Below are 71,529 nucleotides of genomic sequence, written 5' to 3'. Positions count from 1 at the left end.
TTTTAGCTATGCAGCTCACAGGAGAATATAAAAATCATTGTTATGAAATGTTGTAAGTGATAGAAAAGTTTCAATTTCTGAAACTGCCAGTAAGTTACACCTCTTTGTTCTCAAAACTCAACACAGTTAAACAGGAGACAGTACACTGCAAACTCAAAAAGGCAGGACACTCTACTAGAATGAGGATCACTCAACTGCTCTGTGTGGCACAGCAGAGCCCAAAAGAGGCTGTAAATAACCATAGCATACTTCATTAGTAAATTACCCACCGTCATAATTGTGCTGTTGCTACCACAAACATAAGAAGAAAATGACAGCATGAAAGATAAGGGTTAGGTCTCTACACTTGAAAAACAAAGCTGTTACAAAGAAGTTAAACTCCACCTGGTGTCTTCATGGAAGAAATGCGAAGTTCCAGTAGAAGCTATTTGTCATTCAGAAGAATCAATAAGACTCAGGAAAGCGCTTTATGGAAATTACAGCATAATTACTATAATGCAATTCTATAAAATTGCAAGTTTGTCTAAAAAGATGCATCAATTTTTGTGGCTTGGTAGCACTGCTGTTATTTTCTTGCCTTAAGAGCAGAGCCACAAGCCACCTCTATAACATCTTTAAGTGCCACAGCACTGGAGACATGACTTACACAATGCACACGCATACAATAAGCCTACAGGGGACATGTTTCCAAAACAGAACAACATACACTGATTAAACTAATAGATACTAAATACATTAGACTACAGCTGATTTCATCACAGTGATGTGACTGAAACCAGCCACTGAGATAAAAGCACACAAATAAAACATGGAATAGGTATGTGATTGTTGGTATTTGTTCTCACTTTCTGTAAAGAAAACAGTTTTATGTATTCCAGCAAGCAACTAGCAATCAGCACTAAGCGAGCCACTGCATCCCCTCAAAGGCAGCTTTCTCTCTCACCTGGAGTACTGTGTCCAGATGGAGAGTCCTCAGTAATGGAGAGACGTGGAACTGATGGAGCATACCCAGCTGAGGGCCACAAAAGCAAACCGAGGGATAGAACACCTTTCCTGCAAGGACAGGCTAACAGAGATGGGGCTATTCAGCCTAAAGAAGAGAAGGCTCCACAGAGACCTGACAGGGGCCTTCCAGTATCTAAAGAGAGGCCAGAAGAAAGAAGGAAACAGACTCTTTTGCAGCACCTACTATAACAGGACAAGGTGAAATGACTTCAATCTATGAGAAGGAAGACTTAGGAAAAAGAAGCTTTCTTTATAGTAAGGGATAGTAAAGCACTGAAACATGTTGCCTAGAGAAGTGGTGGGTGCACACCTGGAAGCACTCAAGGTCATGCTCTCTCACTGTGGGTGTCCCTGATCACATTACTGGGGAGTTGGGCTAGATGACCTTCAGGAGCCCCATCCAACTAAAACAATATTGTGACTCTTTGGCCTAGCATTGAAAGTTTCCAGACCACACAATATTTTCTACTTACAATCTGTGTAAGTACCAGCACAAAACAGACTACCAGCAAAGGAAAGAAGACCCACAATGATATAAAAATCAACATTCACACCAGTCCCATTAACTGCTTTCAATACAGGGCTCACCATACTAGGCCTCCACTGGGCAAACCAGAGCCGGGGAAGCAATAAGACAACTACATCTCCGGCCACAAAAAGGCACAACCTCATGGTACCTAAACAAGGAGAGCCATAGAATCCAGGGCCAGCCACAGCCTAGCCAACATACCTGCAGTATTAAGACAGGACCAAATGCAGTATGAAAACAGGAACTCACCAGCTCAGACACAGCACATAAAGAAGATCTGCCAAGCAAGAGTGTTGTTCCCAGCTGCTTAAATAGAGCCTCCAGATCAACAAGTGGAGGTCCATGAGTGAAGGCTCATGTGGGGCTGATGAGAGCAATCAAACCCTGCTGGCCTGCTTATGGCTCTGACAAAGCCAAGAGAGCATCTGGCTCTGAAGGGAGCTGATGTAGTGTGTGTGCACTGATTGCAGCTTAGACACAATTAGCATTTTTGAGGGGTCCCTACATAAAAGTCCTTTTGGATGTTGTGTGTGAGCTGAACTTCACAAGTGATGAAAAATAAGAAATGCATGCAATACTTGAAAGCTGACTGTATTTATACTTTTGTTTCTTCTGATGGCTGTGGTCTTCATATACTCGTCTCCCTGGTCTAGATTACAATCTGTCATGGCTGCAGAAAATACTGAGTGCAATGGTGGGGAAATGGCATCTGAAGATAAGTGCCTTAGTCCTGAGATGTGACAGACAGGCTGCCAGTTGCTTCTGTGCTATCAGATTCTCCAGATCTTTCAGAAGTCATCCAACTCGAAAGGGCACATGTTGGTTCCTGTGCAGCACCCAGTGTACAACTGTTCAATGATAAAATGTTTCAAGGAGCTTGAAAAGAGTTCAGAGACTTATCTATAACCTGTTTTACCTGTTTAGTCTTAAGTTACTTGGAATTAAATGATAATTGTCATTTGGAAAAGGAATTGTAGCTCTGTGTGATGTAGTGGGTTCTTAAAGTCTTTACCAGAAAAATCAACAAACTGCTCTTCATTGCTGAAGTGCTGCTGCTCTTTGAATCTTGACTTGAAACGTACCCTGTGTGCCCTGGTTCTCCTAAAGGAGTTTGCTGCAGCTTGTATCCAAACTTTGTCTGCTGTTCTGAAGAGCACTGAGAATTCCAGCTGACCCTCATTTTCTGCCTCAGAGATAGCTGCTGGTTGGTAGTGCTATATAGGATTTGCTGTAGGGACATAATATGTCTGATAGAAAGGCACAGCCCTTAAAACATGGATAGAAAAAAATAATTTCACAAGCAGTAACATCTAATAGGTAAAATATAATCAGAGATAAAATATTTAATATTTTATAAAATATCTACAAGCATAAATAAATTATAATAAAAGAGATAAACCTACAGAATTATGTAGCATGTATATTTACCTAGATATATCTGATTGTATATAAACATATATACATATGCATAGTTACAATGTGGACCAACAATACTATTATTCCATATAATATGGATAGATACAATACTGATAATCCTTAGAGGGATCAGTTTCATACCTAAACTTAGAGAGACATCACTGTAGGAGGAGAGAGATCTATGTATGTACAGAAATTCTAATAAACTGTTTGGAAGCTTCTGCAGAAATAAATGATTGGCAGCTTAAAGTAAGAATGTTACAGAAAATATCTGGTATACCAGTATACAAGTATTTACACCCTTTTTTTATCTGCATGAATGCTCTATTGGCTGTAAGTAGGAAAGGCATTAGAAATTACTCATTTTTTATCTTCACTGAAACCATTTACAGCACTGAGCACATCCTGTATTATTCAGACAATGTACTCAATGTACTATTATAAGGCCTGCATGCTGAGCAAGAAAGTCTACAGGGTGATGGGATTTACACATACCAGCAGCTGGTGAATCTTTAGTCCTTGAAACTACAGGCAAGGTGCTGTGTTACCAAGTGTCTGAGGAGGAATGACACAGCACAGTGCTACCGCGTTTGCACCTTGACCAATTGCAATTGTGTGTCTTGTGTGGTTAAAAACAACGTGGAAAGTGCTGTGAAAGTTTGTAGGAAATTTACACTCCTACTGGTTTGTTTATTTTACTGAGAAAGACAATTCAAGCTGGAGTTGAACCTGCTCTGTGCTTGCAAGGCATTATATCTAGTAAGATAGATGGGGGCTAATGTTAACTGGACAAATCTGAGGCAGTCATGAAAGTATCTTGAGAAATCTGAGTGTATAAATGCTCATGGCTACATCTTCATCTCCAGAAAAATTGGCAACATCTAGAACTGTCTCCTGCATAATTTTCCTTGCAAAGGAGGTAAAAAGATTGCAAGAAACTGCTGCACCAACTAAGTATTACTAAGACAGCTCAGAGGAACTGGCAAGCAAGACAAACTTCAGTTTCTTGAATGTAGCAAGAAATGTCAGATGCTGCTAAGTCACCAGCTTGATTTCAGGCCGTGATTACTAGGAAGTGAACTGTTTTTTTATGACTTGCCTTCATTTGAAGTGCAGGAACCTGAGCTACAGGGAAGCAAAGGCTGCTCACTGATTGCCCCTTCACAATGCTGCCTGGCAGACCTGCCCTGCTGCTGTGTCAGCGGGGAGGGATCCATCCAGAACTGCGCTTCCTTGGCTCTGTCTCCAAAGTAAGCTGAGTGAGCTGGGCACTGGGACGGGAGCTTGAAATGCTGCATTTCAGATTTAGTAGGCAGGTGAGGATTTCTCCAAATAAAAGCACAAAGAAGAATGCAGAACAGACTTGCACAGACAAATAAGTTTCCCTTTTTATAGTGGTAGCTCAAAAAAAAAAAAAAAAAAACAAAAAACCTTAGTCAAGACAGATATCCTCTTTTAAGACATTCAGGCTTGCACCTAGAATTAATGGTCTGAGTTAGAGAATATCAAGTGATTGAAAACTCACAGGCCAGATACTACGCACTTGGAATGCTTAAATATTCCACATAGTGTATTCAGAATTCTCTGTGAGTGAAAATTTTTAGCCCCAGTTACTGGAAAAAGAATCTCAGACAGAAATTCACTGTGAAGTGTCAGTGTTCTCTTCTGAGAGCTGTAAACTGAACCAAATAGAGACGGAAACTGGGAATCTCCTTCTCTTAATTAGAGCATAGCTGTATATATCTGTCCACTTACATGTGTGCCTCTTCGATACTGACTTAAAAAAGCACATCAGAATAACTTTATGGTTTGAAAGCCAGGATCTCAAATCTTAGGAAGTTTTCAAATTCAAGCTGTGTATGCGAGTCTGATTTAGCATTTTTGTATGTTTGTTATTACACCAGTGTGAAAATGCAGTTACCTGACCTGGTGAGCATTTCTCAGAACCCTTGCCTCTTTTAGGCAGAACCTAAAAGGAACTTGTTTTTCTCCTGAATGATGCTGAGATACATTATGCTTATGGAAAAATACTGCTGAAAGGTTTTGTTATTGTAGGAAAGGGGAAACTATTTTTGCTTCTCACTGATTCTGAGTGAGATGGGAGCACACAGCAATTTGCTACTGCAAACTGCAACAACCCTAATATGAGGTAAAAGAACAGTTACCCTCTAGATTCTTGCCCTGCTCTGAGAGAGAAATTCAGATGAAATCCTTAACAAGAACCAATTAATTAAGCTTCGGTAACCAGCCTAAGAATTACAAGACCTGCCATCCTGTATATAAGGAGACAGAGATGAATTCTTTGACCAAGTGTAAATCTCATATTAAATGAGATTATAAGCATACCGACTAGCTGACCCAATTTTGCTTCTGCATATAATGCCAAATACTGTTCCTTGCTTACGAAATGGAACCTTCTATTGGTGTCAGCAATAGCAGCACTTACTTTATTGCTAATCAGGGTAGATAAAATGTTCCACAGTTTCATTGGCCAGGTCAGCACATCTGCACGGAAAGCACAGCTTCTAAGCCACCATCTGTGGAAACAGGGAGGGGCCAGTGAGAGTTCTGCAGTGTCCTGAAGCTGACACCTGGCTGCATCTCTTTGGTTCTGTTGTTACGGCCCCAGGCAGTCTGAAAACATGCTCAGTAGGTAAAGAAAAGCAAAGCTGCCTCCATGCATTCACCTTTTTTCATGTGTTTCATCATCTAAGTAGTGCTTTTTACAATGTTAATAACATTTCAGAAGCTCAAATTCCCATTTTTGTGATATTCAACATTTTTTCAGATCAGAATTTTAGATATTCTTTTTTTCCTTCTTTTCCAAGCCTCTCTTGTTGTTATTCAGTTAATTTTCTTACTCCTACTTATTCCACAAGTATCTTCTATCCTCTTTATCTGTTTGCCTCTCATCCCCTGCTCCCTTCACTACACTGAAAGAGACTCAATAGCCCAGTGGTCATTGCTAATTTCCACCCTTCGGCTTATCTGCCCTGAGATAGCAATTATTGGAGATATAAGAACCTGGGTATAGAATTGCAAAATGTAATTGGCAAATAAGGATGCGATATTCCCAGTGACAGGAAAAGACGGCAAACAATAATTCTTCTATAAAGCAGCGTAGCACAGCGGGACGTTATTACCAGGCATGGCCCAGCTGGGGAAATGCCCTCTGGTGGTCACACTGCCACCAGCACAATCACTTCTCATTAATGTTGGGCTGCTCTCAACTAATTATCCGCTGTTAGCTGTGTGCTGTTAACTAAAGAGTTTCAGTGTTGTAAGCTTGGTTTTAAAGGATGCATCGGAGACATGAAGGGGAAGTTTGCAGTCCAGCACTATGATATGAGAAGAGAAATGTGAGTTAGGAAATGTCAGTAATTAATTGATTTCATTTGGAGAAGAAAAAAAAAGAAGTTGTTTGGTTTTGACTGCGCGAATGTTTTCAAAGCATTTAACTTCTTCTCTAATTAAAAAACAACAACAAACCAAACAAAGCAACAAACCAAAACCAACTGGATTCATACTGAAAATAGAAAGGTACCCTTGTTTTGCAGTTAGAGTGCTCTGACTTTATCAAGCATATGCATTATGTTTTGGGGAGAATTGAGTGTATGGTGCACTGATTTTAGAGACTGAATGTAAATTTATCTGCATAAAATGAACCACTGAATCTAAAATTATCTGTATAAAATGAATCAGCCTCCTACATTTACATTCAGTTTGATCTGGCGTAGCATCCCTGAGTCATTGCAATTTCTGTCAGCACCGAAGCCCCCTGACTGCTGTTGCTGCATGCATGCTGGCTGATGCAAAAAGCAGCATTACATCTCCTGTAGCAGGTTAGCATATATTTTAATCCCATAAATACGTCATAACACCATTTTCAATTCCTGTATTTACAGATATCAATAAAAACACTTTTTGCATGTATGTAACGTGTACAGAATGCTTAATGGAAGAAAGATTCATTCAGTGTAAAAGCCACCACAGCACAATGCCAATTTTTTTAGCCTAGCTGGGTTTAAACTTCCAGGTACATGTTTCAGTTCATTGTGTTACCCCACGTCCAGTCTCCGTATAAGCTGATTTCTAATCATTTGAAATTACTGCAGACTGGAAATTTCCTATCCACAGCAGAGGTGGTGACCTGGCTGCCTGGATGGGTGGACGAAGGCTACTTCAAGAGAAGCCTCACTGAGGCCTCTTCTGTTTTCACAGAAATGTGTTTCCATCAGGCAGGTTCGTTCCTCCCAGCTCAGTGCAGTCCATACGCTCACCACATGTGCATCCATTGCCATCAGTACCAGTCTGCTGGTACTAGCAGGTAGCTAGTGGCAATAGCTGGTGACGCTGGAGCTCAAGGAATCCTGTCTCCAGTTGCTGACCTCCAGTCAACTTCTGTGCCAGCAGCATGAAAGGCAGGAGAGAACTGTCTAATACATCTATTGTTCCGTTTCAGTGCTCCCAAAAATGTCCCCCCATCGCTCCTTACACCAGTTGTGGAGGCTTGCTGGCTTTTCCTTTGTCTTTGCAGGACAAGAGAGAATAGCAATAATTTCGGAGAAGTTAAATATAAAATTAGAAAAATCATCATAATTCCAATTGCCTGTTGATTCAAATACTGCATTTTCATTCACTTATCAGCAGTACTGTAGAACAGCCTGGTCTCAGTGGCTGGCTGACAACACTTAATGAGTGTTAGTACTACGGTTTTATTACTATTGATACTTTCTCAGGTAAAATACAACAGTTTAGCATTTCAAATCATCCAAAACTATTTGCATACATGAACTTATGTACCTATCTTCCAGTCATCTTTTTTTAACTTAAAACTGCTCAGAAAAATCAGGGCTGTACTTCATAAAGCTTTGATTATGCACTTCTAAAGACGGGAAGTGCTCATTGAAGTTAATGAATATTTTGGTTCTTTATCAACTTGTGGATCAGAGCCTAGATATAAACACAGCTGGTGTGTGTTCAGCCACATCTTCTGCCGCCCCGCAAGTTACAGGACGCTGTTTGATGAGGAGGTCTTGTGAGGATGTTTATCAAGTCAGAGTGAGTTTGATAGAAGTAGCTGACATAAACATTCTACAGTGTGCCTAAAGCTTTGACAAAACAAGTCAGCCAAACAAACAAAAACACAATTACACATGCAATTTAAATGAGAAATTGTGGATAACATTACATAAAATACCGTCATACTTCAAAATGATGTCTGTAGGTTTCTGGGAAATAGTTACTTTGTTGACAAAGGAGTGACTAAATTTTTTATTCACTCTCACATCACAGTACATCTGTTTTGTTTCATTTTATAAGTTTTTTACTAGAGGTTAACATGTGATGTTTATTCAAGCTTTCTGTGCGTGACCTTCATTGGAACGGATCCTGCCTAAGATGCTGCCGTGCTTTATCATGTGCTCCAACAGTTAGGACGTCCTATCCATGAGGAGTTTGGTGCTGTTTCAAGAGAAAGGGAATGACTGATCATGTTTATGGAATTTATTCCCAAAATCTGGGGTCTGATCTCAGTGTTAGGCAATGTAAGAAGAAGTAGGAAGAGGTTGGATTGTGGTTCAAGTGCATGCAACCCTGGTTTCCCTGTTGTCACTGCTGGAGGTTAAAAACAGTGTCCTTCTTTCTTTTCAGAGTGGCCCCAGACACCTAGAACAAGGATGTAGTGTTTGGTCTTCTCCCAGCACAGAACTGCTACTGGACCAAAGCACAGGGATCTGTGAGGCACTCCTTACCTTGCAGCCACAAGCCCCTTATTGCTGCAAGTGCAGTCTTGTTAGGATTTTGTTGTTGATTGGCAACACTTCACCTTGTATCGAACACCCAGGCTAGGATACAATTAAAGAATGCACTAAAGAAATGAACAAACAGCAGAAAGCTGTCAAGCCAGCCTAATGGGAGACAAGACTTAGTGTTCTCATCCCTCAAAACTAATTAGGGGTGACCATCTAGCTATATATTTAGAACATCCATTTCTCTTGAGTTTAATCAAGCAATCATCCTTTTTTCTCTTGAACAGCACCGCATACCAAGAGCATGTTCCAATTATAATGGCTATCTTCACTGCCAGGAGCAGAGCTGTTTTTTAGTTCAATACCAATCAGTAGTGTAACTTCAGATTTTAGCTACATTTGCAGCCCTGGGACTGAGGCTCAGAGCTCCTTTAAGGGCAGGATTCTTCTATGTTGAAACAAAGGTTGGAAATATTTCCTATTGACTTTTAAAAGAATGACGTTGATGTAGAAATGGAGATCCTCTAAAGCAAGCAGTTTATTATGAATGTAGATTTAAGTTGAACTTCATCTTATAGGGAGGCTTTATTATACGTCCCATGTTTGTATGTTCACTATGCCAATATTGGACTGTGGCTGAGACAAAACTTTTGTGATTGCCTCATATCACAAATTAGACAAGCTAAATATTTATGTAGCTGATAGGAATCATCTATGGAAATGTCAGTGTACCTTAGTAAATGTTCTCTTTGCTTTAATTCCCCCTAGTATAGCATTAGAAATCATTACTTTCTATGTAAACAAAGTTAGCTTTTATCGTACATTTGAAAAGACAATAACATACCCCAGACAGCTTAAAAATCCCCTGTCCTATTAGGTGTGTCAGTCTGCATACATATACATACACCTACAGGCATATTCCACAACTATATTCAAGACCTATATACAGGTGTCTTTTATGAACAGCAGTTATCAGTTGTTTAACAAATTATTGTTACAGAAAATGAAATGCAGGAGAGGACTCTGGTGGAAGGTCAATACAGCTGCATTCTCACATTCTGCATGAGCAGTGCCTGACATGGCTTGCTGGGGTCCTAACTCCCTGTTGTTCTTTCTTCAGTAAATATATGTGAGTCCAGCAGGCTGTCTGGCTTCAGATGTGGCACTCAGAAGGATACTAAAACAACATTCATCCCCCATCTGCCATTTCTTTTAGGAACACACACAGGAACGTGTTGCTACTGGAGTCTCAGCAACAGACAGAGGTTTCCCATCCCTGGGGCTTATGGGATCTCACATAAACCTGCAGCCCTGCTACTTCCTCGCAGAAAACCTGGCTGTGATCAGTAGTGTTAGGGTGAAAGAACTAATACAGCAAAGCAGGTAAACATTAAACAAAAGCCAGCTGGATGTTCTGACTCAGGAGGAAAAACAGGAATAACCAGGATGTGCAGAGAAGAACTAAGGCATCTTCTGATGGTAGCACTGCATTTTGTCTCAAACTCTGAGCTTAATGTTAATGTAATTCCTGTTGCTAGGTGAACTGACAAACCTCCTTGTACCCATGGGCCCTTGTAATACAAATAAGGAGAAATTCAGTTGCAATCTGTGGCATTACCAAATGCAAAATTCTGCCTCAGAACACATGAGCTCCCTTATCTTTGTGATGGCCAAGAGATAGTATAGAATCAACTTTAATATTACTGACAGCAGTCAGTGATGGGAACGAAGGCTCTGATCATCTGAATGAGAGCTTTGACCTTCAAGGAGCAGAGGAAGGTTGTGCCAAGTGTTTCTGGAAGCCAGTTTTGCCTGCTGAGACTGAGGGAGCATTTGTATTTTGATCGTATCGCTGCTCCTGCATTACCCTCTACTCTAGAAATGCAGCTCCAGTTACAGTGCCAGGTTCCTATGGATCTGGAACAGAAGTGATGTTTATAAACAAAATACCTCCCATCTCCTACTTGAATCTTCCTTTAGGAAACACTGTAGCATGGTAAAAATACACTGCTATGTCGCGCATGTGCCACCGAGCGGCGCTGCTGCCCCGCGGCCGCACGTTCACAGGATGCCTGAAAGCAGCGGCTGCCCGACCCGGCCTCATCAGGGGTCGGTGGGAGAGAGCAGCACAGCCCCAGTGCTTGGTGCTTGTGCTGAGGCAGCCTCCTTGCCAGCTGCGGGTGGCTGGGAGATTCACCCGCTGGGACTGAGAGTGGGCTGCTTTTCACATGCAGACAGCGGCTGCTCGACGCGTGTCACCCGATCTGAGTTAAAGCAGAGGCAACATCCCAGCTCCAGGCCTCCACTCACTCGTTTCTCAGAAAGACCCCAAACTTTACCTTTAACAAAACCGATTTATCTCTTTTGTTCCACCCGTGAAAGAGGCTGACAAACATCAGATCGTGATCCCCCCTGCTGTAAACGTGAAGTAAAAAAAAGCAGCAGCAACGTCCATGGATTTATGTCAGATTGGTTCCGTTTGTGCTGAACCATCACAAAACCATTTCAGCCTTGAAACTGGCAGCTTAGCTGCATTGCTCTGAAGGTCCCGGTGACTGCGCCAGAGATAAGATTACAGAAGGCTTTTCCTTTTAGTGACATTTCTGCCAGCTTGTACTTCTGCCATGAATATTCTTTTTAAATAGTCCTCTCAGGGCAATGAAGAACAACAAAAAAAAAAAAATAAGGAGAACAAAGGAACTGTCATTGGTAATCCAAGTAGGATTTTTCTTCTGAGAAAGGATTAATGAAGAAGATAAAAAGCAGAATGAGAAGGCAATTAATGTTGTCATTATCAGCAATTTCTTCAAATTAAGTTGGCAAGCCTTGCATTCAGTGTACAATATTCATTGTGGGCTGGCACTTGAAAAGATTTGTAAGTATTAAAATGAGTGTTTAGAGCAGGGCTGTAGGAGTGCAGCCTGGATTTGGACCTTGGGTGCATTCCATCGGGACTCGATGGCAGCTCAAGCCCTGCAGTGTGTCTCTGGGTCCTGGGCAGGTCCTGCACCTCTTCGCCCCTTCTTCTGATCTCTCAGGGAAAAGTTTAAGCACGTGAGTTTTTGGCAGACAGTCAAACTGGAGCTTATATGTTGTTTTGAGTTGTAGATCTATATAGAAACTATGCAGCAGACCTCAGCAAAATTAACTGAGTAGCCTGGGTTAGAGGGAGAAGGAGACTAATAACAGAATGGTGAAAGAAACTGAGCTGGGAATTTCTTTTTTTTTTTTTTTTTTTCTGTGATATCGAAGAGCTTCAGAGAGGTCATCAAATGCCACATAACTACTGATGAGTTTTAATAGAATATGTGGTGGGGTTTGCTGAAGAGCCTCAGATAATTTATGTCATAATGGGATTTGCATGGTGGAGAGTTCACTCCAGAGGGAGGAATGAAATGTCACTGAACATGTGGAATTTCAGAACAAAAAGAGCTGGTAGCCAATAAGCAAGGGTGAGATGTTAACATGGCAGCCTCCTCCAGTTCATATCAACAGGCAAATACCATCAAGAAGTTGGTGTTGCTTGTGCCTATCACGTTCTAAGCTAATACTGTAAAACTGTGGTCTCATGGCTTTTCTAGCCTCTCTGTCTCTGCTTTGCCAGGAAATGCATTGGAATGACTTGATTTAATCTAGATGCAGAAGAAAACTGCAAAAAATATCCTAGGACGAGGAATGTGCTCAAAAAATGTCACAAGAAAATGTCATCTCTTTGTCCCTTTTATGTTCTAGCTGCACTCAACCAAGTCCACCAAGTTCACAACAAAAGCCAGGAGACCTTGTTGTTAGTGCTCACCACTGCCCACTTAATCTCAGTATTACTCTTTGCCTTTTTCTCTAGCCTCTCCTGTCCTGTGTGTCTGCAGCTCCTGCCTCTTTTCCTCCCAGCTTTCCCTGCTCTCTCCAGCCTTTGTCCCCCTCCTTCCCATGCCCCATTACTCCCTTTGTTGTCCCCTCGTGCTCCTCCTGCTGCCCCCTGCCCCTGGTTTCTCCTCGTTGTACCCAGTGCTTCCCCCACGCTATCTACCCCACCACGCACAGCTGCTGCCCTTCCCTGCACCCCACCGCTCCCACTGCTGCTTCGCAGGGCTGACCAGCTCCGCTTCCAAACAATGAGGCTTTGACCTCTTTCCCCTGGGAGAAGATTTCACAGCCAAACACGTCTCACTGGCAGGAGCTTTTCCTGATATTCAGCCCGTTTCCTTCTCCCATTGCTCCTACTTAAATCTCTTTATATTGAACTAACAGCTTGTGCCCCAGGCGAGGTGTTTATACCCCTCCTTTTATGACTATTGCAAAAAAGGTTTGAATGCAGATAGCCAGGCCAAGGCGAACAGGGGCACTGTGCATCCTGGTAATCAAGATCCTATCGTACCCAGAAGGAACAGAACAAACACACTTACTGTAACGAAAATTAGGCCACATGCCTTACAAAAATTCACCAAGAGCCAAACCTTGATCAGTTTTTATCCATTTGAAAGAAAGATACTAAGGCAGACAGCTGTGTCAACAGCCTGCGAGCCAGGGGCTGAGTGAACCCGAGCTCTTGGAGTGTGGGGACAGGGATTGGAGCAGTGAACACGGCCCAAATTGAACAAGCTTTGGTGCAGAGGGTGAACACTGAGCCCAGCAGATAGAGGAGAAAGGCAATAAGATCATGAGGTGCCCTGATGCAGGAAGTGGTGAGTTGGGGTAGTTCAAGAGGAAATAAATAGGGCTGGAAGGGTGGAAGAGAGCAGGGCAGGAGGGTTTTGGAGAAGCAGGGCTTATCTGCCTGGCCTGCTCACTGCTGTAAAGCCGGTGCTTTCTGGACATTTTCTATGAAGCCAGTAGAAAACCGATGCTAAAAAAGAAGTGGATACAGCCTTGGTGGTGGAGTGAACTGGCCCTGCAGAGCAGGGATGAAGGGGGAGGGATAGGATTTCACCCCCTTGTCAGAGGTAAGGCATTATTATCATGGCTCAGCTGTACAAGGAACTATACCCTGAGCAAGCATCTTCCTTTTCTACTGTGTTTTAAAACGTGCCAACCTATGTGTACCCATTAGCACATTGTAAGGGCTGCTCATTTTCCCAGTCTAGACAGGGATTTCAGGCAGACATTCAGATCTGCCTGGAGGCGTTGTACAAGGGTAGTCCTCAAAAGCACCTTTCAGAGGCTCAAAAGACAACTTCAGATAATAATATGGAATCTTGTTCTTAACGACTAAAATAGCTTATTCTGGCCAGTCCAAAAGCAATACTAGTAATACCAGCTGAATTAATAACAGTGAAAACCACTCATTAGAAATTATAATAGTGCTGAACACCATAAGTATTCACCTATAGTACATATCATTCCAGTTCCTTTTATGCAACAAAGCTACTGCTGCTTACAGCAGCCAATGGCCTCCCCCAAAGTTTTCTTGCTTTTGCATGTACAGAACATAACACTGCAACCTTCTTGCTCAATTTTTTTTGCCTTTTTTCTAATTTTTCCCTTAGAGGGCTTCTTTAGACATAGCAAAGACTGCTTGGTAATTTTTATGTCTAGCCTTCTATTTCCCTTGCTACTCCCCCATGCAGTAATTTGTGTGGGGAAAGGTAAATCAGAGCCACATGTTCCCTTTATAAGCCATAGATAAAGGGCAGCAGCAATTCAGCATGCTGTGAATTCACCAGGATTATTCACTATGTCATTAACTGTGGGGAAGATCTCAGCATCAACAAGCTTCCTCTGTTCTGCATGTTCCTTAATTTCTTCTACCAGTGCAGGAGGCAGCTGAGTGAACAGTACAGCACACCCAGCATCCCCAGGCAGAACCCCACTGACAAGCTCCGTACTTAGATGTGACACGGAAAATACTCAATATATGATAAACCATAGGCACTTACTGAAGGTATGAAAGGCACTGAAGCATTTAAAAATGATTAATTTTACCATAACGAAAAGAGTTTTGACTTTTTTGTTCATTGGTGAAAAAAATGTGTGAGGCAGACAACATGGAGAGCTTTTCCCAGGCAACTCTATTTGCTTGGAAATCTGAAACATGGTATTTTTATTTTGAAACTCCATCACTGTAGGCTCTGTGTGTTTGTGTTTTAATCTGTCTTATCTCCTGTATTGGAGGGGGAAATGTGCATCGGCTGCATTGCAGGGGACATCACATCATGGGAGATACAGACCAATCAGTTTCTACAGCTCCCGTACAGGGATTAGCTTTATTACTGGATCAAAGGAAAAGTGCCTTTATTAATGTCATGCCTAGGGACTGCCATTCCTCTGAGTCACAGCACTGTGAATCATGATCTATTCCAAAAAAGTCAACACTATCACTGTCAGGAGAGGAGAACAAAACTCTTGGCCTTATTCTGGTTCTTATTTCTGCTCCCTGTGAGGTGCTTGGCATTTCCATTCAGACCAACCATGAATCCACCTACTGTTAGGTGAATAGTGAGACAAAGCTGACTGTCAGAACAGGTACTGAATTCTCACTCCCACCAGATAATGTTAGGAACTACTTGTTTCATCACACATTTCTGTAGTTTTGCGTATCTCTTTGAAGTTACGCACGCACAGAAACATTTATGTGTGCTGCACTCATATCTACACTAGGAAATCGGTGAATTCCATATACCATTCTGGGCAATACCTTTATACTAGAGTTGCTGGGTAGTGCTTGTGTGTAACATAGTTGCTTAAAATCACTGCTTCCCAGAATTAGTGTTTCAACATACTTACCATTAACTTTTAAGGAACACTTACCCAGTGTGCACTCATCACTTCTGGACTGCTCAGTCGTATTGCCTATAGCCACTGTCAGAAATTGATCTTTTCTTCTGCCAGACTGAGTGTCAGATGGTTTAATCTCTGCTGACACCAGGGCTGGAACAATTTTTCCCAGATCGATGCTGTTGTTCATCTCGGGCTGAAAGTCTAAGCAAGTGTTTCTCTCACCTCATGCTGGACTCTGAAACTTGCAGTGCTTGTCTGGAGCTAGTAGGGCTGACTCTCAATGAACGACACCCAGATGTCTTTGCTTTAAAGATGGAAGGCTTTTTCTCAGTCATACAATGGGACCTCCTGATACTTCACTGGGACATTGCCAGCACCCAGTCTGACTTCTGCTCAGAGACAGGCCCAGTTTGTCAGGAGATACTGTACCTCAGGTACAGAACAAAGATCATCGATGTGACCACGCTCTTTTAGCAGAAAATTGACCATGACTGCTGTAAGCCCCAGACAGCATTTCACCAGTTTGTTGGCATAAGCAAGGATGGGGATGCACCAGTTCACAACATGGTTCACCTGGCTGTGGACCGAAGGGTGGCAGTGCCAGCCGCCTGGTGCCAACATGGTAGGCCGCAATCCTGCACTGCCCAGCAAGAGCAGGGTGTGACTGTCCTTCTTCCCTGAGGGCCAGGCAACCTCAAGTCACATCATGTTCATGTAAAACGGTGTGCACAGGCATCTCTGAGGAGCAGCTCTTGGTGACTAAATATGTCTGCACCCCGAGGACACAATGAGGAGTTCCTGGGCTTCAGTCACGGCCTTTCATCTGTTTAAATCCCTTTTATTCATCTTTACTCTTCTCTTTTCCACCCTGCTCTCCTAACCCAGGCTTTGGTCAGGTGACACAGCTCTGGGAAGCTTTCCCACTCCACAGATAGTGACTCTGTTACCTCTGTTACTGTACATTTGTTTAATTAATTGCTCATTTTGTTCCTGTGCTGTTGTGCTGGCCCAGTACACTTACAGTATGCATGAGTGCCTAAAAGGTGACGAGGCTCCTAGGGTGACTCTGTCCCTTTCATTTATTTATAGAGCTCAAGCACATGATCCCTTATTAATTCCAGGCACCGCTAGCTCAGCCTAACTTGAGATAACATGGCACAGGCTCCAGGCCGTCTCAGCTGGCACTGACAGCATGTGGGGAAGTGAGGTCCCTGCTGCAGGGAGCGGGGCTGATCGGCCACAATCAGGAAAGCAATTAAACTTCATGTGGCTTTTGAACTGTGGACTCAAAGGTGCACAGAATAGCCTTTGGCCACTCTAAAATCTTTTTATAAATGCTGTGAGTACTTAACAGAGGTAATTGTAAGGATATAAATCCAGGTTTCTATTATTTCTCAGGAGGCCAACATCTATCACAGAAGATCCTAAAATGAATGTGAAGGATAGAAATTATGAGAATTTATGTAGTAAATGACTTCTTTTTAACAAGTCATGTATGTAGCAGAAGTTTCAGCAACAGAAGCTGAGACGAGCAGACTCATCAATGGGCTTAAATTCTTGTTCTTATCCCTGGGCTTCTCTTTGAACTGTGTCAGTAGAGTTGCTCCTTGCACCGTGCTTTGAGATGAACCAGGGCCACCAGGCAGCCCAGGCCACCAGCCCTCTGAGCCATAAAGCCGCCTTGCCAAGCTGCATCAAGTCTGGCACAAAGAATTTATTGTCCTGGATCCAGGCCCAAGGACTGTAGCTCTGGCTTTGCTTCTATCTGAGCAGTCTGGGACCAACATTTTACCTGCAGTTCACTTTTCACCATCTGTTAAACATCTTAAGACATTTGCACTGAACGTGGAACTTGCCGAGTTCTGTATCTGTATAATTAATGAGCGTTTATGATGTGGCTGTTGGAAGGCTTCCACAAGAGTGGAGCTTCTTCCACCCACAGGAGCTGTGCTGTCCCATTCATCCTCTGCACACTCCCTGTGGGTGCGCGCAGCTGAATCACGCAGCACTGATCTGGATTTCCTTCTTCTAAAGCACTTTTTTTTTCCAATACAAAATGGAGATGCCAAAGAAGGTTGTTGACTTCATGTAATTTCTCTGAGGTGCTCAGATACCAAGCTGCTGAGCATACTCTTGATAGATGAGATTAGATAAGAAGGAGTGAGATCAAATAGCAGTTTTCTGTTACTACCTTCCAGACAGTTGAGATGGAGCTCAGATACTAATGAGATGGGCATCCTAGAAACACTTAAGAAAGATATGACATTGAGAAGCAACTAAATAAACCATTCTCTCCCCCTACACTTGCAGCAATACAGACATGTTCCCCCATCCCATTAAACTCTTCTCTGTCCCCAAGAGGCAGCAGTCTGGGTCTCTGCAGGTATATGATTTCAGGCCACTTCTATATGCCCAGCATGGCTGCTGGGTTTAAGTTCAAGAGGACTGGGTAGCAGTATGCAAACCTTCACATGTGAATCTTTGAAAATTAACATGCAAAAATCCCACTCTTTTTTAAAATTCACAGGAATGATTGTGCCGTTTTGCATATTGTTGGATTAGAGATCTAGGAGGCTTACAAAGTATGTTCTTGCTAACGGGTTGAACCTGCTTCCTTGGAAAGGATTTGACATATATTTTGTCTCAGTGAATGGATTCAGTGGAACACAAGTAGTCAGAAAGACGTTAGCATTAATTAGCTGAGAAGAGTGCCACTCTGCTGGAATTTAAGCCCCTGTCTCAGTGGTAACATTTGCCATCTAGTTTTTTCTTTTTGGTAGTTAGAAAAGCCTTTCCAGCTTCCAGACAGACTTTGTCAGAAGTTATCATGGTAGTGCTGCCCACACTGAGCCAGCCCAGCTGCAATGCCATTAATTACTTGAAGAAGCTGTCATCCACTGCAGCCGTTTGTCTCTCTGCCATGAGGCTGGTGGGGCTGTGTTGCTGTCTGTACTTAGAGCTGCAGTGCCAACAAGTATTTCTAATACCCACGTCAGCCAGTTCTGCTCTCGGATTGTCCATGCTGAAATGGCTAAGAGGAGATTTCTAGAGTCTCTCATCTGTCACAGCATGGTTTGAGAAATCCTTTCCTCCAGGGGGAAGCTTCTGGATGTTCTTGGCATCACTGAACAATCTCTGTCAGCTGGTATTTAGGCCTTGGAGCAGTGCCCAGTTTTCAGATCCCACATGCTGCATGCAATGAGGAGTGCCCTTCCTGACCTAGTATCTAGGCCGCGACTATGGAGATTTGGGCCAGCACCTTCTCCATTACCTCTCTGGCGAGAGTCAGTTCTTCCAATGAGACACGGTCTGCAGAAGTCCCGGCACAGTGGTGTGCATTCCAGATTCCACTTCAATAATTCACAGGGGCCACAGCGTGCTACTTGCCATGCAGACAGCCGCTCTCTCTCACTTTTCCTTTAAATAAGGCATGCTCTCCTCTAAACACAGAGAAAGGTCTCAGAGCTGACATGTATTTACTCTAAGTGGGCTTCTCAATCTTACTCTTTTGAAAAGAAAATCTGTCAGTATCAGAGGCAAGCCTAGTGACAGTTCTGGTTAAGCTCATCAGGAAAGACTTGCATCATTTGAACTAGTTTGTCCACTAAATAAGACAAAATCTCCTGGTGTCTGTCCCTTAGGCTTTGGGGATGTTGGAGTCTACACGAGCTGCAAGGCACCAATGCTGTGTAAGCTTTTCATTAATAAAAATACAAACCTCTGTATCTGTGAAGTTGCATTTTATGTTGAAAGATTCACTTTCCTTCACCCACTGGATACAAAAAGCTCAACTCAAATCCTGTTCCTAGGGATGCTGTGGTTGCTTGTGAGCCACAAGCAGTGCATTGCTTTGCACACCTCAGACCCCTTCTTGTCTTCTGTGTGGCACAGCTGGCAGGCAGTGCCCCAGGTTTCCAGACGTGCAAGCAGTCAGACAGAGTCCTTCTGAACTACTGAGAATTATGTGATAGAATAATTAAAGATGACATTTAGAAAGGTATTTTCCATTGTAGTCCCAGAAAGTCTCAGATTTCACCTATAAAGGGTGAAACTGGCAGACCAAGGGCCAAGCTTTGCCCACAGAAAATTCCTCTGCTCTGCTGGAAATGGAGAACAGCTGTCAAGAGCGCACAGGGCACAACAGCTGAATGACCCCTATAGTGCCTGTACACAGTCGATTATAAGGAGTCAGGATCTGGCACTGCCACATCCCTGTGAGCTGCAAGGCAGGTTGTGAGCAGAAGGCTGCAGTGTCACAATCACCTGGAAAGGCTTCATCCCCCACGCCCATGGTATCCATAGTCAGTATCCAGGAGGCATGCAGCTTATTTTGTGCCAGACTGCTAGAACAGGTGGGGTCAACAGCACAGTACATCACTCAGCCTTTAGCCATGTTCAAATCCTACAGAGCTTTACAGGATAAAAAGGCAGCAGCTGTACCAGTGCCAGGCTATTTCCAGGTGTTCTAGTTTAACTGCAGCACCTGTTATCCTGATAACTGGATATTTTCACCACAGAGGTATGAGGGAATATCAGTATTAGCGGCACCAAATATCTAACAGTCATGAATCAAGCCACAACAAGGCGAAAGCTTGTTTAAAGATCTGTGTTTTTTAAAAATAGTAAAAGTGTAGGATTTGTTGTATGGGTTGACAGTGTTGCTCAGCTGTATGTAAGATTGTCTGGCACTAGCACACAAAATGATCTGGAATTAGAGTAGAATGGTAGATGACACTGTAAAGTTAACAAGGCAGAAAAGGATGTGTGGTACCAGCTGCCTGGATGGTACTGCCCTGCCACCAGCTATCCATGTGGTCCTGTGCAAATCTCTTGGCTTCCCTGGACACCAGTTTCTTGCCATTGTGAAAGGTGGAGGTGTGTCTCCTCCCTGTGCAGAGGTGTAGTGAAGATAGAGGTTATGTTAGGGAGGCGAGTGGGAGCAGCAAGGCTTCTGAGATTTGTCCTACATCATCAAAGTAACAGAGAGTTATGCAGTCTCAGAATTTATCAAATTGAATGAATCACCAGGAGGACTCCATCACACGAAATATCTTTGGTACAGCCTAAGTTCAGGTATGACATTGCAGTGATGCCTTCAGACAGGCTGCTTACAGTCCTCATAGAAAAGAGCCCCCAGCTGCTGTCAGGGTTCTACTCTGCCAATGGAAACTGGTGAGGATATGCCCAAGCAGTGGCAGAGAAGGCTGTACTCCCACCACAGTGACGGCACAGGGCTGCCTGCATGCCCCCTACAGCTCCTTTCAGCCCTTCCACTTTTCCCCGCTGGTCTGTGCTGAAGCTGAGCAACCAGCACAACAAAGACGGCCTAAAGCAGAACTAGTTTGTGTTTTCTAACCAGCTCTCCAACACTGTTGTGGGTTAGCAATACAGCTCCACTTCTGACTCATCTCTAGAAATGAACTTCCTTTCTTTCTGCCAAAAAAGGTGACCTGCAAGCCAGTCTGATGCAAGGTAATTTGTTCTGCTTATATGATGACTTTGATAAGGCACACAGATTAGTGTTCTTCCTTCATAATAAAGCAACAGTTTGTTTATGTGCTGTAATCCAGAGTGATTTTATTATTTATTTATTTTTATGGTGAGAGCCTGAATGTGACAATAATCTGGACAGAAATGCTGGTTGTAAAACTGAAGAGCCCTTTAAGTACGCTGTTGCTGTCTGCCTCTCGCTTGCACATACCCCCAGTCCTGGCCCCTCTCAGCAGTCACAAGATAAGCTTCGAAGAAACAAGGCCATTGATTGACAGCTCATTAGAAGTTGCAAGAGCAGCAAAACACAAACTGGAGCCCGTGGCTTTCTGTCGGCTGGGCCAGGAGGCGTGCTGGTCAGCAGTGGCCTGAGAGGAACAAAGACTGCAGGAGACACCGGAGGAAAACAACATGAAATTTTAATGGTGTGCTCGAAAGGCCAGGTGTAATGGATCAGGGCCAAGGCCTCCCCTGCCCCCCCTGCCCCCCTCAATCGCCTATATTTACATTCTATATATAGGCACAGAGAGTATAGGTTGTGCCATGTGGCACGTACACATGCACATGGATTCAGAGGATCCCGATTTTGATATGCCAGACAGAATTTATCTGCAAATCCATTTATAAATGAAAGACTCCAAGTATATACAGTGTTAATATCTGTACATATTAGATGTCACAGCTCTAGTCTTAGATAAGGGCACGCTCGGAGCCAAATTCACCCCTGCAGTGAAAGCCAGGCAAGTTTTACTAGGAATGAATTTGGCTTAATGTGTCTGCCTGTAGCTATGTTTGTTTTTACAAATCCTGCTTATCCTTCATGTAAGCATATTCCTCATAGTTAGGACTTCTACCAGGCACATGCCAATCCACCTCCAAGCCATTAGCTGGGATGTCTGTTTCTTCAGCGTCCCTCGGGGTCCTCCAAGCCCCCAGCCCCTGCTGGAGGGCACTTGCTCTTCAGACACCACAAATCCCTCTTGGCAAGCAGGCTGGTGACCACCCTGCCTGCACCCTGAGAGTGAAAAATGGCGGAGAGGAGCTCATCACAAATTAATGCAAGGATAATTAGCCTTGGCCTTTTGTATAGAATGTCATCTGACAACGGTCACAACTGATTTTTAGTTGAATTTTTCCAGTGGCATCCTCTTCTCAGTTTCCTCCTTTTCTTTTTGTTTAACGTGTAGGTAGATGTGCTTGGTTCTGAAGGCTGAATTACGTCTAGTTCTGCAGGTCATTTAGCCTGACTTCTTGTGTAAGTACTCAGGAAAAGAGCAGTTTTCTGAGTCCTTTTCATGGGTAATCAAACACAAGGGCCTCAAATTTATCATTTGCAAGCCTTCTTATAAGTAGACATTCATTATACCAGTGGATCAGCAAGGCTACATTATGTTTCTTTTAGCATCTTAAGACATTAAGTATATGAAGAAGAATTCATAGGATTCTCCTAGATCTGGGCCACCTTGAAGAAAATACTAGCAGTAGGAGATGTCTAAACGGACATACAGGTGGGCCACAGTAGCCACTGACAGACTACTTAAGCACATTCTGCTGGAATTTAGGCAACGTTCCTACTTCCTTGAAGGCTTTACAGGTTGAGGAGAGGCAGTGCTTTGTGCCAGTTAAGTCAGTGGTACTACCTGGGCATAAAGCTGAGATAAAGAATCATGCAATCTAAAGTTCAGTTGCAATTTAAGAAATTGCTCTGCTATAACACAATAATGACATTTTCCACTTCTTTGTTTGCTCTTCAGATCTCAAAGAGTTATAACAGTGAGGTGAAAAATCATGTCTTGATTTTAGCAGTAGTGATACCAAGTCCCAAGATGGGAGGTATGATCTGCCTACAATCCCTAAGGATTTGTTAGGGGCCATTATTTACTCCTGTGTTCTCCCTTCTGCTCATAACACATCTAATTTTACTTCCACTTGACCACTAAATGTACTGATAATTCTTAAAAAAAAAAACTTCCAAAATTCTGCCTGCGATGAATGTAACACTACAAAGGAATAAGGATTGGAGCTCACATAATCTGTGCATACAGAAATCAACAGGTCATGGTAGAAGTTTGTGGATTGGGAGCTTTGAGGGAATCACCTAATATACAGAAAGCCTGTGTGTATGTGGAGGCAAATATCCTCTCAAAACTTGCTGTCGCAGCACAGCTCTGAGCCAATACACAAAAAGGCATGAGATGTAACCTTTCTCTGGTATTGTAATCCAGCCCTTTCCTAAGTCGTTGCTCCCCAGCCGCAGTGAATTGAAAGGAAATATTGAAGCAGGCTGTTCATTCTTCTGCGCTGTGGCTGTGGGGGCTTCCTCAAGACCCGCCAACACAAAGCAAAGCCCCTTTCTGCAGGGACCAAACATTCCCGGGGGGCCCTCACATATCCCTCCATTGTGATTTCCCTTCCAAAATAGTACAGCGCTTTACAAAAAGCCCAAAACACAATAGTATGACTCAGCAGTTTGGAACTACAGGCCAGCTCATGTGAAGGTGTCATTGCCATAACCCAGCGGCACTCTATGCGCTGAGGCTGGGCAAAGGGCTTCAGACACTCCACTTCCATTCCAGGTGTCCTAGGCAGACACGTCAGCTAGTGCTAGATACTGGAAAAGCAAGTGTTTCAGGAAAACATGCATGGAAATGCCATGGTTGCCCAACCTACCCATTTATTTTAGGAGCATCTCAGACTGGGTAGCAAGAATCACTCGCACAGTGGGCCTGCTTGACAACAAAGATGACTCAATCACAGCTCTAGGCCTCTCAGTTACTGTGCTATTTGTGAAAGTGCTGCTAACCACCAAGAGGTGGGACCTGACCCTCCTGACCAGCCACAAGCCCTGCTGGCACCATTATCCCCCCCATCCTCCTTCTCCTCCTCCAGCGATTCCCTTGAAACTGGCCTGCTGCCTACTTGAAACCCTGGTGAAAGCTTACATTGCCCTCAGGTTCATCAGTGCCTGATCAGCTTTCAGCCTTCCCACTTTATTGCTGCAAAGTCTTCACATCAATAAAAAGTGAGTTTTGTTTTCCCACCAGCTTTCCCTCACACCAAAAATTCAGGGCAGAATTTTGAAAGATGTGTGTGTGCCCCGGTGTGACTTCAGTACCCAGCATACACACAGACACTTGGAAATACAGCCACTGGGGGATGGTACCTCCCAATAGAGCAGCTCTTCAAAATGAAGCATGCTATTTGTCCAATTGAAAACTTGCTTTTCCCATGGAATTTTCTCAAACTGTTATGTTTATGTCTCCTTTTAAAGAGGAGACAACCCTGGTATTTTGCTTTTTTTTTTCCCTTATGTTCCAGACTGCTCTATTTTCAGCAAGAAACCCTCCCACTTTTTTTTTTTTATTTCTTTTTATTAACGAAAACAGATCATTTAAAAAATTGGAAGGAAATAATGAAAATCCGTCCAGAGAGTTTCACGTTCTGTTATGAGTTCTCTGTGTGCGTTGATCTGCTCTGCCTCTGTCCACCCTCAGCACCTGGCAGCGAGTCGCATTGAGCTCAAGGGAAGGTAAACTCCCTCCTGCTGAATGGCCAGTGCCAACTGCCAGCACACACTTAGAAGGATTTCCACTGAATAATCACTCATCTGTAGCACCTGAAGCATGCACTAGCCAAGTGGCCTCTCACTGTATGCTGTGTCATCATCAGACCAGGACACAGGCCAGGTCCTCACAGGTCCCCCCCAGTGTCCCTGCCTGCTGCAACTTGGTCCCAGTAGTGGGCAACCTGCCATATTTTCCTGGGGGGGGGGGGGCACAGTAATGAAACAAAGATCATAAGAAAGAAACAGTGAGCACCTCTCCAGATTTAAAGAGAGACATTACTGTAGTTTTGTAAGAGGATCTCATCTATCTCTTTAATAAATAAAGAATTTGGGTGACACAGGACCTTCTTGTCTCCAGTGGAGGACATTTTTTCCCCGGGGAACCTGAAGCTCAGTTATTAAAAATGAAAATCTATCTCAGCCTTTCAAGTCTGTTCTTGGAAACACCAGCTGTTAAAAAGGGGAGAAGAAAAAAGGAGCCAAACCAAAGGGCCCTTTCAGACAAAGTTTTTCTGTGATCTTGGGAGCAGGACAGCTGTACCCAGCTACTCAAAGGAGAACAGGTGAGCTATGATGCTTTATACATATCACACAGAAAATGCTGTTTCCTCTGAGTTGCTCTCTACCTCCAGTGCCAAGCTGCACATTCAGATTTCAGATCCAAAGGAAACCTCTTCCCAAATCTGATGCATCTCCCCAGACTGCTGTGGGAAAGGGATTTGCAGGAGCATTAGAAGTGCTGGGAGGGACTCGGGGACCATCAGTTTCAAAGAGTCCTTCAGGAAAAAATGTAAGACATCCCATTCTGCCAAACTGCCTTTAGATTTATTTTCCAAGTCTGGATATTTTTCAGAGAGTAGTTTGTTTGTTTGCTTGTTTCCTACCAAAACTGCTAAGTCAAACCAATCTGCTCCTACTGGAGTTTGGAGGTGATTTACCACTGGATTTGCTAGGTGAAGAATCAGGTTGTCAGTTTATTCTCTTAGTCCTAATAGGGATAAACAAACAGACATAAAGTCAACATTTACAATGAACACAGTGAAAATTAAAAAGCAAAGAAGCAAAAGGAGATTTATCTACCTCTGCAAATGAAAGTGGATTTTCTTTCTCTGCCTTCATAGCTATCATTAACTTCTGTGTTTTACACACAAAAGAATTTTGAATGCATGGAGGGTTTATTAACATCTTTTTCTGAAGACAACATCAGAAGGAGTATTCTATGGAGGATGAAACAGAATATAGATTTGCATATGAAAACAAGGGATCTGAAGTCACAAACAACTGTGTCTCCAGTTCCAGAGACTCTGCTGAAGGGTACCCAGAGCTGACTGAAGATTCAGCATCCTGTAAACTCCTCATGAAACTGACAAGAAAGCCTCTACTGTAGCAGCAGAGTGGAAGTTCTTTATAAGTTTCTGTTCTACTTTCTTCATATTTCTTTTCTTTTCTTTTTCTTTTTTTTTTTCTTTCCTTAAAAAGAAAAAAAAAATAGATAAAAACGTCAAGCAGTTGGCAGGTTCTAGCACTAGGTATTTCTTTTGAATTACTGGCTGAATTAGGCAACTCTGGTTTTATTCCCAATTTTATTTCATATTTTTGCTTCAGTTTAAATTTTATTGCATTCAGGACTTAAATGCTCCTCTGTGCTGAACACCCACAATGGTCCTATAATGTAATAGAAAACATAAACCCTCCATGCTAGGGGTCAAGTTTCTCTGCTTTATCTTTGCATTCAGGAGAGTCAAACTATTTTTCCACCCTTTTCCATCCAAATGCTTTTGAGGTCAAACCTCAAGAAGTAACACTGAGCATTTCCCCAAATAAATGGAATACAGCGTGCTGGTTGCAGCCAAAGGCCCATTAGCCCAGTGTGCGTACTCTGACAGCTCTGACAGAACACACGATGTTGAGGCGGTATCCCTCTTCCATAAGATGGAATGACAACACATCTGTGTTCTAGTTCTTCTGGGACCACACGCAGCGTACTTTGCTAGGACCTGGTTCTGCAAAGACTTCTCTAATCTGTATCTTCACTCAACGAGTAGCCCTGAGAATAATAAAATATCAAGGAATTCAAAATACCTGCACATGTCCCAGGATAGAGCTTAGTACTGTCACTCATTCAAAAACCAATGGGAAAGTAGACTGGGAAATTTTTATTTTTTTTTTAATTTATTTTTTTTAAGTGATTCAATGTTTCACTTTGATATTTTTAACTTATTTCAAAATCAGATTTTCCCACCTGAGTACATTACAGCAGGGTTCAAGCCACAGAATCAAACAACCTTATACAGGCAGAGTCCTGAAGGCAAATTGAAGAGTGTGGAGCCAGCCCTAGAGGTTACACATGAGGCAGCTGTGACATTTAGCAGTGCATCATTTTTCACGCAGCAATACAGAGGAAAGACCTAATTCTGCCAGGCAGCAAGTATATCTGGTGATTCCTGAGTATTCTCAGTGCCTGTTGCTAGCAATGCTCAACACAGTGCTCAGTACTGCAGCCAGACCATATCCCTCTGAAGTCAGTTTTCCTTAACCCTTGGCAAAGAGCGGCACAGGCATTTATAGAATGAAGCTGCAACTCTATAAACACTGTATGCTTATTTTATGTTAATATCTAGAACAGTCCCCTCATGCAGTCCCAGTAGCAGAGTCAGGCATCTGAGAGAGCTTATGCTGCAGGATTTGGTACAGAATGCAAGAGGGAAACATGTCAGAGGAAGGAGAAGCAAACACATAAGAATGTGGCAGGAAAAGGCAGAAGAAAGTGGATAGGAGTGCAGAACCACAGGGAAAAGACAGGTAGTAGAAGAAACCCAAGGACAAGAATTTATGTGACAAATGAATTTAACAAAGTCAAATCAACAAATGCTTCTGTTTGTTTGCTTGTTTGTTTGTTTCTTTCAATGGAAAGGAAGATAAATCTCCATGGGAACTTTCCTGTATGTCATTAGCATGCTGTAGAAATCCTGTTCCATACAAAGCCTCTGTAGACTTGGACAATTCCTTAGAGAAAGTGAAATTCTACAGCAAGTCTTTGTGAAGAGAGAGGAAAGAAAGAAAGAAAAGGCAGGGAGGAAAATCTCTGTATGATTCCAGCTTACAAGGGAATGTTCAGTGATGAACAGACCCAGGCACATCTCAGCCCCAGTTGTTGGTGTTTCCCTTGACCTGTTGCCTGTGAAGCATGGTTGACAATAGGCATAACTGACTGCAAAATACAGCTCCTTTCTTCGGTCCTTGCAATAAGAACCAGGCAGAAGCCTGAGAAAAGGTAAAGCATTTTCCCAAGATACTGCCAATATCTGGCTAGAAAAGTATTTCAGGTTTGCTCTGAGAGAAATTAAAAGGCCCCAGTGAGCCTTCTTCAAAGGCTCTGCAGAAGAAAACCCCAGCAGCAATATCTTCTCTGTATTATTTATAGTCAGAAAGTGATTCTGCTCTCTAATACACCTTTTCAAACATGCAACACTTGTGCCCATCAGCACTGTGCATGGAACCCAGTGAGCCCTTTGGTCACAGCGAAGGCCAACTTTCTCTACAAGGTTAGTTTGTGTGAGGAATGTGCAAGGATAGTCATAACCTGAAATTCAGGCTGGGCTTTTCTGCATCATACAGTGACTGTAAAATGTTTCTGTGATAGTAGAACACAGCTAGCAGGCCTGTCAGTATGTGTCAGGGCAGAATACAGTGTTTTCCAATCTTAAGTACACAAAGCCCCCTGAAAAAATCATCAGATTGACCCCATGTCCTTAAGATAACAAAATAATCAACCCCAAGTGTTTTTCCTGTTCATGCTTAGCTTTATGATCCATTAGGCTACTCTTAATTTCCCTACTGCAACCATGGGAGCTAGAAAAATAGAAATGAAAACTGAGATGATGATACAGGCTTTTGGTTTCCAAAGGTGGGGCTTTAGCAAAGACTGCCCCCACCAATGTCAAGTTGGCCCTGTGCGGATTTCAGGAGCCCACCCAGGCAGAGCAGCTTGCAAGACCCATGCCTAAAATTACAATGCAATCTGCAATTACAGAACAGTGCTGACAATAGCATTTTGTCACTAAAATAAGGAGAAAGAGTTCTGAAGACACATAGGGCATACGTAGTGAAGCGGGGAATAACTAAATCAAAGCAGCAATGCTGTTCAGTAGCCTTCCATGCACTACAACAGGCTAACTGAAGGGTTATAGGCTGGCATGATATCTCCCTCCACAGATGTTTGTAGAGCGCTACTCCACATGATTTTAGATGAATCTGTTGAATGAACTTACTGCCACATACATTAATGAGCACAAAAATCTGGCAGAGTATCTGACCCTGTGGCTCCGGTTCCAAGGTAAGACGCTCGTCTCCATGCTATTGTAGAAATTGTCTTTGCAGAATGCAGCCAGCTCGGTGGTATAACTTGCCCTCAGTTCACAATTTTCCATTTCAGACTCACTGTCTCTGTCTTGGTTTCGGTCTATTTACTCGGAGCCATTTCTTAACAATGTCTAATTTCCTCAAGGAATCCCTCTGAGTCCCCTCTCTTAGAAATGCTGCCATATCTTTTTTTTTAATCATTGAAAGGCACAAATATCCTTCCTGAGCTCTCTTACCATCCAGCCTGATTATATACATAGATTTCAGTCTCCATACATTTTCAACACAGTAGGAGTTCCCAAAATGCAGCCTCTGGGGATCATAAGTGTGGCCCCAACTGCAGCTTACCAAGATGAAAACAAAGCCGATCAGGTACTGTTTTTACTGTTAATGAGCCTAACCAGCAGGCAGTTATAACTCAGTCTGGAAGACATAAGCTGTTGGAATTGCAGTGCATTCATTTTTTATTTATAGCAATGCACATTCAAGTTACGAGGAGAAGTAGCCCTCCAGCATCTGGTACTTTGCCAGTGCCTGACCATCACAGTGACAAAATCTGAACATCTTGAAGATACAGAGTGCCTTTTGTTGCTTTTATCCATAGCATGCCCTTCCTTTCCCACTCCCAGTTCCCTGGACTGCCAAAAGTGGGCAGCTACGCTTTGTTAACTTAGGATTTAGACTTATGAAAATGAAAGAAATTAGCCATTTTCTTTCTCTCCTGATGGTGACGTACAAGTCAGACATGCACTGATCCTCTGGCAATGAAGAAAAAGCTCAGCTCTTCTGGCAAATGCAAGAGTAAAAATGAACTCATGAACAAGAACCATAAATAAGCAGGTTTCTTGGAGAGGGAGCATGTTATTAGCTTGCTGACCTATTAATGGCTATTTTAACTACCTTGCCCAAAATCACAGTGACTGAAGTGTTCAGCCAGAGAGGCTCATAGAACCCTTTCAGGAGGGTGTTATATGAGGAACACGGGGCAATTCACCTCACCTTGCTACCAGCTGGCTTCCAGTGTAACCCCTCCTCTGAGTTTAAGTTACAAACCTCAACAACTGTGTGGCAGACTTGACAGCAATTAACATTTCTCAGCCACCAGCTGGGTTTTAGAATCTCTGTATGTAGGTTTTACAGGCAACCTGACAGGGTGCTGCTTTGAGCTGAGGAGCTTGATGATGCACCTCTGAGCACGGGGAGGTTTTGCTATAGTGCTCAGGGGAAGCAACATCTGCAAACTGTGGCTACAATTGGCGGAGTAAGCAGAACAACAGCAGGCTGTTGTTTGGCACATTGAGTCTCTGCTTTCGTCTTTTCCTTAATCTTCTCAGTGAGAGGGCCTCACAGGAGGCACTGTTGAGAATTCATCCTTATTAGCTTAGGTGTCTAGTTCTGTGTACTGCGCACAAGCAGGAATAACCACCAAATGTACTGGAGTATTCCCTGAGCCTAAAACCCTCAACATTCAGTCTTTAAAAGCGAAGGAGAATTGTCTAAGCTGTACAGAGCCAAGAAACACAAGTTTTGTTTGAAAATAACTAGCTGTTGCTGGAGTCAAACTCTCATCAGTTTCAAACCTGGCCAACAGCTTTCTAGCCCGTCCGTGCCAACGGCTCTGCTCTCGGATGACTTGGGATTGCTTTTGTGGCAGCAGACTCAGGCTGAGAGCAGCTTCACAGGGCTCTAAACCCAACGGTGCTTGCACAGCGAGTCCCACTGAACGTTAACAGATGTAAGATTTTTTTCCCCTCCTCATTCCCACCTCAGATAGAGCACGAAAAAAAGCAGTTTTATGTGCGGAGCGCTCTCCTTTTTAACCAGTCCTGTCTTTGGACTGCATGCCACAACCCCACTGCAAGCACAGCTGGGCTGGCCGAGCCCCCTCGCAGCCTCGCGCCTCCTTCCCACGCTTTGAACCAAGAGATGAGAAACCGATGACAAGAAAGGTGGGACGGACGTGCCGTGTTTCCCCGCAGCGCACCCCGGCCGGGTTCTGCGGCACCGCTGGGACCCCGGCCGAACGCTGCGGAGCTCCCACAGCCGAGCGGCCCCTCAGCACCGACCCGGGACAGCCGGGCGCTGCGAGGTGCTCCAGCCCAGCGCCGGCTCTGACATCATCCCCGCCCGGTTATCCCCGTGCTCCAGGGGCTACTCAAAGTATTGTTTGCTCCACCAACGACGAGCGGCGCGTGAGCGGTGACACCGCGCACTTAAGAGCAGCCCAACCCTACGCTAAGTGCGGCTGAGGAGCCGAGGAGGAACATCAACACTTCCAGCATCTCCGGGCCCGGCCGCGCCCCCAGCGTCCCGCCCTGCTGCGTGCCCGTGCCCGTGTCCCCCGCCCCTCTCTCTCCCCGGGCCGCCCCCCTCGAGCCGCTGCCGCTCGTTCCCCCGCTGCCCATTGGCCGCCGGGCGGGGGCGGGCCGCGCTGGGCGGGGGCGGGGCGGCCGTCAGCTGTTCGCGGTGCACCCGGCGGCGGCGGCGGCAGTTTGGCGGTGGGGAGGCGCGGTGACGGTCCCCCGTCACGGGGCGTCCCCATCCCCGCGGGACGCCCGGCCCGGCCCGCTCGGCGGTGAGTGAGTGAGTGAGTGAGTGAGTGCCCGGGGAGCCGCTTCGCCGTCAGGTCCGCGGGCGGCAAAGTGCTGGGGACGGCGCCGCCGGGGCGAGGGTGCGCCCCGAGACGGCCGGGCGGAGCGAGGCACAGAGTGCGGCGGGGCCGGTAACGTGCGTGTGCGCCCGGGGACGGCGATCGCCCCGCTGCCCGTGCGTGGGAACCGCGCGGGACCCTCGGCCGCCCGGGCTCGCTTCCTTGTAGCAATGCGGCGTGAGCGGGGTCGGGGAGGAGCGCGAGACCGAGGGAGCTGGAGGCGGCTCGGAGCCCCTCGGGATGCGGGGTGCAGCGGGGAGCCCTGGACACCGGGGCCGCGATCGTCTCTCGGGAGGAGGGAGAGCCGTAGTGTCGCGGGGAGGGAGGAGTTAAGGCGCTGCCGGTGCCGGAGCGAGGGCGGCCGGCTTTGTTTTGGACGCTGGCACGCACGTGTGCTGAGCCCTCCCCCGGCTCCGCCGCGCCGTGTCAGCGCGGGCATGTGACCGCCGCACCGAGGAATCCCATTGACGCGCCGCTGGGGGAGCGCGGCCGGGCGCTGCGTCCGCTGCTGCTCGGGCGGCTCGCGGTTCGGCCGCCGGTCGCTGAGCGGTGCGCTCCGCTCTTGGGAAGGGCTGAAGTGAGCTCTAGGGTACGTTGTCCTCCAGCTGCTTTGGCGTCCTGTCTGCAGCGCTTCCTAAGTGCTCTGAAGGCTGCCTCGGCTGTGGGAGGACCAGTAAATCTTGCTCTTTGTAACCTCCTTTTGTGAAGCGTTTGGTGCCTTTGTTGCACTTTATTGTGATGATCGTGTGTGTCCCAGTGGGGCCCTGACGGATTAGACTTGGCAAACCTTGCTGTGAAGATAAAATACGCGATCACTTTGCCTCTCTGTCAAATGTGCACCCACGGCAGAGCTGGCAGATCTGTGCCTCTGTCTCAGGACCTGTGACTCCCTTTGGTGCGCTGCCCTTAAGCCACTGATGAGGTTGTTGTGAATGTTACACGAAGGCAGCATGGCTGTCATCCATCCCTGGTGCTGCTGTCCTTTCTGCAGGCTTCCTTTGATGCTGGTGGAGAGCCAAGTGAGCTGCTGGGGTGCAGGAACCCCAGTATATGCCCCTCAGCTGAGGCCCTGCACACACGGCTCGTGACCCGCTCAGGCCCTTTGTCTCTTCTCACACACTGGTGTGTGAGTGCAGCTCACCTGGGGGGAGATGGGAGACACAAGGGGAACACTGAACACATTCTTATAAAATTATTATTAATGTCTCCTTCAGGCTTGAAATTCCTCTTGCTAGTCTTCCGTTCTGTTAAATGCTTCGCAAACCAGAGCAAAGGAAGAGACGTGAAGAGTTGAATTTCACTGCCTTGTTTGGAACTGGGTGGAAATCCTGGAGATGGATCTCTTAGGAGACTGTCTTCCAATGGGGTTAGATGCACAGGTAACAGTAAAGGGACTTGTGGCTTTCTGGAAAATCTGCTTCTAATTACTCTATGTTTGCAAAGAGCTCTGAAACAGCTATTTAGGGTTTATTTGAGTTCTTTCCTCCGCCATCTTTGTCCCATTTTGTGCTGTAGCAGAGCTTGGGGGCATTTGCTATGGTGAACGCAAAAGTCCTGCTCTAAAGCTTGACACTTAACAAATGTGATTTTGTTTGTTTGTTTTGTTTTCCTCCTTTTCTTTAGTAGTAGGACAAACTGATACACTGACATTGCATGTAGCCTTAAGGGTGAGAGGGGTAATGAAGTGGCTGTGTTGCCAAGTTTGGGACATGTCTTGACTTGAGCCAGGGGAAGAAATGGGAAGTTGAAGGGAAGGTTGATTTACATTGGGAAAAGCTGTCGAGAACTTCACAGGAACAGCTTTGCCAACTCTTGTGAGCTTTGCAGCCACTGGGGTTTCTTAAAAACCTGGCCTTGCAGCCTTGTGATTATGAGCTCTATTTCAGCAGATGATGGGGGAAAAAGTGAGTGGGGCAAGCCATACAGTTCAAGTAGAGCAGGCCAAAGCAGAGCAACTCCAAAGAAGCTGACTGGAACAGGGCAGTTTGAGGGCATGGGGCTGTTTTTACAACCAAGTGTCTTCAGTTTGTGTTGAGGTTGGGGGTTGACCTGAGAGGAGTCTCAGACACGTGAAATTTGGCTCTCTGGCCAGGCACACAGACTTTCCGCAAAGCCCGTCTTTACCGCTGAGTCTCTCACCTCTCATGCCCACCCAGATGGACTGCACTGGGAGGGAGGGGGCAGCAGACGTGGAAGCAAGAGTTGTGTTTTACTGTTGGAGCAGAAGGCATTGTCTCCTGGATGTGATTCTCGTGTCTTAGCTGTTTCCTCAAATGTCTCTTTATTGCAGGAGCAATGGATCGCCCCAGCTACCTGGAAGAGGACTATTCTAGCCTGGATGGGCTGGACGATGACGTGTTTCACTCTGATGACTTTGGACTTGCAGGTCAGCCTGGTGAGATGACTGCAACTGGCATTTTCACACAGAACCAGTCCTACAGCTGCCTTCTGGGGAGGTTTCAACTATTTCCCCTCACACACTGCTGTGGTCCCGGTGTCAGGCATCCTGAGCAGCAGGACAAGGCAACTCAAACACTCAGCCCATCCTCCTCCAGTCAGGATGTTATGTTGCCTTGTGGAGTCACTGAAGAGCCCCGGAGACTCTTCTATGGTAAGAGCACTCCAACATCACCAGCTTCTCAGCAAGGAAACTGTCCCTCCAGCACTCCCCCAGTCAGGCAGTTTCTTTCGTTAGAGCTTTAACTTAAAAGACTTAAATTATTTTTGCTTTTTTCCTATTCCCTAAAGAGCGGCAACTTGTATTTTCTTACCCTTGCTTATTGCAGGAATTCAGCACTTGCTGGTTGCTTTTGCTGTACTTGATACGTCTACTTTTTTTTCTTTTTCACTTTATTCTGTCACTTTATTTTGCTGCCAGGCATTAAAATGTTCACCATCCGCCATAGCCTACCATTTACCTGCTTTTTTTTTTTTTTAAAAAAAAAAAACCTCTTGTGCTACTCATCCACATAAGAAAACCTCCTGAAAGTTTGCAATGAAGAGAAGAAAATGCAAAAAATTCCCACCTAATGGGACAGACTTTAGGCTCTTTACTGGAATTAAGCATGTTGAATAAGTAGCACTTTACTGGTAACTGATGGGACATCATTCAGTATTGTGTACTCAGTCCAACCTTAATTCAAGTCAGTCCCACTGAACACCCAAGAAAACAACTGAGAAAAGTCTGAAGGCATAGCACATACAGAAAACCTTAAAGGGGGACAACTTAAGGCAATGATGTTGGAAGAGATGTAAAACTGTCATTAAAGAAAAACGAACACCTCTGCACTCGTCTGAACCATAAACAAGCAGAAAGAACCAAGTTGAAGATCCAGTCATTTGATTAGGGGAAGCAACACAATGTTATGCTTAATTGTTATAAATCTAATTTAAGCTGAGCAAATTAAATCTGTACTGCATGCATATGGTGTATGTGGTCATTGCTTGGGCTTTAGAAACTGGACTTTAAAATGAGTCAAAAAATCAGGATTATGTGCAACTCTTTCTGTATGCCTGAAGTGTAATACTGAATAAAAGAACTACTCTTTGTGCTAGGAGAATGACTCTGCTGGTCTTTGTTTTGTAGGGAATGCTGGTTACCGCTTACATGTCCCTCCAGTTGGCTTTGCTTTGGATCCAAATCTCCAAGAAGAGCCTCAGGAAGGTCAGCGGGAGGCACGTACTGAGGTGCAGATTGCACGGAAATTGCAGTGCATTGCAGACCAGTTCCACCGGCTCCACATACAGCGGGTAGGGTGTTTCCAGAGGGGATGGTGGGGTCTTTCTTATCCAAGAGTGGTGCTCCAGAAGATTGGCTCCAGGCTTCAGCTAAGCAGGCTGTTGCCTAAGGCAGCCACGAGCTGCCAGTAGTGACAAAACAGCATGGTATACCTATGTATTTTGCTCATGCTAGATTGATGGATCACTGTAAAAGACTGGCAGGTAGGGGGAAGAGCATGTATAGAACTGCACTTATTGTCTGGGAGGGTAGCTGCTGTTGTCTGCTATTCTGGCTCTCCTGGTTCATCAGCAACAGGGTCACTGATGCTTTCCCTAGCATTTTACTTTTCTTCTCCGCTCTCCTTACCTCCATCATCACGTCTTCTGTGGTACAGCTGGTTGTCTGTGACTTGTGTCAGTTCCTCATTTTGGAGATGACAACAAGCCTAGAGTCTGTTTTGGCACTCCTTGTTGTCTAGGGATAGATGTCTCAAGTAATAGAGTGCACTATGATCATGCTGGACTTGCTAGCAGCTCCTCTGTGGGACAGTCCTAGCTGGTGTCTCAGATTTGTGACCAACTTCCTCACAACATAATAGAGCTGTAAAATGCCATCAGGTCTGAAAAACAGAATCTTGTTTTACTTTTCTTTAAAAAAAAAGAAAAGAAAAAAGAAAAAAAAGTACTTTGCTGTTTTTTAAAGAAACAAAAGCCATGTCCCTTAAAAATGTAGATCCTTTCTCCATTCTCCCTTCCTTCCCCTACTGAATGGTAAACAAGTAGACATCCCAGCCATGCAGAGATCGGTGGCCAGAGTTCGGCAGCACTTTACTACTTGTATGCAAGTCCAGCAGGGTGTTGCAGTTTGTATCCAACTGTGCATATGAAGAAGTTGACACTCTTGCTGACTTCAGAGAGTGACTTCAAAAGCTTATCTCATTCCAAATGTGTTGGTGTTGTTAACTTGAAGTCTGTTTCAATTCTTTTCAAAGGTAAGTGAGGAGCTCTGCCCTGATCAGAGGATGTGGCTTGTAGGAGGGCAAAGTTTTAGTTGTCTCTGTGATAAGAAAGAGGGAAACAGGACTCTTCTTAAGGGGATGTTAAAGCTGTAACAGGAAGATAGAAAGGTGAATTGGGCTATGAATGTCATTTTGCAAATCACAGAAAACGATGAACAACCTCAAGCTTTTTAGCATGTGTTGCTGGTTGAACGGGGTTTTCCCCAGCGACACCTTTTCATCGCAATAGCTATCTACAGCCAGATTGTCTCAGTAAAAGGAAGGCGAATGTCTCCAGAGTGGAGGAGCCCTGGAGTAAAGTGGTGGAACTGGTTGTAACTTGACCCCTTGCATCTCGGGGACTAAACTCATATCTATGCCTTGGAAACGCATCCAAGAATGCCCACCCAAAGCAGCGCTCTGAAGCTGCCCCTGCTCTGGCTTTTGCTGCCTTTGGCCGCGGGGAGCTGCCAGCCTCCTGCGCTGTACGCAGGGCTGCGGCTCGGGCTGCCCGGCCAGCCCCAGTGCGTGCCGGCCAAGCATGTGGGAGAGTTAGTAAACAAAGGCGTCCGCCTGCACTACCCAATCCTGCAGCCAGCGGAGGAGGAGCTCTGCCGTCTTTGTTTGGACTGGAAGAGCAACAAGTTGTAAAGGGGGGGAGCTGTTCAGCCATTTACGTTTGAAAACAAAACCGAAGAAATCCAGAAACGTAACCGAGGATGGAATAGTTCAGCCAGTGGTTCTCCACAGCCCGACCCTGGGACAGGCTTTGGCATTCGTATCTGCTGGGGGATTCTTTCTCGTTTGTCAGGGGAACTTCTTGCTGAGCCACATCGTAGTGTCTGAGGCACTGTTCCCCATGGAGTGTTTTGTTGACATGTCCAGTCCCCTCCAAGCCCTGCATGGAGGATTTCCTATGGCTTTTGGCATGGCTTCATGCAGCCCCTATGTCCTGTGTGCAGTGACTTTTTGCAGCCTGCCACTGAGGAACTGAACAGTCTGAATCTGGAGAGGCATGGACTGGCTTGACAATGTGTTGTGGGGCAGTCTGGGACATGGAAAACCAGGCTGTCATCTGGCTTGCTGCAAAACTGAACACAGATTTGGATGCCCCATTCCAACCTGTCTCAAAGTGCCAGTCATAATCAGCTTCCCAAAGTGATGTCTAGAATCAGATTTAGAAAACCACAGAGTTAGTCACACCACTGTGGTCTTGTGAAGTCCTGAGAAAGAGCATGTCTGGTTTTCAGCAAGCTGTGCCTCTTCTTGGGGACTATAAAACATCTTATCTGGGAACTTGTGAAAAGAAAAAAACATGCTCTCATTCAGCAGGAGTTAGGAGAGACTTTCAGTGTTGGAGTAATTCATGTGGCCAGCTCAAGAGTTGCCCTCACTTGGCTCTTGAGTTCTGTGAGACACTCCAGCAGTTCAGGTATAGCGCTCATGTTACTCCTGCAGCAGCAGAGCTGTGTTGACACAAAGGCTGTTGGTCGTTCCCTGGCTGTGAGAGGGAACTAAACAGGCAATTGCTGCTGAGGTTGACGTCACTGAGTTGTCATTGGACTCAGCTGCACGCACAATCTAACCCCATCCCACACTGGGAACCCGAGAGAGTCACTGTTATCTCTTCCCTGTGCTCTCTGGCTATGTGGTGTTTGTTTTGTGGTTCTTGGCTATGCAAAAGATTTTTGGGTATGCGCCTCATAAGAAGAAGAAAGTTGGCCACACCTATGCTTGTTTTTGGCATGTACACCATTTCAGGGTTTTATTTCCTAATAATGTATTAAACAGAATACAGTGGTTTAAAACCTGACTTTTTAATCCTTAGAACAGTGTTACAGCAGTAATACAACATTCCCTAACACTCTGTGGCTTTAATCTTTTTAAGGTGCTGAATTTATCATAGGAAAGACTTGAGCAAAGCTCAGTGTTTGTGAGTATCAGAGCCTGCCTAGAGATTAATCCACTTTCAGAAGGGCTCTTCAGAATGACATGCAAAACTATCTATTTTCTAAAGCTCTTTAGAGGCAGCCCTTACCTGTCTGAGACTGTGTAGCCTCTGGCAATGCTTCCTCCATTCCACATTTCTTGCTCTGCCTCTTTGAAAACAATGCACAGCTGAGTCATGTTTTCTCTGGGAGAACCCAGCACCAGTTGCATTCCTCTTCATTTGGAGCAAGCATGCGTTTGCCATGGTATCTGTCTGCCTTCTGTCTGAGTTGCTGACTGTGGCCCAGCCTGTGACATAGATTGAAGGGTGTACTTGGTGGTTGTAAGGAACAGAGCTGGGCTTAGGGTCCCTGTTGGTCAGTCAGTCAGAAGGGATGTGTTGCCTTTGTCTCCTTGTCCAGGCCGTGGCAACAAGTACTCAGGCTGTTCCACAGGTCCTGAGTGCACTTGACCTCTTTTGCCTTGAGGAGAGGTTTCAGTTTTGCCTGACAGTGAATTTCATGATCTGCTGCAGCGCTGGATGGAATGTGACTAAACTACAGGCTGCAGCAGCAGTGCAGAGCTGCCCTATAGGAGAATGTGGATTATGTAAGACTGAGATGGATGATGCTGTATATCAGTGTCGCACCCCTGTGCTTTGACATGGATCTATTCAGACACTGAAAACTACAGGTTGTAACAGATAACTATCACAGCAGGCCGCAGCTTTGAGGGCACCTTTTTTTTTCATGTCTTCTTCGTAGTGATCACTTCATGGGGAAAACGAAGTTGTGCCTTTAAGAGTCAAGGAGTAGTAGCCTTGAACAGTTCTGGGCTCCAGTCCAAGCAGAGCCACTGACTTGCTGTATGACCTCAGACAAGTCTCTTGACCTCCTTGTGCTTCAGTCAACCCATCTGGAAAGCTGGGTTTTAAAAAAAGCTGACCCTCAATGAGAACCAGATGCCGAATCAGAGCTGAGCTTTCTTGAGTAAATAAGTGCATTACAAACAACAACAAAGCCCCTTTCCAGCACATCAGGAATCCTGCAGTTGATTAAGATATGCTGACCATGCACAAAGAACCTCTCATGAATTTAGCTATAGAAAATGTTATTTCTGACAGTTCCCAACTTGATTCAGCAGATAACTCTTGCTGTCACTGTGCAATGGAGCCCAGCAATATGTGGAGTCTGGATGCCTGTATCCCTCAGTTGTGGACAAGCTACCAGACTTGTACCATTTGTCTCAATTTAATGATACTGAAAATGTAGGGGAGGAAATGTTGTTTTCCTTCGAAAGTGAAACTTGTTACATGTTTGCATATTTTTCCCCCTCTATGTCTCATGAGAATTATTGAGGCCTCCTCTGAGATACCTTTGCTTATGCAATAGGGAGCCTGGGTGTCTTGTCAGAAGCTTCTTAGTTCAGCATAGTGGGTACACAGCACCACCTGCGCAATTGTTATCCAGAACTCCAGTGGGCTTTCTCCTTTGCATTCTGGGAATCTTAAACTTAATTTTTTTACTGTATATATATATATATATACAGAACTTTTATATATATATAACTTTATATATATAAATTCCCAGACTGGCCCGCAACTGAGCCTATAGCACCAGCAGCTCCTTTCCTTGTACCTGCAGTCTCTCCGAGACTTGGGGTAAGTGCTTTCATTTGTTTCCTGAATAGGTTTGTACATCTCAAGATCTCTGCTTCTGGCTACTGTGGGCTGGTCTCTGTTGCTGCTGTACACAGCAGTGATCTCCAGTTCAGCTTTGCTGACTGTGGGATTCAAGCTGGTGCAGGGCTTGAGCGTCTGGCCAAGTGTGCAGGAGCACGGCATGGGAGAGTACCAGGCTGAGAATTCTCTAAGTGGGTGAGCCCAGTGTAGAGAACAGGGGAGAGGCAGGATATGAAATGGGTAAAATTGAGAGGCAGAGCTATACGACTGGAATCCTAAGCCTGAGGAAAGGAGTCTGCTGGGAGAGGAGCTCACACAATTGGTGGAGTCAGGATCTTGAAATGGGAAAGTGGAGGCAGTTTTTATTATTATTATTATTATTTTTGCTTAATTTTGTTAGATTTCTTCAATCTCATTAGCCAAATTGAAAAAAAAAGAGATGAGCTTGGAAGTACTTGTCCCCTTATACATACAAATGACATGGCAACCTGTTGCCCCATGCCTAATGCCTGTTCTGGTGCTTCCTAAATCTTGCTCCCTGTGAAGCTGATAATTTGACATTAGGTTACAGAAACTTGCTTGGCCCTTTTAGTTCTGTGCTAAAATAAAATACTTTGTTGCACAAAGGATGGAAATGAAGAGCAAGAACACAACGATGCCGCTGTATAGATCCATGTTTCTACTATATTTTGAATTTTGCTTATAGTTTTGATTTATTTTCTTCTAAAAATAAAATAGCAGAACTGTGAAGGGTTCAAAGGTAAAGAAGGATATTGAAATCTCTTTGTAAGAAAGGAAAATGGGCTAGGACAGATAAGCCTAAGAAATATACAAGGCAAGGCAGCAACATTAATCTGAAATCAGAAGTGACATGAAGTTGTGGATAAACTCACTTCTCCCAGTACAAGAACAAGGCAAACTCAAGTCAAGCTAGTAGGAGACAGCTTGAAGTAAATAAGGTAGTTTTTTCTGTGCAATACATAGCTCTGGGACTCTTTGTCAAGAAAGACTGCATCCCTGTGCTTTACCTGGGCTCAGGGGTAACTGGAACAAGTTTATGGCTATTGCAGGGGTCACAAGGTAAACAGAAACCAGATCTGACTCAGGAAGTTGTAAGCTCAAAACAGTTAGATGCTGAAAGAGTATTAGGGGGAGCTATTGCATGTACTTGCCCTCTGCTTTTCCTCAGACAGCCACACAAGGCTGCTCTTGAAGACTAGGCTGTATGAACTCAATGCAGCAGTTGCATGCAACTGTTACACATGAGTTTAATAAAGAAACAAAACTTTGGTGTCAGCATAATCTGTTTTTTTTTTCCCTCTGCACTTTCATCTGACAAAAGACTAAAGTGTATTACATTTGTTTCTGTTTTTTTTTTTTTTTTTTTTTTTCTGCTAGAAAAAGTGGATAATGTTAAAAAAAAAAGTGAAACTTCTTGCCTGATTCTGGTAGAGGAACTGGGCAGAGGACAGGGGAGTCTGGTGACGGGAGAGAAGTGAGGTCTGTGTAACAGGCTGCTGGGAATCCCTCCTCCTGGGGTACTTCCAGGCAGTAGAGCTACAGTCTCAAAATAACACAGTTGCACCCTCTTAAAAATATGAAATATTTTCTGGGACAGTACAAGTGAAATATGGTGAGGTATTCTACAGTATTTCTAGCATCACCTGATGTATTTCTATGTGGGTTTTTTGCAGGCTGTGCTGCATTTCTTCAGCAATGCAACAGCTGAGAAATCATTTTTCAATTTAGAGATAGTTACATTTAATATTACGCTTATTTGTTAGCCTGGGAGAGTAGGAAACACAGGTTAAAACTTGTCTGAGATCATGCAGTGATCACAGATGAGAACCCAGCAATTCAGCCTACAGTCCTCTGCTTAGGTTGGTCGATCTTATGAAGATACTGTTGTCTCTTGGGAGGATGATGAGATACTTGGAGTGATTATTTCTGGTAGGAGTGTGCACGTTTGCATTTTACCCAATTAAATTTTATGGTAGAAAGATGGGGAAGTGAGGGTCCAACTGCAGAGTTCTCCTTTGTTTTGAGCCAGTGAAGGGGAATGTCCCACTAGCCTTTTATAGTCTGTTTTGTTTTGCTGTTTGCTTGGTGTTTTGTTTTTTTTCTTGGTAGCTGCCATTGCCAGTGGCAAAATAGTCTTTCTGAGGACCGCGCCACAGCCAAAAGAATAGCAGTCTAAAAATAAAGCAGTGAAGCAACTTCTTTTACCCCAAATTAGTCTTTCTGATGTAACCTGTTACCCGAGGCTGGCAATGGAGAGCTGCAGCCACCTCCCATAGTCCCCGGAGCAGCAGCGAGCCCCTGAAGGCTGCACTGACCCCAGCGAGGAGGAGGCGAGGGGTGCAGTGCGTGAGAATGGCTCTGCCGGGCAGTATTTGTGCTGTGGCTGCCGTGTTTATATCGCTCTCTAAATTTAGCCTGTGAGTCATCCGAGCTGCTGACGAGAGGCGGCTGTGCCCGCAGGCTGCGGCGCTGCACCTGCCTGCCCCCTGCTCCCCCTGGCGCGGGGCAGCACGGCCGTTGTGCTCATCCCCCTGCACCGTTGTCCCACGGAACTTCCAGAGCTTTGCTCTGCTGGAAGCCTGAGGTGTGCTGTAATCACTAGGGGGTGTTTCCCGTGCGCTGCACTGTGCCTCAGAGCCAGTTTAAGTGCAAAGAAAACAGATCTGCCTGTTGCCTGGATGTGAGGTGCCCTGCTCCTGTGCTCAGCCTGCACAGCAGCAGACGGGTGGGTGGCCTGCAGGTCTGAGCTGCACCCTGGATCCCAGAATGGAGGGGAGCGAGCCCTGCCCAGGCACAGCTCTGAGGGCAAGGCAGCACCAGGTGCAGCCTGTGGAAATACAGGACCCTTATTTACCTTCTCCTTCCCGCCTCTGTGGTGGAAAATAACTCTCCGTGCCCCAGGCTGGTGCTATGGGCCTGGGAACGCGCTGGCCGGTGGCTGCCCTTCCCAGCACGCAGTCAGCTGGCTGTTGCCATGGCGCCTGTCTGCTTCCACTTCCTGCAGGCTCGGCCCAAGAGGAAGGCACGGACCAGCAGCTGCCTGCTTGTTTGTGAGCTACAAGGCAGCCCAGAAAGGGCTCACCTGCACCCGAAGCAGGTCTGGGCCTGAGGCCCGCTGCCCACAGCGGTGCTCCTCCTGTCCATCCTCTGCCTCACACCGTGTCCCTCCCTGCCAGTTTTTTTCTGCTCCTGTGCAAGGAGGAGAACCCTTTCTCTGCAGGAGCACTCACACACACTGCTTATCTCGCTTTGCAAGACAAAGCCCCTGCTGGGGCTCTGGCCGAGGAGCATTGCTCAGGAGAATGTCTCCCTCAGCTTCAAATATTGCCCTGTTCAGCAGAACCAGAGGCTGTTCGAGTCAGGACATTCCCTGTCCTCTCTCTGTGCTGCCATGCTCTTCCTCCTGTTGTTCTCTGTTACTGTCTCCTTTTTCTTTCTTTCTTCTTCTTTAAGTACATGCATTATTCTTTGGTCATTAGCAATCACAGCTGGAAAGACCTGAATTTGATTTCCATTTCTCTCTCCATCCGTGGGGGACATCTTCTGTAACCTCTGTTGCTGTGGGGACTGTGACTTTCTAGTCTTTGTGCACTGAAGCACATTTTGTGGTAGCACAATGTGCCTCCAGCCACCTGGCAGCCACAACAGCCCTCAGCGATGAGTCAGCAGCTGTTCCCGGTGTGCAAGTATTTTTGTTTTCAGTGAATAAATAAAATCCCTACTACTTACTGCTGGTACTTGTATTAGTCATTGAAGAAAGAATGATGTTTTTATGTGCACATATGCCAGTATTCTTTTGCTACTATATTGCTATTTATGTTTGTATTTTAATCCTTCCAGTTGAGAGAGGATCAAAATTTGACCCTTAACCATCTCTAAACTGTGAAGTCAAGTCAAAAGTCACCCATAAGCTGAAGAGGGCAGACAGGTGCACAGTTCTCTATATGTGATAGGGATGTGCCATACCCATATACAGCATGTGCATGTATGATGAACATATTCTTCGTGTACAATAATGGCTCCTCTGTCAGATGGTAAAAAATAATAGGATTAATCTTTTAAACGTTCATGCCCATGGACTTGAGGAGCTGGCTGAGAGACAAAGTTTTCTTTAAGTTGTATTACCTGTACTGATTTTCCTTTGAGCACCATGTTCAAGGGCTTGGAAGGAGTAAAAACCTTTTGATATCTGGGGTGCAGTTTGATGGGTGCATACTGATATATACTGATAGCATGAAACAAATTAGGAGAATTAACTATGAGGAGAGAATAAATGTAAGGTCAGTTCTGCCTCCCTTTAATTTGCTTCCAGGAAAGTTGTTGTCACTTTGTTGTTTACCAGTTTTCTGGCTTTTGTCAGCACAGCTCATGCTGTAGGCTTTGCTGGTGCGCTGTTGGTGCTGCACAGAACACTTTTCCTGTAAAATGCCCTTTCCTTGTGACTCATTGAAGCATTCATGCTAACATCTCAGACAGACAGTCTCTTAAGGATATCCCCTTTAAAAAGCAGCTGCAATAGGAAATGGTTTTATGTGTTTCCAGCTTTTTGTTGACTTAGTGTTTTCACAACTGTAGTCTTGCTTAGCGTAGAGGGCAAAAAGAGCTGCTTTTGGTCTCAGGGAAGAAGGTTCAAAATGCTTGTTTCTGGTATATGGAAGTAGCAAAGTGTTCATCCCTGATACTGTGTTGCAGTAGTGAGACTGAGTGCTGAAATGCTGTAGTGAGGATCAAATCAGCGTAGCAAGGTTTAGGAAAAATACTGTCCCAGGCTGCAGTAGTCCTGAGTCTTAGAAGACTGCAAGAATTTACTTATTTACTTGAAACATACCACATCTGAAAAAAATTAGATGCAGAATTCATAGAGTCATTCTCCTGGTTTTTCTGTCCTCCCTGGCAGCTGAATTATACCACAAACACCAAGAGCAAATCCATAAACTTCCACCCCCCCCCCAAAAAAAAAAAAAAAATCTCCACCAAAAGGAAAACCACCAGTTCTAAAATATTTGAGTATTTTGGTCTTGGCAAAGACATTCCTAGAGAAAAGCTCTTGAAACTTGGAAACTTGTGAGAAGTACTTTTTTTAGGCTCAGAAGTTCTTTCCATAAATTGGTTTATCTATCTCTGTTGCAAATTATATCTACCATTTCCATTCTGTGGCTCTTATCCCATGCTGAATTGGTGCCACAGAAAGCAGATCAGCCCTGAAGTGAAACCATAATTATGAAAGCCCTGTTAGCTAGGCTTGCCCCAGATGGAAGCAGTCCATCTTGCTCTTCTCCTGAAGCTGCCTTGCTGTTGTGCTGGCACAAGCATTGATTTGACTATGCGATAGCATGGATGAGATGGATTAGGATAACCTGATCAATAGTAAAGGTAGTTTCTTTTGGCAGATCAGTTCTGGCCTTGATCATTTTCCTGCTCTGTTTCCCTTTCCAGTACCAGTGCAAGGTGAGGACAATGCAAGCAGACCTCTTCAGTCTGCGAGCCAGTGAAAGTGTGTGTGAGCTGCAGTCCCCATGGAAGGAAATGCTGGCTAAATATGGACCCAGGAAAATAGAAGGCCTGTGGTCTAAACATAAAACCTAGAAAGCTGTCCTTGGCCTGCTGGAAGGCTTAAGGCAGCGAGTTGCCTCATGCTCGGTTTTTTCACTCCAGAACAAAATGAACAATGTCAATATCCTTCGTAAAGTTGTTTGAGATCTTAGTTTTTATAAGCAGGGGGAAGCAGGTTGAAATGATTCTTATTGAGCTCTTCTTTGTATGCAAATTTCATTGAGTGTCTCACGCAAATAATGAGAAACATTTTAAACTAGAGAAAGAAGAAAAAGCTTTACCAAAAAAGTAGCTCAAGTAAGCAATGAAATTAACACAGGAGAGTGTGGATTTAAAAAAAAAAAGTTTAGCATTTTCATGAGTGCTTTTTAACTCCAGAATTGCTTTTTATTGTTAGAATTAGTGCTTGTGATACCACATCCCATCTGCTCTCCTGCAGGTCCATAACTCTTCTGAAAGTAGAGATATAAAACCTGTATTTACCAAACAAGACCCAGTACTCTGTTCAGAGTGCTCCTTTCAAACAAACAGACCAACAAAAACAAACAAACAAACAAACAAACAAACAGGAGGAGGAGAAGCTCTGTTCTTCCAATGTTTTTCCCTGCATATGGCCCTTACCTATCATAGTAATAAATAACAATTGTTTTTTCTGAGCTGCCATTTAAAACTTCAGAAGGAAACAGAATATTCAGAAATCTGCTGTGGTTTGTGAAAAGCCCAGAGCAGACCCCTACATGAACTGGGACATTAAATACTGGGATTTTTACACAGTGGTCATCCTGACAGGGTGCTGTAGTTGAAATTGCAGATACCAGATGAACTGAGATATGTTCCAAGTTTAGTATCTTTGACAGTGATTTTGAATCTCCACTACCAGTTCCCTGTAAGACACTTCTCTTTTGTCTGCCAATGGAATGAAATAATTTGCAAAAGTAACTGGATTCCCTTTGGAGCATCTGTAGTATGTTTATCCACTCTGCCCTCCAAGCATAGTTCGGTGCTTGTGGTAATTGCAGAAGAAAGTATTGTGCTTGCATGCTGCTTCACTGACATGTTACCATGAAGAAGATCTAAAGGAGCATTTAGCTTAAGCCATAATAGCTTGATAAATGCATGGTATCTAGATGTCATCAGAACATCAGGAACCGCGTGCGTGCTTGAGCAGGTTTGGAAGTGTGGAGGAGGGTCAAAAAGGTCTCTGGAGTTTGACAAGGAAGGACAAGCCTGGTCAAACTGAGAAGCGAACAGCAAAACAAAGAGCATCTTGATTTTTGAGAACAATTTAGGTGTTTGTTTGTAACCCAGCCCTAGAGGACAGTGTATGAACGACTGTTTTCATGTAAACCTAGCCATGTTTGGGCGGTCTGCATGGACTGAACCCAGGACTGGTTCCTTTGATATAGATGATACCAAGCTCTAGAGTTGCCATCTGTGGGTCACGCACCAAACACGATAATGTTTAAATGTGTGATTAGATCCATGCAAACTCTCAATCCAGGAGACAACTGGTAAGTCTTGAGGCGAAGGAGAATAAACCACTTCTAAGATGCAAGATGAGCACAGGTTTTCTGAAGCCAGTTCAGTATGTGATACAAATGGCACAGACCTATTTGTACCTAAATATGAATATAAATTAATATTTGGGATGGCTTTGGAGAGCTCATCTCTAATACACTATCTTCAGTTGCAGCTCTCCCCTATTTGTGATTATATAAAGAATGCCTTACAACCACGTTGTTCTGCCCTGTTGGGCTAATCTAAGTTGAAACATCTTGTTCATATAATGTGCTTCAGTGCTCTTTTATGAACTCCTGTGTACTGAAGCAAAGTTGTTGGAAATCAGTCTTCTGATTCCTTGTCTGCTGGGGATTGGGGGGAAGGGGGGAATCGGGGCTGGTTTGTTTTGTTTTCCAGAAATGATCAGTCCTGCTTAACAAATATGGAATTCTGGATGAGAAAACAAAGCCTGACTTCTAATAGAGAGCTGGTTATTGAGGTGAAATAGTATCTCGGGCTGAGCAATGTAAAGAGAAACCCACCTGTTTGTGTGAGATGCCATTAAAGTGCAGGAAGGTGGGGGTATAATAAGAGCCACTTTTGCAGGGTGATTACACATAACAAAAGAAGGGACAGTGTCCCTGCCCCAGAGCTGCATTATAGAGTCTGGTGTCCCCCTGAAACTCAACTCCCATGTTTCTTCCCTGACAATGGGACCTGAAATAACCTCTTGGTTTTGGTTTTTTGTGTGTTTTCAAGTATGTTCTTGCTTAAGGTTTAATTGGCTCCAGTCAGTAGGAAAGGGCTCCAAGGCTGATTATTTATGGCTTACTGTCAAAAGTGGCTATAAAAAGGGCAGTATTATCTTGGAGATGCTGGGAAGGAAAATGTGGTGGGGGGAGGGTGGGGGAGTGTGTGTGTGCACGAATGTGTTTTCTTGTACTAGATGAAATCAGAGTTTTGCTGTCTCAGCAGTGTGGTTTAAATTGAAGATTAACCCTTTGACCTTCACGGTGTCAAATCACTTACAGATGGATCACCAGTTATATTTTTACTTTTTTTTTTTTTTTTTTTTTTTTTTTTTTAACTTTTGGGGTGAAGGGGGGCTTTAAAAAAAAAAAAAGAAAGGAAAAAAAAAAGTTGTTTGTTCATGCAGCTGGGGCTTTTGAAAAGGCTCAGAAGCCAATCTGATTAAAAACAGCACTTGGCTAAACTCTGCAAAATCCTACAAGCAAAAAAAAAAAAAAAAGTTTAATCCTCTTGTGCACAATGCATAAAGGATCTGCTCTTTTCTTTTTGTAATGTTAGAGCTACAATTATTTCTGGAGAACTTATCATTTCCCTCTCCCCTCTCATCCCTTGCTGCACCCCCTTGTTATGCTGATGGGATTAAAGTGTCTGCTCTTGAAAAGTGTAACTGAGTTGTTATTGGAAAAGAGAAGTGGTATGTTGCAATTCTAGAAATATAAATAACTTTGTTTCAACTGTTCTCTACAGCATCAGCAGAACAGAAATCAAGTGTGGTGGCAGCTTTTTCTCTTTCTACACAACTTGGCCTTAAATGTGGAGGCGAACAGGAACCGCACTGGGCAGAGGTGAGCTTCACCCACCTGTTTCAGGCCACATCCAGTCTGCAGGGAGCACTGAACAAACACTGGTTCGGGGGAGAGACGTGCACACCGCCGGCCGGATGTGAGGACTCTGAAATTCTTATACTCGTCTTCAAGTTTGGGGTTTTATGGACTCTTCTTTGCTGCTCCCTGCCTTGTCAGGCGGGGAGCTCTTGTCCAACACTGTCGAAGGAAAGCCAGAATGTGGATGTGTTTGGTAAAGCTTGCTGCTGGTTCCCCGCACCGATAACCTCTGTGCAGGAGAGGCAGGTATTAGGCTAACAGTTTCCTCTGCCCTGTGTGTCACTCAATGATAGAGTGCAGGAGTGTCATTTTGACTGCTAGTTATAAATGATGTCTGAGGACTGATGACTTTGAACATCAAACGTACTTTGGGTATCTTCACAAGCAGAGATGATTCCTCCATGATGAAAGTTCTTTTTAACAATGGAAACATTTCAGTAGCTTATATTCAGCAGGTTACCAGTTTTCTGAATGGGTTTATTTCTTTGCATCTTACGTGAGAGAAACTGATAAAGAAATACAATGTCCTCAATCTTTCCATTGGGCACCAGTTGCAGCTCTCATGTGAAGTTATTCTTTGTCATTGCTGCCAACAGACCAAACTGTTTCAGTTGAATGTTCTTAGAAACATTCCTGGAGTTACTGGTGGCTATTAACTTCTGTCCCTCTTCACTTCCAGTTGAGTATTCACAATACCCGAAAGCCAGCATGAAACTAAAAACCATGGAATATGACACGTGTCATTTTTTCTACAATGCTATTGTAAATGCTTTTATTAGTTTTATGATGAGTGGTTTTGTTTGTTTGTTTTTCTCTCCTGTCACCATAATGTGGTTGGCTGGGAAGGCTTAGGTCCCAGGCGTCTGATTAGAATTGCTTTAGGATTTGACAGGAACATTAACTAGCAGCTAGTTTGACACATACACTGTACAAACAATCTGTCCATTACTCCACTAAGTAGTGTTTGGAGGCATATACTGACTAGTAGCAATAATATTATTTCATGAGAGACCTTCTAGTAGTTCCTAGTTTCTATGCACTCAGAAATTCATCCATGTGATTGATGCTATTGGATCAGCACAGGAAAATAACCCTACCAAAAGGATGCAGCCTTAAAGATCTCAGGCTTCCTCTGTGTAGCCTTAAATATCATTAGTTCACAAACCCAGTGGTAACTAGGGTAAAATATTAACAGAGAAAACAGTACAAACTTCATTTTTTTCAGACCACTTCCATATCTCCACTGCACGTTGTTGTAGATCTCAAATTACAAAACTAGCTTAAGGAAGATCTGTCCAGAGAATTGCTCTTTAACCCCATTACAAACGTTAACTTCAGCTGCTGAGAAATTTTTCTGCTTTTGGTCAACTCTGAAAAATAGGCATTACTGTATGAGAAGAGTAGTTGCACATACACTTTCTCCTCCATCCCTCTCTGCATATCCTTCTGTAATTCATGCTTTCTATGGTATTTCATATGATGTCATCGATGCACTATAGTGTATGATAACAATTTGCTGAACACATTTAGATGTGGACTTTCTCCCTCTTTTCCAGCTCTGTTTTCTCTATCTGCATCCTGCTTCATTGTGGCAAAATGTGCTTTAGCTCCCTGAAAGAGGTCTCACAGCCTTTTTTCACTTTCATATATTCACAATCACTCTCCTGCAACATAATGAGAGTTTGTGAGAAAAGCTTTTTTTCCTCCTTTTATGTTATTTTTTCTTTTTTCTAGCTAGGGCTAGAGTAATTTGTTTGTCCAGGATGATTAATAATTCATGCAAATGAATCTCAAGTAATATTTTAGGGGGCGGGTTTTAGGATGGGGGGAGGTTCTTGGGGGGAGGGAGTTGTTTTGTTTTTTTATTGTTTCTTTAAGCATGTGCACTACAGAGTTACCCAGAGGGATACAAGTGCTATCTGTTGCCGACTATGTTGCAGCAGTATGAGAAGCCACTCTCTGCCCATGTTTTACAGAGATGAGGCTTTCCATACCTTGCTTTGCACAGTCTGCTTGGACTAAACGCTGGTCATTGGAGAACAAGGACTTTAATAGGGGTAGGGGGAAAGCCTGAGGGGTAGTGTGAGAACAGACTGAATTGGGGGCCCATAAGAAACCCAATGCTAAGGGCAAGACTGTTAAAATGGAAAACCTTAAAGAGGTGCGCTGAGGCTCAGGGAGCAATGCAGCTGTGTTGCCTGCCAGCATGCTCTAGGACTCGATGCTTGCATTTTCCCACTCGGTGCCATTGCCCCTTTATTGGGCACTGTCACAGTAGATCAAAGCTTCATCATAACAGCCCCACAAACTATGAAAGACTCAACAAGTGCATCTGACACCTAAAAAAACATCAGGAGCTTTCCACTTCCCCTCTGCTTTGACTTGACTGTGAAACAGGCCAATAATGCCAGTATCTGCTCTGAATACGTAAGCTGGAAAGACAGGTCTGGTATTGGCACTTTCTGGTATTGCAACCCTACCAGTTATTCTAGGGCATAACTGTTCTTAATGTGGAGAAACAAATACCTGAAATTGTTCAGCAGTCAGGCTGACTGCCTGAATTGAACCACTTGGCTCAGGGAAAGACACAACTTTGCCAGTCCATATTTCCCATTGTAACAACAAACTTATCAAAATTGGTCATGCCAAAGTCTTTAGTTAAAATCTCCTCGAACAACAATACTTCATTGGAGACATAGAGCTACTCCCAGACAAAGGCTGACTTCCTGCAATACGCACGGTGGTTGATGTTGCCAGAGATTTGCAACCGCTGATAATATATTTGAATTATATTCCGTATCTGCGTATCTTGGAGAAAGGAAATATGCTCTGTCAACCCAAAATTCTTATTTTGCTCCATGTAGACGTTATGGGGCAGTCTGGTTTTTCACTTGAGGAAAAGGAGCTGTTTCATGCTTACAGTCTCACCTACTTGAAGAAATAATGGGTACTTGTTATTTATTTTTTCCTTCTGGCCTGGTCAGATGATTCTGTCTTCTCTGGAGGGTGAAAAGATTTCACATGTTTACTAACAAATACACAGATGTACATCACTCATGTGATCATCCTTTTGTTTGACACCCATCCTGTGTTTGTAAGGACCCTTCAGCATGAGGGATTGACACTGAGATCTTCTCAGAGAACCTCTTACAGTGTGACCACAGACACAGGCCAATTGTTCGGGGAAACACATCCAAGGAGCATGGATTAATTCTGTTGCTGAAGGAATATGATCAATTTTCTTTTTTATGCTAAGTTGTCTTCTTGAAAGAACTGGGATACTGTTTTTCTGTGACATAAAACTACAGTCTAACAATTATAGAAAACAATTGGATTTTCCTTCTATAAATACCTAATTTGAACAACCAGTTCTTAAAAACAAACAAACAAACAAACAATAACCTGAGCTGCTGATAATATCAGCAGTACTTAAATATCTTACTTGCTTTTCCCAGATCTTCAAAATGACTTCAGACCTCAGCTCTCTCCTTGAGAGATAAAGATCTTGGTGCCCCTACCCAACTTCTCACCCTTTTGGGCATCTTGTAACCTTGGCCATCCCTGGATCCAGTAAACCTGGTGCTAGTAGGGAATAGTTAATTTTACTTTTGTTTCCTGCAGTTCTTGAAAGCTGAGCCAGTAATCACAAAGTGACTGCCCAGGGATAGCTGCAAACTGCCATTAATAGGATACAAAAAAAGGCAGAAGATAAAATGAATTTGCATAGAAAGGATCGCCTTTGGATTTGTGTGCAAGGCTTCAGACTTCTCCCAGGGTGCTGATAATCTCTGGTAGCACTGAATTCCTTAATAACAGATCACATATCTCAGTTTAAGTAGCCTAGTGGGTTAGATGTTTGTCGGCTAAACTCTCTGTAGAAGAATCCTGAAAGAAACTTCCTTATCAGCCTTTGCTTTGGAGATGTGTATCAGCAAGGGACTAGAGTAGAGGAACCCAGTCCTTCTTAATATAGAAAGGGTGACTGTGAAGACTTCTCTCTTTCTTTCTATTGGCTGTTTGCTTTGTCCCTTCAAGCCTGGATTAAAGTTATATGAGATGTGTGCATGTGAAGTTAATACAGCCCAAGTTGTTCCATAGCAGTCACTGGAGCTATAGCCAAGGTTGATCTTCATTCTGTATGGGTCTTGGCACTCTTCTGGGAAACTGCATATCTGCCCATTAGTAGGTTTGGGAGATGGTTTTCCTTTTTTAAGAAAAAGGAATGTTACTTGAGGCAGTTGTTACAATGTGACCCTCTCGGCTCTGCAAAATTAGTTCCATCCTTCTGCTACTGGTCCTGACCAATATCTTTGCCGAAGTTGTAGGAATGGTGAGACTGTGACATGCTGGATGGTGTGCTATTGGGTATCTTTAAAGGGAAAAATGCAGACAGCACATAACATGTGCTAGAAGCCAAACAAGAATGCGGAAATGCGGAGGCCTTGCCTTATTTTACCGGCTATATTTACTGCAGGATTATAAGTAAAAGGGCCATGGGTTACTCATTCATATCAGTGGGAGCTCTGCACATGGACCAAGCACTATGGAGTATTAGCGTAATTTGACAACAAAGGTTTATGTCATTCAAAAGAGTCTATTTTTCAAACTGGCATTTGTGCTCATTTGCAAAAATGCCTACCTATTGCCTTTGATTGTTTTAGCAAGAAGAAATACCTCAAGGAATTGATAAAAGATCATAGAACAATCTTTTACAGTTCCTAAAGACTTCAGTGGTCTCTGTTTCTTTGGTTTGCATGTGTTCACACAGGTGTTACACATCTCAGTTCTTCTCCACCAGGAAAAGCAGAAAAGACCAAACACATCAAATGCACTGGAATGTAATTGTGTGTGTGGGTGTGCGTGGGTGCGCGCGTGTGTGTTCTTAAACTGAATGCAGTCTGACATCCCCTACCCCTTCTTTCTTCCATGTGCCTCACCTTCCTCCTTAGCCGCAGAAAGGAGGGTCTCTTCCTGTGAATCCTATGCTGGAAGTTGGTTTCTGGGAAGCGAAACCTAATGTTCTGTGGGCTGTTTTTTAAAGCCATGTTTCAGTTCTGTCTTCAGACTCTTAGCTGCCTTTGGGGAATGGAGGGGTGGGAAGAGTAGATTCTTAAACTGTTTTTAAAATCTATTATGAAAATGTTGCATGTATAAAGTTATTCTTAAATCTAAAGGAGTCTCCCTGATTTGTGGACGCAGCTCCAGGAGAGCATCATCACAGATTCTTCAGCTCCAGTTTTTATCAGACTATTATGGGGAGAGACCGGTGTGACGCAAAGACAGCGTGGTCAGTATCTTTTTAAATAAAAGTCAGAAGCTAGGCTTCAGCTAGGGACATTTCAAAACACCCAGGGGATTCAAATGTCTTTCCACTGGATGCATTTGAAAATCCCACCACTAAATTTGAGTTTGGGATTCTTTTTTTGTGAAACCGATCACATCTCTTTTCTTCCGTTCTTGTCAGTAATGCGGAATACACTCTCTCGTGTTTCTAGGTAAAATTCACCCATGAGAATACTGTGAAATGCGGCTTCACGCTTTCTCCCTTCCCCTCTTGCATGACTTTTCTACTTTTATGGGATACGTTTAAAACTTCAGAGTCCTTCATCTGGAAAACCAAAAGGGTAAAGTGAGCTCGAATTTGCAATGTATTTAATAAACTTCCTATAGCCACAGTGGAGGGTTTCCCCACGATTTCTGATGTTCACCAGAATATGATACTGTCCTGCTGCAGAAGTAATTCTGATGCTCTCCTGTGAGATTTCTGTCTGGATTAGTCCTGAAGTGCACACACCTTCTTTGCCATGGACTGAGACCCAGTGAGAATGTAGCATTTTGTTTATCGTGGTTGTGTGCCTCCAGGACTCCTGCCTGTACCAAAGGTGACTGGGCAGTGCTCCTTTTGTTATTTTTCTTTCTTTCTTTCTTTCTTTTTTTTTTTTTCTTTTTTTTTTTTTTNTTTTTTTTTTTTTTTTTTTTTTTTTTTGGTATCTGTGCAGTATATTTGCTCTGTGCTTTCTTTCTCTGGTGCTTTTTAATACTTTAATACTTGGATTGTTTTTGTTTTTCTAATAACTGGTACAATTTTTAATAAAATTGTTAAATTCTTTATCTGTCTTCTTTATTTTTTATGGGATGGAGGGTATTTCTACAGCTGGCCTGTTCTGGAGTTACTTACACTGGTGATACAGTTTTGGTTGTTCAATTTTGAAAATACCTGGTAGATGCTTTTATGTACACCCTCAAACTAAGCCCTACACCAAAGGCAAGGTTTTATTTCCAGACTGGACCACTATCCTCAGCACAATTTAAGTTACAAAATATTCTTTTGAGGATGAACATTCCCGTGAATGGACAGAGAGCTGCTGCTGGTGGAGCTGTGCAGTTCGCTTGGAGCCGCACTATTAACTTGTTGCTTCAAATCAGAAACCTGAGAATTTGTTTCTCTTAAGGCATACATAGCATGCCAAATCTGCAAAATGTAGCCTTTGATTGATGGCTGCTTCCCTTGTACCTACGCAAGTACACTCAGAGTCACCTCAGGCCAAAGGCACTAATTGAGAGAGGTACCATTCTTGCTGGTCTTCTGGCATAATGGCAGTGGACAAAGGTTGCTGCAGCTTTCAGGGGGCTTGTAGTGACTCCCTTCAAACACAAAAATGATCATGACTTGACCATTTCAAGTGACAGCAAGATACGTTTTAGTAATCATCGGGCCTCTCCTTAAGTTTTACTGCACTCCTATATGCAAAGAGAAACTTATGTCCATTAAGTAATGGCAATTAATCTTGGTAGAGCAGAAATGGAGAGGCATATATGGCAAATTATTTACAATATCGCTGATCGTATTCCTTCAACCACATGCCTCCACCAATGTGATGCTGTTTGTATAGTGTTCATTGGGAGGCTTTAGGAAACTGTATTAACAATCCTACTCGATGTTAAGTTGCCTCTGTTGGTATGTGCCTGTCACAAAAGGGTCTTTCATTCCGAGAACACATGATGTGTGTGGTATGAAAAGCCACATGTGCATCTAAGACCACAGGGGGAAAAAGACAGTTTTTCTTTTCATTATATTAGATCTGCTGAAAGTGTGTCCCCTGGCCAGTATCATGTGACTATGAAAGAGCCTGTTGTAACACACTGATACGCGGGGACAGAAGTCAGATTGACTTAGATGGGAGCGCTGGCTCTGCCTTTCCTGATTCTCATTAAATTCTTGCCGTTAATTAAAGTCTCACTCTTAAAATCTTTATTAAGTCTTGTATCAAAGAAAATAATAGCTTTTACAAATGAACTACTGTAATGGTACCCCAGAGGGATTTGCCAAAGCAGCAGGATGCAATGCACCTTGCTCAAAACAAAAAGCAAGTGCACGGTTGTATGGACTGCTTTCCCTCTTGTGGGATCTGGATCAGTCTTGACTATTTTGTTTTAGATCAGTCAAAACCTGCTGTCTGTCATCCAGCCATGGTGGAGCAGAGTCACTGCATGGAAACTTTTTTGGGGTAGGCATCAGGACCAAAAACTGCAGGCTGGCATGTTCCTATCACAATGGATGTAAGTACATATAATTGTTTTAGTCTGAAAGAAAGAAGGAATCCCAGAAAAATGTACTTCAGAAAAGTTTTCTTCTCAAAACCTTAAGCCTTCAAACTAACACGGTATTTGCTATTTATTTCCAGCCGTGGAAACCGCAGTGTGTCCATCGCTTTATGTACTAGTATGACTGGCACTTTAAGAGAAAAGGAGTTCTGTTATGAACTTCCTAGTGGTATGCTGTAGGGACAAGGTAAAAAGTTTAAGTAGGATTACTGCATCAAGGAAAAAATGTTTATCAAGAAGTGCTCGGCCTGCCTCGTTAAAAATAATAAAGCACTCTGAGGACGAGAAAGTTCTTTGGTTGCGCAAGCTACTGCACAAAGCACTCCATTTTCATGACTCTGTCAGCTGAAGTTTAGAAGCTACTACAGCACTTGGTTTGGGGACTATTTTTCAAGCACTCGTACTGTTGTTTTATGGTGCAGTAAATGTGCCCCTCCTCACTTTTTGTAATGTATATGCAAACTTGGAAGCTGCTCTACAAACCAGCTTTCCCGTGGTACTTTCTTACCTGAGTAATTCTGAAACAGTCCAGCCTACTTCTTCCCTTTGCCCTCCTCCCTCACTGCTATTTATGGAGAGATGATGTTCCGGAATGAAAAATTGTCCTGAAAATGACTTTTGGCCACTTGTGGGGACAGACTGGTGTTAAAATACATGAGATGCAATTCCTTCATTGTGCACAGTGGTGGTTGCTGGTGAAAGGCCTGAGCCTGAATGGAAAGAAACCTGTTTCCACCAGAAACTGAACAAATAGAGGATGGTATCTGAGTTATCTTCCACCTGACGTGATGCACAGCACTCTGACAGTTGTATGGAGTCAGACAACAAACTGACAGGCGTAGTACATTGACGTCAATATTCATATTCTCCTGCATAAGCCCCTTAAATCTTGATTTCTCTTAAAAGAATTATGTTCTCTGTAACATTTATAATGGACTCTTTTCTTTCTCCATTAGAGTCTGTGTCAGCATTCTCCTTCTCTGTGTTTTGCCTCAGGGCTCTTGATGTATACAAAGGCTCCTCTGTTTTCTGCTCTTAGTCACACGCTTTCACTCTTAACCTCAGTGCTATAAACTAAACATCCACCCACCATGGCTGGAGATGACCCTGTTTATGTCTGCTGCTCAAATCACGACAGCAACAGTCAAGAAAGTATGTTCCATGGAGACAGTTAGCTCTTGATAACTGGACAATGAGTCTTGGCTTTTTATAACATGAGATTTGCAAAAATTCCAGCAGAAATAAAGAGCCAGAAATAGTTAATGGAATCTGTAAAGTAATAGCTTGTTTCAATTCTGTTACTTCACCACCTTTTTCAGTTACTGTAGATGATTCACTGGAACAGCCCACCATGCCATGGGGCCGTGAACCCAACCAGGGTGAGGGTAGGGGAATGGGGACCAGGTCAACATCCCTCCACACAGCTGAGGGCTGCTCAGAAGGACACCACCACTCCAAGCCCAGCAACCATGTCCAGGAGTCCAGCAGCAGGCCATCCCACTCATAAGACCTTTTCATCTTCAGAGCACTTCACTGTCAGTCTCCTTGCTGTGGATGCCAGGCAGGGGCCGACTGGTGAGAAGGGCCCCTCCTGAGGAGATCAGCAGCCTGTGGGAAGCAGGACAAGCAGAATGCCGGTTGGAAACATGAGAGAAAGGGGCAGGAACACGGATAACAATTTGCAGCATGGGGCAACTTGTTAATTTCTTTATAAACAGTTGAAATCGGTTGTCCAGCTGAAGTCAGGCTTACTTCTCTGCAGGCACTACCAGACAAAGAGTGCATCAGGAACAAGGTGTGGTTCTCTGTGAGGGGCTGCTGCTCTCCTGGCTGGGTCTCAGTAGATACTGCCAGAGGCACAGACATACTGGGAGAACATGGGCCATTCTGACTCCTCCTGCCATGACCTGCTCTGTTCCTGCTTTCCTTTCACCTTTTGCAAAGGCCAGGAACAGAAGCTGCTGTGATACTGTCCTTGTAGAAAGCATTTCAATGCCTTCCTGGCAGTTCAGCCTGCAAATGCGCTGCAGGAAGTCCCGTGGCTCCTCATCACCAGTGACTCGCTCAGCTCCCCATGCAGCTCTCGCAGCAGAAGTGGGTCACAGATCTCACCCGGGCTGTCACTGCATCTTGCCTGCGGTGTGTGTGCTAGCACTTTCATTAGTTTGATTTTAAACATCCCACGTGAGCATCTTTCCACTATTTCCCACAGGAGACTGATGTACCTCCTAATAAATCTCACTGACAGAAGGTTTTCCACCAATATCCATCCTAACGTCTTCTGCTTAATTATATTCCAATACCCTACTTATATGTCCTTGTGTTACTTTGTGAGATTTTACCAAAGTCATTCCTATAGTTGGTGCACTTCTGAGCTCACTGAATTCCTTAACTTGTCTTCAGTGTGCCTGCAGTCAGCTTTTTTGGTAAATGGAGAATGTTAGGGTGTCCAGCACCACACACAACTACTGGCTCCCCAGCAGGACCAGCAGGGAAGGCAGCCATCATCAGGGGATACCCCTGGCTATTGTGGTCTGAGGGGAACCTTACTGATCCTTTTAGCTGCTGGTTCCAGAACTGAGCCATCTTCATCGCCACCACAGGAATTCACTTTGCTCTTTGAGAGAAGAGGAAGAACCAAAGCAGAGCACCTGGCTTTTTACCACCTATCGTGGTGTAGGTGAGTATCCCTTGGTGGAAAATGGTTACCAGAGCTTGTATCTATTGCAGGTCTCCCTGACTTCCTGATGTGGATTACAACTGCTAAGGTCCCACTGGATTGTGATTAAAGGTGTGTGGAGTCAGCCAACCTGCTTCACACTTTATTGGAGTGGTTATGACAGATAAGACACAGAATCAGATCCAACAAGGGGCATAGGTAACTAGCTGTACTTTTTGGTACTGAAGTCTGTATCCACAGTCTCATCCAGCTGCTGCATAACCCTGGAAAGGCTTTTTATGTCCAGTTTCCCCAAATGCCTAAAATTCTTCTGGAAGCACTGAGCATCTCAGGACCAATCTCACCTTTTCCTCTCTCAGTTGAGGTATCTGCCAGGGTGGATTTTTGCAGTGCACATCTCCAAACTAGTGTTCATAAAAGATGCAGAAGACAATCCTTTTTTCTCCAGTGTCAGCCCATCATCCATCCAGAGTTGCTGTCTGTTGCTAGATGGGCTCTGAGCCTCTGCTCCCAGAAGAGCAACTAGTCAGGCTGTATTGCTCTGAAATTCTTTTGACAAAGCTGTAACACTTGGACATTATGGTAGCCAGTGACAAGGGAAAGAGCAAACATGACCCATTGTAAGGGCAGGAAATCATGGTATGAGTGTAAAAATCCATGTTCCAGTTACTGTTTACTGTCAGCTGAATTTGAGGCTTCAAGCCTTTGAACCCTGACTGAGGAAGAGTCCTTTTTCAGGTACCCAGAGTCTAGAAAAAGTGTTTTGCTGGGCACCACTGTCCATGTTCTCTTTGTGTCTCAGTGGCCCTCCTACTCCCAGGGATCTACTGCTTCTGACATTGCCTGGGGATCAGCTCAGGTACCCATGTCAGGGCAATGGAGCTAATGGACAGGCTAGGCACCTAAAAGCCAAGCATTGGAAAGATCCAAGGGTATTATCTTCCCTTTTGTCTTTGTGCTTCTACGTTTTCATCACTGTGTAAAATAGGGTAGTGCATTTTGTTAATCTCAGAATAGACAGTGCCTTATAATGGGATGTTATTTCTGTGCATTGCACTTCTTTGTCTGCTATAAGATATGGTTTCTAACATTTCTTTCTTTCTTTTTTTTTTTTTTTTTTTTTTTTACTTGGTATTTGTCCAGAGCACTTCTTCATCTTGCCAGCTAGTGATTAATCGGCGGTACTGAAAGGTTCAGCACTTTTCTGTATGCTTACCAGAGGACATAGAGGAATGTGTGCTCTATATGCAGTAAAAAATATCCTAAGTGGGTTTAAAAATGGGTCATCAGTTACTCATTTAAGAATCGGTGCCCTTAAAACACATAAGGAAATGCACCCTACCTTTCTGGTACCATAATGTTTTTAACTTAATGATGGGTGGCAATCTCAGTGGAGAGGATGGAGACTTCTGTTTATCTTCAGGTAAACACATCACAGATAGTACAAGCACAAACATCCTTGTTCTACCCCAGTGTTGCCAGCTGCCATAAAGAATGTGGTTTTGTTCTTTGCTCCAGGAATTTTCATGATGATAATTCAAAAGCACTTCCACAATTCAGAGGAAGAAAATTATTAAAAAGAAGTAAGGCTAGGGAGAGCCTTGACAGCCATCATTTCATTTTTACAGCACAAATGCTGCCCAAGACACCCTTCAGCATGGTGATCCATTTATTAAAGCTTCAGGGGGGGGGGGTAACAGTCCACTTGACAGCTAGGAGACTTGAGAATACTTTGAGCAAGGCTTGGAAAAGGACCCATCTCTATTTCACATAACTACATCTCAGCTACTTGCTACACAGTCTTTCAAAAGGAAATCCCAAATTAGGGCCTCCAACAATCCATGTTGACACACTCCTGCAAGAGAGCTTTGTGGATCAATTTGACCTTGTTCCTGCTTCTGCAATAGCAATTGATTTGTTAGCCCTAAGGATGGAAAATCGTGCTCTTGCAACAAGACATCCACGGTTTGTGTCTTGCAGATGACCCAAACATGGGTGTGTTTCAGCTGGCCATGATGCTAGTAACCACTAGACCACAATCTGCTCCCAGAGCCAAGAATAGCAGGAAGGTTTCTGATGTTTGACTTTCAACAAAGCTGTCTCACTTGCAAGAAATTCTGGAGTGCTGGCAATGTTAGTAAACTGACAGGGACCCTAAGAATGGGCAGGGCAGGAAGCACTGGGAATGGGAAGGCAGGAGAAGAAACAAAAAACAACAAAAAAAAGATTTTTAAAAGTATTTTCTAGTTCTGTTTTTAAGTGGAGATTTTTTTTTTGTTTTTGTTTTCGTTTTGTTTTGAGGCTGACTCATATTTTTTAAATTTGTGGTAGGTTACAATGTTGCCAAACCTAATATATCCTACCCTTCATCTCCAAAATTCTTCTTTCTCCAGAGTTTTTGTGCTTATTCAGTCCTTGATCTGCCTTTTGCAGTGGTGTCCGAGGATACTAACCAGTAGCAGATGTGATACCATTTTTTATTTATTTATTGCGGGCACTTCCTGAAAGAACTGCACCAAAATAACAAAATAACAACAGCTTTTGTGGGCTACCAAACACTACCCAGACTGTCGCTACTTTCAGTCATTGCCAGCCCAAATGGATTTGAGCAAGGAGCTGATAAAAAGCACTGTCAAGCCCGGGCAAGTTATGTTTCTGCTTCTGCATCTGAATCATTTCTTGACTGCTTGTTGAATGCTTGAAAGTAAGTTGGGTGCCTTCCAAAACAAAGCAAAGATAGCCTCCCTGTCCCAGAGAGGTCACAGTGCAAGCAGAGATTACCTGGCACGTAATAGCAATGTTTTGCATGTAAGGGAAGCAACAGAGGCAGTTGATTATATGGCTTGTACAGATAGGACCTACAGGCAGGTGTGAGGCTACACGGATTGCTTGTCCATGCTGTTTGCCTGCTGGAGTCCCTGGTGCATTGTTCTGGTGCTCCCTGTGTGGGTAGGAACTCGACCCTGGGTCCAGCCTGGAGGCTCTGCTTCCCATGGCCCCTTGCCTGTCTCCCTCTTCCTGTGGGGAACGGGAGAAGGAGAGGTTCTGCACACACCCTGCTTGTCCCAGCATGGGGGATTTCTAGGCAGCCCAGGCTTGGGCTGAATTCAGGCTACCTTGGGCACCGTGGGAGCACTTAACTTCAGGGAATGGAGATAAGTAGCCCAGGACAGGCCATCAAGCCAAGGCATGTCCTACTGGTTGTGTTATACACATAAGTTATGTTTAAAACTGAGCTCAGTAAAATGATTTGTGGGGGTATTCTATGTGATCCAAGTGACTAAGTTTTTGTTATCAAGCCTTTCAATGGGAAAGGAGGTTTCTCGATCAGAAATTATAATGTTGCAGCATACATAAATTAGAGGTTCATCTCTGTACATGCTGACAGTTATAAACAGCATCTTCCTGGCCATAACTCAGATGTATTGCTTTCACCATAATTGCATTTTCTACAGATAACTTATTTTTGCTTTTTGCATACCAGTTTTTGTGATGGATTTGACCTTTGCGTTGCTGTTTGTGGCTCCTGCTCACTTCTTCCATCACAGCTGCCACCCCCTGCATCCCTTAGCACCTGGGCACTCAGGAGAAGCGCCATGCAGTACAGGTCAGCAGCATGGGCAGGGGAGATCAGCAGGGAGAGGTCTGAGTTTTGAACAGGACTTGAGATGGCAGCTTAGTGAGAAGCTGCAGAGTGGTGGTGTACAGCGCTGGGGACTTTGTCCTGTCTCCCTGCTGGAGGAGGAAGCAGTGTTCTTTATCATTCTTGTTTCCCCCTGTCCCGCAGTCAGGTTTTCTGCTTGTTTTCCATTGTGCCCTTCACGTGTTTTCCATCTCCAGAAATCACTGGCTTTGTTTAAAATAGACTCTGAGCAGCTGCCAAGACTTTATCCGGAGAGAGAAAGAAAAACGCACAGAGGCCAAGTTCCTATAGCATTATCAAAAGCTTTCACTCCCCATCAAGATATGCGAATATCCCAGAAATCTGGTCTTCTCAGGAGCAGCCCTGCATAGTCCCTGTATCAAGAGTCACCAGAACAGCTCTGCCCAGGAGAGTGCACCTAAGCTGCCAGTGATCTCCTGCCATCTGCTTGTACGAGCCCTCACAAATTTCTCACATACTGTGATTTTTGTCTTCCTTTGCAGTATATAGAATACACACAGAAAAGTCATTAAGTTGCAGGAAGGCGGCTTGAGGGTGTTTGACTCAGAAAGCTTTAAATGTTCTATGCTCATAAAGTAATAGATCTTCATCGGAGCACAGCATTTAGGCTTACAGCCAAGGAGGATTCACTTTTGGGGGCCTTTGCCTGCCTTCTCTTTATGCTTGACCACCTTTTCCTAACCCAACCCTGAACAGATTTCCTGATGTGTCTCCAAAAGGAGATTCTATTGCTAAGTAATTCCCTCTTTGGATCTTAGACTGTCCTATCTGCAACAGTTCAAGTCAGCAACATGGTAAATAAATACAAAATTGAAAACAGAAGAAGTTCCTTTATCATAAGAGCGAAAAGTATTAAAATAAAGACAAAACCTACTGTCCTTCACTTTTTGTGTAGAACAGTTTGATCTACCTCTGTCTTTTGGACATGTTTTCTAATACTTCTTGATCAGAAAAGCTTATTGAAAATACAGTAGATGACTGCTCGGGATAGACTTTCCAAACAGAAGCAGTTCTTGCTGGCAAAAGTAAACAAAACTGCAGCGTGCTTTATGAGTATCACTCCTCCCACTGTAACTGAAAATACAACAGCTGAAGGCAAGCAGTTCTGAAGTTTCAGTTGCTGCAATGCAAATTAAAAAGCTTTCAGGAGAAAAGGGATGTTCCTCGCAAGCTTTCAAAGGGGCAGCAAGGTCTCATTTTGATGGTGGCACTCTATAGTTCCTTGCCACCTTCTCACACTTGTACCAAAGTCTCTAAGTTTACACCTTTGCCATTTCCTGCTTCTCATCCTCCTCAAGCTCTCTGGACAGACAGAGGAAGACAGTCTTTCAATCCTGCCTCTTCTCCCTCTTGACTCCCACACTAGAATTCTTCTTCGTTGCTTGCTCATTCTGTCCCACTTCAAACTTTCTGTGGCCCACATCTGAGTTGCTTCAGTGTTTTGTTAACTTTCATGGTGGGACCTCTTGGGCATCAGAGATGATAAACTACCTTGTCTGAAGGAAGCAAGTTATGGATATCAGACATTTTTAATGTTAAAGGAGGAGGAGAGGGAGAGAGACAATTCTAGACAAAGCATAAAGATGAGGATCGCCCATTTCTCCTCCTGTTGATTATCTCTGTCCCAACTGCAGGGGCATCTTTCTCTGCTCTCAGATCTGTCACAGGTAATTTTGGTTTGGTGCAGCCAAACCACAAGTTTTTTTTATGTTCCTCCTCCTCTTACTCTTCATGGGAAAATAAGAAGTCTTGTCACTATACTTTTCTACATGTGGAAAGAGTCAAATAAAAGCAAAAATTTTCTTCTATAAGTCTTGACCATAGAATTACATTAATGAAATGTAGGTCTTTCGTGAGGTATGAGGGAGCAGGACACCCAGGTCCTTCCCAGCCCCACCACTGACACAGACTCAGCATTTTCAGAGAACTGGGAGTGCCCCGAACTATGCCTCCCACTTACGTGTTTCCTTGCTGTGATAAGTCTGCAATTATGGTAAGCACATGGAGAACTCAATACGCAAAACATGAACTTGTTGTTTTGAAAGTCTGGGCAATAACGTCTTGATGACTCACTTATCTCTGTAAATAATGACCAGAATGCACTTATTTATTCACTGTATCGTGAAGACACAGAATACTTCAAAAAATTTTGTAGCTTTCTAGGACTAAAAGGGGGGAAAAGATGCTCCTCATACTGCTATAAATTAAATCTTTGGTCACTGACCTGATTTATGGTGTTAATACCCCATAAGATTACTACTTTCACAGCTTTTTTTCTAACGCTATTTTTTCTGCTATTTTCTTTCCAGGATAAGCACGGAGTACTCACATACACCAGAAAAATCTTAAGCCACAAAACATGCTTGTATCTAACGTGGTACATTGAATGTCTAATTCATCACTGCGCTCAGAGGCAATCAGTTCTTCCAGAAAGATCAACATCCATTTCAGGAACTGGACTTAACCATTGATGACACACATACATGTGCACCCTGCTCATGATGGGGAGAGGCAGTGAGGAAGTAAGAGACAGAGTAACAGAAATGCTGGTGATATGGAAAACAGAGTGAGGCATAAAAGGGAATAGATACTGAGGGAATACCCTCAGAAATGAACAAAGCAGAAATTAAGCCTTCACATAGCAAACAGAAATTAATAAAGGGAGTCAGACCAGAATGTTTCTCCTTTAGTTCTTTTTGAACAACTCTGAAAATGAGGTGAATTAATAGTTTCCAAGCCTACCAGGTAAATCTGCAGCAAGCAGAAACATGAGAATGCAGAGGGTGGTAAAGCAATATTAAAAGAGAAGATTACGGACTGGAAATTGGGCTCAGTGCAAAATGGCTTTTCTTTCTTTCTTTCTTTCTTTTTCTTTAAGTTACTGTAACTGTAAGAAAGAAACGAGTGCCAGAGGAAATGAGAATTTAAGAAAATATAGACAGCTTGGCAGGGCCATAGAATGAAGGCTTTAAGGAAAGAAAATTTAGAGAGCAGAAGGAAATATTAGTTGGACAAATGATAGCAGCTTAGAAACATCAGCTTTTCAAATAAGTGATTCTGCACCCAACTTTTTAACACCAAAACCCCTCACCACATGAAAATGGTAAGTTTTACCACATCGATTCTAGATGGGGAAGTTATGTGCAAACTTTTTTTTTTTAACCTGATAGGAGAAAAAACACATACACAAAGGCAGAGAAAGAGGAAACCAATTCCAGCAATTTAATAGTTAAGCTGCTGGAATAGTTACCAGACACTGTTTCTGTAGGAATGATGAAGCTGAGATTTAGAAGACGTTGAAAGAATTGTGATTCCGAATGGCCAAATACACATTAGTGCCCCCACCTTGACACAAATAAACCACAGCTGCCTGGACAGCATAATTCCCTTTTGGCTTGAAACTGTATATGTTATTTAGAAGGCTCTTTGAGAATAGAAGTAGCCCAGTGAGAGATTCATAGAGAAGCCAGGGATCTAAAGCTGACCCAGCAAATAACTGCTTCTCGCTGCCTGTGCAAGAAGACTGAGGCTGCAGTCAGCAAAGGTAGCTGGAAACAGAAAATAAGCCCTGATCCTTTCCTCTAGAAGATAACAAAGCAATAGCAGGTGCTCAGAGGCCACTGTGAAAGGCCTAGTGTTGAATCCTTAATAGCCTGAAGCTCATGCTGCCATTTTGGCCTTCATTTGTCAGCAAGGAGAGCTATCTGGCTCCTCCTCATTCTTTAATGTGAAATTTTTATTCTCTCCACTGCGTGAAGTCACTGAACCTTCTGACCTGTTTACTCAGTGCTTCCAGAGGCGATTCATTTCCAAGCATTATCATGTTACAGGTACTTGGAGTCCCTAGTTCAGTCCTTTATGGCAGTATTTATTATTCTGGTTTGGTCTTTGAATGCTCAAGCAGCAGTTTTTTCCTCCTCAGCTGTCGCACTGCAGAGCTGCGCTGTCTGTCTTTGTTAGCCACAATACCCTTGTCCAGGTTGGGTGTTGGGACAGGGAGCACATCCAGCATCCATCTGGGCACACAGCCCAGGTGCACATACTGATTTTGAAATGGCTTCCCTGGCAGTGTGCTCCTATGCCACTCTTGTGTGACTTGGGGAGACACTCATCCGACCCCAGCCCAGTGTAAGAGGCACTCTGACTATTTATTCAGCCAGATGGTGTTGGATCCACAGACTCTTAGACTGCACATACATCTACAAACAACATGCTGGCCATAAGCGCTGCACTCATGGAAGCCATCAGGAGCACGGTGCCAAAGGCTGATAAACCACATTATCTACAAGGCTAGTTCTGCGTTTGCCTCAAGAAATGTCACCCCATGTCATTTTGGAGTGTACCTGAGAAGAGCTTGGCGGCACGTAGATTGGGACTTCCATATAGTTTTGTAATTGATGCCATGGTGTATTAGATCCTAATCATCGAACTAGGGGTGAAAGGCTGCGTACACATTTTTGCTGCAGGAAGGTGGTGTAGTGTAGCTTGTTTATGCAGGGTCTGCCAGAACTGGCAGTCTAACCAGTAGCAATGAGGGACTCAGCACAGGATAGAAAGCTGGCCTGAGAAAACTGTAAATATTTGAGCAGCTAATCTGTGCTACATTATCAGTACCTGAGAGAGGTAATTAAAGCTAGCTCTTGCTAGCTCACACTGTAGGCATAACTTGGGCGTCTAAGAACATTTACTTCTGCTTTCAGACTTCCCTTTGCAGTTATTTCATGTGTTAAACGCACTGTATAGTGGGACTCAGGGGCAGTATGTTCCACAGTCTGACACAAAAACTAACACTGGAGATTTTTCCTTGATGCAAATACATGTTACCTGTGCTTTGGGATATTATGCTTCAAGATGCTGCACTGTGCTGAGACAGGCGGGACATTGCTTCTCAGAAGGAAGCAACCACAAATGCCCTGTACACACTGATTAATCCTTTGTTTTGTCTCTCAACTTGCCAACTGCTCTGGTAGCCTCATAATTGCAGATTTCACATAAGCAAATACTTGAGTGTTTGCACCTATCAGTCCTGTTTGTTAAACTTGTAGGAAAGCCAGCTATACCATGCAGCTCACAGCAATGCAGGAGGAAATGGCAAAGTGTTTTTTTCAAGTGGTATTTAACACAAGTCAACCCCTCTGATTTAAGGCGTTCAGCTAGGATACTTACAAGTTTTGAAGGTTGGGTGCTTCCATTCAGTTCCTGCCATCCACAGCAACTAGACTAGTTAGTTCCTAGCGGTCCTGTATCCATCACTGAGGTGCATCTTCCCCAGCCTGAAGCACCACATCCGCTCTGAATTAAGATTCTGCAACCTGAAGCTGTCTTTGTTCCACTGGGAATTCCCCTGCTAACACGAGGGGGTTGGAAGTGTTGTCTCATGAAGTGCCCAGGATATGTGGAAACAGCTTTGTTTGCTGTCCTTGACTGTTTCACATCCCTGTCAGGTGCTGTCTGATACAATGGCATAGGGCTCTCCTGAAAAAGCTGTTCTTACATGTGAACAGTCTGGGATAAGGTTTGCTTGGCCAAAGCTGAGGGGAATTAGTTCCTCCTTTGTAGGAAGTGGAGTAGAAACTCCTGACTGCAGAGTGAAGGCACTGAGGTTCCACTGCTGGGAGGCACAGGAATGAGTGTAGTCTGGGTAAACCCATGGGCCCATGCAGGAAGGTTAGGAAATTCAGTCAGGAAGAGAAAAACATGCTGCTAAGCATGTGCAGCTGTGGGACCAGCATTACTGAAAGCCTCTGCGATTCAAAGTACAACTTGTGCACAGCTGGAAACTGGTCCTGAACATACACCCTCCTAACTACCACCTGAGACCACCTCAAGGATTTTTCTGGAGCATGCAGGAGATGGGGCAAATGTGGGTTATACCCATTGCTTTTGCCAAACTCCATGTATTGCGCTAGGAAGTGGAAGGATAATTTGTTTCAAGGGCTTCACCAAAGACAGTGTGCTATGTGCAGCACCCAGAGCGTGCTCCAGGAAGATATAAACCACCTCCTTAGACAAATACACAGCTTTGGGACAGGGTGTGCCGAAGGTACTGCAGGTATCTGAAGAGTTGGACTCATCACCCTTTCCTCCTGTGAGAGAGAAAATGATAGAAAACAGAGGAGAGATGGTGCTGTAGCCCATTTAAATTGAGGAATACAGTGTTCAGTGGATTAAGGATCAAAACAACCACCAGGCCACTTTCTGGTCTAGGCAGTGCAAGTTTTAATGCAGAACTGCAGTGGCAGCAAACACTTGGTGTTCTTCAAGATAAGCGAGTCCTCCACGCTCTTTGACAAAGAGTGTGATGCTTTGAAAATGTCAGTACTGCAAGGAAAAGCAGAGAGGAAATGAGGAGTGTGCTTGCTGACCCAACTGGTCTAGCAAAAGGTCTGGAGTTTGGTGCTGCATCTACACATCAGCAGTGAGTGCACATATCTCAGGAGGGACAGTGGCACCTTTGGTCCCTTCGGTGCTGTTGGTAGCAGTCCATTTTCACCACCCCATTAGCTGGCCCTGTGGTGTGATGGCATCCAAGCACTGCCTTTGTTAGATGCATCATGTAACTACTATGAAGTCTGTGGAACTCACTGCCATGTCACCGAGTCCAAGGGTGAATAAATGAAGCTCAATGCTTCTGTGCAAGAGAATTGACTTTTAACATTAAAGAAGAAAAGTGATATGAAGAGCATAAATCAAGCTCGTGCTTATTGGAAATTGAGGACAGCTTTCCTTGTCACAGATTATTGCAGAAGATTTCTTGCATCTTCTGGAAAAAGAAGCATTGGTTACTGCCAGGGACATGATACCAAAGTGAAAAAAAACTGTATGTAAAGAATGACTTTTCAGGTCCATTGTGGCCCACTGAATAGGCCACAGTGGCAACAAATTGCTATTGCTCACCACACTGCTAAACATGTTTTCTAAAGGGAAAACAAAATGCCTCCACCTGTGTCACAGAACTCAGTGGTCTTAAAAATCAGACGGCCACGTGGAAAGCCTTTCCTTCCATTATCTGCAGTGAACAACACACACTCAGTTGGCAGGCATGAGCAGTGAAGGTGAATATTAAGGGCTGCCCACAGCACTGATTTTTCATTAAGATGAATTGGTTGTAATTAAGCCTATCAGACATGTATGTGCTAATGCTGTATTATTTATGGCCTGTATGCAATCCTTCTTTTTTTTTTTTCTACTTTTTTTTTCCCCTTTTTCTTAATCATATGAAGTTTCTTCAACTTGCTTGCTTTTTCTTTCAGTCTTGTACTATTTCTGCCTCTCCCTCTAGGATATGTGTTGGTGTGCCTTTTCTTCTTTCAGTGTCTGTTTTCTCTCAAGGCCTATTTTTTTTTCTGTTGTGTTTAATTGTTTTTCTCCTGATTTATTGTTCCAAGACCATGCTAGGCAGTCTGTTTATTTATAATTTGGATTATTTTAAAATGGATCCAGAGCTGTAGGTCAGTGTTTAAAAATTAACTAATAAAATACACAAATGAGGCCCAATGGTCAACATGAGATTACACATCCACTAGGATTCACATGCTACTCCAAATAAACCACTGGGGAATACCAACCCCAGGCCCCGAAAGCATGGAAAATTCACTCAGCTGGACTGCAGTGGGCTGGTCCTGAAAACCAGCAAGTGCTGGTATGAGCCCTCTGGAAAAGCATGGGTGACAGGGAAGGCTGAGCTCTGCCTAGCCCTGGTGCTCACCTCCAAAGAACTGACCCACACTTGTCCAGGTATTTGGGGAAGCTGCAGATGAAGGACTGATGATGTGCCATACACAGAGTAGGTCACAGACCGAAGGTCAGCAAGCCTTCACTGCGCCTTCCCCCTTTCACAGCCTGGAAAAGCCATGCCGGTGGGAGGCAACGTTCACCCCTCTGCCATTTTGTCACTAGCCCAAGTGTGGGTGTCACATCTCTCTCTTCACAGTCCCTCATGAAGCTTCCTAGTTAGCAACTGGTGTCAGGATGTGGCCAGAAAACCTCCAGAGCTTCAGAAAGAAGATGCACCTGCTCTGTCTCAGCCTGGTGCTGCCCTGCAGACAGGTGGATCAGGTGCTGGTGCTGCGTGGGCCCAAAGCCTCCCCGGGGCCTTGTGGTGTCTCAACAGGAGCACACAAGGCTGGGAGCAGGAACTGTCGCCAGCCGCTGCCAACAGAAGGGTGTTGTAGCAGTTGCCCCAGTGAAAACAAGATCAGGCGTTTTAGTGTGGTGTTAACAGCTATGTTAAAATCCTCACACTTTCCAACAAAAGAAAGGCCCTCAGAGAAACCCAAACAAACACTCACACAAGCAACACTGGAAGTTGGCTTGAGTTACAAACACAGGAAATTAAACACAAAACTGTGTTACAATAGCACGGAGGATCTGACTTAAAACAAGCCAGACAAGAGCATGCACTGTGCAGATTGCCATATTTTCCCTGCCTCTGCTATCAAAGGCATTTTCTATAAATACAGCCTGCAGGGCATGTTTGTATATACATGTGTGTGCATACACATGTACATGCATACACAACTTCTACCACATTAAAGAAAATAATAGTAGAATTTAAATAGCAGAGTGGCCTTTCTTTTCACAGAGCTTATGAATTGTACATGTGCACGAAGGAGCTTTAGTCAGGACAGCGAATACCACATGCTCCAGAGCAAAAGCTTATTCGTTTTATCTTCTTCCTTAAAGTGGGATCACTGCACAGCTTCCATCCACCGCACAACCTCACAACAAGCAGAGGTGCGGTATAAAGGTGAGAGCAAGGGCAGAAAGGCAGGAAGCCCTTAGGTTTTATTACTGGTAGAAAACTCAGTATTTACTCTTCAGCTGCAATTGCATTAGCAGGAGACACCTTTACTCCAGCAGAAACACACACCGGGGGTTACACCCGCGTTGCCGGATCGCAGACATCTCCTCACAGGAGCTGCCTGCCGGGCGCCGCGGCTCGTCCCCTCAGGCGCCCTCACACACCGCACGCACAGCCCCGCGGGCAGGCCGGGCCCGCACAGCCCCCCGGGCCCCGCACAGCCCTCCAGGCCCCGCACAGCCCTCCTGCAAGCACTGCGG

At 44.1% G+C, this 71,529-nt stretch overlaps 1 protein-coding gene and 1 long non-coding RNA gene across 4 annotated transcripts; one reads left to right on the top strand and one right to left on the bottom strand.

Moving 5' to 3' along the window:
- The first annotated feature begins 31,284 nt into the window (after positions 1 to 31,284).
- Positions 31,285 to 52,494, top strand: BMF (Bcl2 modifying factor). Of its 2 annotated transcripts, XM_015864879.2 has the most exons (5): positions 31,285 to 31,406; positions 32,696 to 32,860; positions 33,772 to 34,092; positions 35,068 to 35,231; positions 48,381 to 52,494. In XM_015864879.2, the coding sequence occupies exons 3-5, from the start codon at positions 33,777 to 33,779 to the stop codon at positions 48,480 to 48,482; spliced, it is 582 nt and encodes a 193-aa protein (XP_015720365.1). In that variant the 5' UTR covers positions 31,285 to 31,406; positions 32,696 to 32,860; positions 33,772 to 33,776; the 3' UTR covers positions 48,483 to 52,494. The 2 variants fall into 2 exon arrangements, with proteins under 2 accessions (XP_015720365.1, XP_015720366.1); XM_015864880.2 differs by lacking the exon at positions 32,696 to 32,860.
- LOC107314972 lies at positions 36,007 to 42,799 on the bottom strand. Of its 2 annotated transcripts, XR_004307389.1 has the most exons (3): positions 42,685 to 42,799; positions 38,238 to 38,437; positions 36,007 to 36,307 (listed from the first exon to the last, which is right to left on the bottom strand). It is a non-coding gene; the product is annotated as an uncharacterized LOC107314972 (long non-coding RNA). The 2 variants fall into 2 exon arrangements; XR_001555693.2 differs by lacking the exon at positions 42,685 to 42,799 and having other exon boundaries at positions 38,238 to 41,181.
- Positions 52,495 to 71,529: the final 19,035 nt, after the last annotated feature.

The sequence above is a fragment of the Coturnix japonica genome, chromosome 5 (genome assembly GCF_001577835.2).
Source record: "Coturnix japonica isolate 7356 chromosome 5, Coturnix japonica 2.1, whole genome shotgun sequence".
In the NCBI taxonomy this organism is placed as follows: Eukaryota; Metazoa; Chordata; class Aves; order Galliformes; family Phasianidae; genus Coturnix; species Coturnix japonica.
This window is presented reverse-complemented; position numbering and strand designations above follow the sequence as displayed.

Excerpts from the sequence above, each read along its gene's own strand:
- BMF (XM_015864880.2), top strand. The coding sequence starts at position 33,777 with ATGGATCGCCCCAGCTACCTGGAAGAGGACTATTCTAGCCTGGATGGG. Across the intron at positions 34,093-35,067 it reads GCCCCGGAGACTCTTCTATG|GGAATGCTGGTTACCGCTTA; the intron begins GTAAGAGCACTC and ends TTTGTTTTGTAG. Across the intron at positions 35,232-48,380 it reads ACCGGCTCCACATACAGCGG|CATCAGCAGAACAGAAATCA; the intron begins GTAGGGTGTTTC and ends TGTTCTCTACAG.